Below are 72,089 nucleotides of genomic sequence, written 5' to 3'. Positions count from 1 at the left end.
TACATAAAGTTAAAGTATTCATATAATAGCCATGGATTTTAGTTTATTGGATTTAGACACTATGAATGCAATTAATAAATTCAATACCTTTATGAAGATGAACAAATGTTGAATAACATCTTTTATTGATAATAGAATATGTTTAATTTTACAAACTGTAAGTTTTAGTACATAAAACCAACACTGTCTCCACTATTCTTTTCCTTGATAGTTTTCTTTCCAAATGAATATTGATACTTACTTGTTTCTACCAGAATTTCTTCCCTACTCAATGGTTCTCGAGAAAATCCTAATTCTTGTGCGCCATTTAAAGCTTTCTTTTGTTTCCTATATGGATGATGGCGTGGAAGAAACTTGAGATGCTCGAGATATGCCATCTTCTTTCCTTTTGGTAAATAAGTGGATGAAGTTTTCTCTCCACAAATTGGACATGCATGATATCCTTTAACCCTACAACCATACAAGTTACCTTACGTAGAAAAATCATTAATGGTCCATAATAAAATAGCTTTAAGCATCAAATGTTGTTCTTCATATGCATCGTAACATTCTAACCCATCTTTCCAAAGTTTTTTCAAATCATCTACTAACGGAGCTAAATAAACATCTATGTCATTTTTTGGTTGTTTAGGACCAAATATTAGTGTCGTCAACATAATTTTTTTTTACTTCATGCACAACCATGGAGGTAGATTGTATGTCACTAACATCACTAGCCAACAACTATATCTACTACTAAGATCTCCATGTGGATTTACCCATCTGTCGATAGAGCAAGACGAAGATTTCTAGGTTCTGACTGATAACATGCAGAAATGCATGTCATCTTAGGCTTTTTACTTAGAATTATGAGGGCTATTAAGCAAAATATGCGGCAATTATGTTAGGAATTCATAAGAAATTAAGCTTGTGGCGTTCAACATTAAGAATCTCAGCTAACCCATTATCATGTGTTATTTTGCGTTCAATTGTCTATTTTTGTAGCTAACGCAAGAAGTGGATGCAAACGCGGAATCCGTACTACCACATAGACGACCGCATGCGGAGAAAACTCTCCATCGTAAAGGCGAACGCGTTCGATCAACGCATGGATGTTGCGGTAATCAGCCGTATAGGTCCATCGCATGGGATTTGCGCTTGTCAAGCGATTGCGGTCATCATGTAGAAGTTGCGGTATTAAGTGAATGCGGTCATTAAATGATTGCGGCTACATGATAACGCATACTAATGGGATTAACGCAAAGTTAGTGGAATGACCGCATCAACGCATCTACCTCGAGAAAATCAAAAGATGATGTTGACATCTCACTTAACACGTCATTAGCAGTAGAGATTCAGAGACTAAACGCGCCGCGAATGGCAAAATCGGACTAGTCCATTAATGCTGTTGGCGATCCAAGCTCTATATAAAGAAGCCGATGAGCACAATTTCAAGGAGGTCTGAGGATTACCCCTGCAACCCAGGGTGTTTCCCTACGATCCAGAAAAATGCGTGAGAAGACATTTGAGAGTTCTTCACCTCCTTCATCCATTCCGAGTGACGACCGAAGCCTTCGACCGGAGCTTGATCTTGAGAGAGTCAGCTTCACTGTCCATCCATGGCACCACTAGCAAACTTGACGCACATCCGCTGGAACAAGTCTTTGCTTCAGCCGGTCATTTCATTTTCCTTTTTTTTTCCTATATTGTATTGTATGACATTTTGTGATTAAGGAATTAATACATTTTTTTCAATACATTTCTATGTTTCCTTCGATTCCATCTCCATCTTCTCTACTTAGCATCTTTAACTTTCATTACATCACTTAGTGAGATTGCTAGAGTATTGCATACTTAGTCATGTGGATTAGGAATATGAAGCATGTAACAAACCATCGAGAGGTGTGTGTTGCGTGAGTATGTGAGAAAACCTTATTTGCTTAGTATGAAGTTGTAGCAACGCTTGTCTATAGGCGGACACAATGCTTGGTCTATGAGTAAAGTCAGCAACAACCAACTGCCTGGGAGGGTAAGTGGTTGGTCGCATTAAGCAATGTAAGTCATTGTTCACTAGAGATAGGAATAATCTTATGTCAGTAAAGTTCATGTGGTTACCTTGTCTATGAGCGCATCATCCATCATTTAGGCATACTTGAGAGAGTAGTCTAAAACCCAAATCTAAGACTCAAGAGAGCGGATTTAAACACATAGACAAGAATGGGAAACTTAGAGATAAGCTTTGTTTGCTTTCACACAGCATATGCACCCTACGGATAGGATATTGCATGCATCCAGGAAGTAGGATATGGTGTTGTATGTGGTTATCTCGACACTTATGCATACCTACCGCATACGTTCTAGAGTTAGTCTCAAGTGTGTGTAGCATGATTGCATGGCTTGCGTTGACTAAGGTTGCCCTTGCAGTCACTCTTAAGTATTGCAATGAAAACATCTCCGTATTTTATCTATTTTTCTCATTTATTTGTTTTATGTCAAGAGTTGTCTTGTCTCTACCTCTCATTCATATTCTCATTGCGTTGTCTGTTAACTAGGAGTAGGAGTAGTGTTAGTGTAGAAACCTTCCCATCCATTCTTTTATTTAACCGTCGCATGCACATTACCGCATTCAGCCAGCTACAAGTCCCTGAGTTCGACCTCGGATCACCTGAGAAACTTGCGTTCGCGTTATACTTAGCGTGAGCGCAAGAAAACTTGTGACAGGACGCATGGTCATCACATACATTTATTAACGCATAGTCATTCCAATGCATGACCATCGACGCATGACTATTAACTCATACCTTAAGAACATGCATCGCATATTGCGTCTAAGGGATTTTAGTTGTCGAGTAAATTGACATCTTATTTCCTTTCATCAAGTTTTTTTTACCCAAATTCTGGCCACAAATTGTCTATTTTTTTTTTCACGATAGGGCATCTTTGGGATGTTTTAATAAACCATCGGTTTCTTTTTATATAGCATGCCACGTCAATCAAATTGATGTTTCTTTGCTTCGAAACATTCTTTCAAATCTTGGAATTGTGGAGAAATACTACATGACTTTTGCTGAGGAATTTTTAGCCCTTTCCTTTAAATTTTCATGAAGCTTCCATCTTGACGTACCACAAATAGGACTAACATCTGCATTAGAGAGTTCTTTTCTAAAGAAGCAACAATCGTTGCTACATGTATGAATCTTCTCGTACTTCATTCCAAGAGTACTCAACATCTTTTTTGCTTCATAAGTAGAAGTTGGAATTTCATTAGGACTAGCTAATATGTCATGTTAATTCTAACAACTCAGTGAAACTCTTATCTCTCCATCCAAATTTAGCTTTCAAATCATATAACTTTACTAAGGTAGATATTTTGGTAAAGTTTTACAATTTGGGTACAATGGTTTCTTCACATCATCTAATAATTCTTCAAAATTATCGGATTTTCATTAATCTCGACAAAAATAGAGTTATTTCGAAGAATTTGGAGCTAAATCGAGTCAAACGATGCCAAATAATCAATTTAGAAGAAAAGCCTAGACAAATTACCATTTTGCCCATTTAAAGGAACAAGTCAACACACTTCAGCAATAATCGGAGTGTCACAACGCTCCCCACAACACTAAGTTCAATGCTAGCTCGACACTGAAGGACCGAATGCACCATTTTACTGTAAAATAGGGCAGCGTCGCAACGCTTGACGCAGCGTTGCAACGCTCCGAAAGTTGACAAAAAAACTAAAAATGCACGTGTGCGTGCCTGCACAATGTAGCGTTGGACTTCTTATTCGCAGCGTTGCAACGTTGCGACCCTTTTTAGAAAAAAAAGGCTTTAGTTTTAGACTTCACCACAAGGAGAAAATTCATCTTTTTTTTTTTGTTGATAGAGAGAGCTTAGATCAAATTTAGAGAGAATTTCACAAATTTAGTTTTAGTCTTCTTTGTGAATTATTCATGGATTGTATCAATTTTTCAAGAATTTCTTTCAAGACTTCTCAATTCTATGGTTAGGTAATTTTATTTCTCGGGAAATCTTAATTCTAGGATTAAATTCTTGAGTTTTTGTACATTTTCTTGAATTGCCTGCATTCTTGAATGTTCTTGGGCTGAATTTGAATAGAAATTAATGGAGGATAATTGACGCCTTGATTCCATTGAATTCTTGTATGTAATTCTTGCTTGGTACTATTTCATAATGGTGAGATAGGTTACAAAAAAATTAAGTTTTCTTGTGTTAATTAAGACTTTTTTTTTCTTCTGAATTTAAATCTTGAATTTCTTAATTTAGAACATTCATTCAACCATTCTTGAAATTTACTTTAATGTGTTTCTTGAATGTCATAATCATGATAACCCTTGTCTTTAAAGCAATCTAAGAAAAGAACATGATAAATGATATATGGAAGTGTTTTTACTTAGATTAGGGCTAATTGATATGATTCATGTTAAGTGGCTATATGGGTCTTTTAGGGTCTTCCCTTATTGGATTATGAGATGTTCAGTTTTCAAATAATTGTTCAAGAACAATGATAGAATTAAACCTAGTAACAAGATTTCTCAAGAATATTTTTCTATCAATTCCCTTTATAAAAAGAAATAATAATTTTGTGTTACAAGTTGCTTTTATTTCATTCTAGTCCCCCCTCCCCCTCCCCCTCCCCGTCCTCCAAATTACTATCTTTTTTAATTCAAATGTTATTTTTAGTCAATTAATAGAGGTTCCCTTGGGATCAACCTCCTACTTCCATTTTAACTAGATATTAGTTTTAGTAGTTGTTCGAGCATTATGAATTTTATTTGTTTGGGTAAGATAGAATTAACGACACCTATTTTGCACTGACCAATTCTGAAAACTTAAGTTTAATACAACGACGACTTGATGCAAGTTCTACCCTTCCCTCATGACATGTACAGATAAAACCAAGGTCTAAACATAGCAAAGTGGACCACTTAAACTTCAAAATGCTTGAAAATCCTGAGTAATGACTGGCTGGCAGATTTTCTAGGCTTTGGGTTGTTTACCGCTACATGGGAAGAGAAAATATTTAAAAGAATGAGCTTAAAATGTCTAGTGAGTGACTATTTTAATAAGCATGCTTTTATACAAGAATAACATAAACATGCTTTTTATAAAAATTTACAGTTCTATTTACAAGATTTAAAATTAAAGCTAGAAAAATGAAAACATGGCATATAAAAACCCTAGAATAGAACTCATCATCATTTCTTGCAAAGCGCCTCTACGCCTTTGCCTAAGCATGTGGGAAAGCCCTTTTGCTCAATCTCTAATAACCTTAGTTGAGAAAGAGCTCTTTTACTCGATCTCATCAATGTCGATAATATAGATCGTATGTGCAAGTAGAACTGACTAGGATCCTGCCTACCTTACCTTACCTTCGGTAGCAAACATCCCCATGTAACTGGATACCTTACCATACCTTCGGTACCAATGTCCAGGAGTAGGTTTTTCATGCAAAGCATAAAACATTTTAACTATACATGAATCTTCATTATATAACAACATACTTAACATGCTTTAGAAAATCCTTGAAAAGCTTAGTTTCATGTAAAAACATGGCATAAAACTTAATTGGAATGCATGAAAGTTATATATAAAATCTGTCATTAAACTATAAGTCATGTGTTCTGATGGAGTTAGTAAGCATACAGCGGAAGAATTCAGAATCACGAAGCACTCTAATTCATTAATTTTAGCATCTAAATTAGCATGTTCATAGAACATTAAGAGGGTTTCAGAAATACCTTTGAAAAACTCATTTGATCCATGAAATCAGCTTTAATTATCCCTCCAAAAGCTTGTGGACCACCAAAGGATCTTCCCTACTATTCTCTTGGACCTTAGATTGAATTGTGGGACTCAAAATGAACTGGATTAAGGGAATTTTCAAAGGAGAAGTTGGTTTCTTGCAGGAACTTGAAGAACTCTTCTTCAATCACTTAATCTAAAAAATCTTAGTTTTTGCATGGCCATCAATCTCAGCAAAAAATATTGAGTTTTGTACTAAACTCTCATGCATTCAGATTACACAACAATTAAACAACTCTTACTTGAGAAAATTAAGTGGGATTGAGTAGAATAATGAGTCAAGTTGGAAAAACCCACTCAACTTAGTGGTTTTTCCAATTTTTCGAATTAAATTAAATTTTAATCAAATTAAAATTGAATTTTCCATTTTTCAAAATCAATTTCTATTTTAAAATTGATTTAAAATCAATTAATTAAATTTTCATTAAAATTCAATTTTTAATCTAATTTTCCAAAAATTAAATTAAAACAAAAATTGATTTTCTAAATTTGAATTTTCACAAAATTCAAATTTTCAATTTTAAAATTAATTGATTTAATTAATTAAATAGTTTAATTAATTATACTAATTTAATTAAATGTCAATTCCAAAACCACGAATCCCTTTTCATGTGCTTTGATATTTAAATTGAATTTAAATATCAACCAATTCTCCAATTTCGTTTAATTCGATACTTAAACGTGTAATTATATCGTAGATAATTATTAATTCCCTTAATTCGAATTTGAACGTTTCAAATTTACTCATCACGTTATTCTAAGGTTTATTCCATTTGTGAGCTAGTAAGGGGACCTAATGGACCAACAAATCATGGGCTCAAACGATCCGAGATTAACCGGCTAAACTCTTTAACTTAATTAACCACCATTCATTAACTATCAAGTCATTCCACTAAAACCTAGTAGTTGCACTTCCCTCACTATAGATATATTGTGTCCACTCGATATAACCATAATTAGTAAGTTAACCCTTCATGGGTTGTTCGTAATAACAATAGGGTCAATAGTTGTTTTACCCCCGAGATTACCTCTTGTTCCTGAAGTTTCATTGATCCTCTAATGAACAATTGGTTTGTGATCCAATCATCAAATCGAGTTCCTCTTGAGCCAAAGAGAGGGTGAGGCCCCTTGTTCAAGATCCGAAGTCAGCACTTAAGGAATAACCTCTCTACTATCCCTAATAGCGGGCATGAGCGAATTTCATCTTGCACCCTATGCCCCCAACTATCTACTCGGTCTTAGCCCTGAAATGGGAGGCTTATTAAGCCGGCGCTGTTGAGCCAATGCTCACCCATGCAAATCTAAGGATAATCCCGAATAAACAGGAGTTCATAGTTAGCTTAGGATTAAAGTTAAGTTACCTATATCATCGCTTTGAAATAACCAATCTTAAATAGTAAACAACATTTTAAAATAAGAGTGACTTATTTCTTGGTCAGATCTTATACAAACTTTTTACCTGATGCCTCCACTCGCATGTATCCACATGAACGAGTCATGATCACTTCATTTGTAGCACTTTACAACATTTGTAACATCTATAAAGTGGGTCGCATCCGATAGTGTCCCTAGAATAAGGTACCCTACCTTATCCATATACCATAGACCATTTTGGCTATTTACTCAAACTTAATCCACTCTTATGTCTTCACATATAGTTCAAGTACTCATGTAATAGCCATGGATCTTAGTTTATTAGATTTCTATTATTTTTAAAATGAAATGAGCAATTCATACATTCAATAACAACCCTATTGAATTAAATTTTAATAACACATATATTGATTAACATAATAAGTTTATTATTTACAAACCACGAATTTTAGGACATAAAACCCAAAAAACTCCCACTTAGACTAAAACTCAGTGGTAACACATATATGTATGCATAATGTTGAGTTTTGAGTTTGTAGAGAGAAATACGATAAACATGGGCATCACATACCCATGATTTGCCTTTACTAGGTATCCTATACCTTAGGTATTATATATCCATGGATTTTTCTCCCACTTTCCCTAGATTATAAAACCCGTAGTCCTAGTTTCAGAGGTGACCCCCAAACATTTTAGCCGAGAGGATTGTTGTATACATATCAGTATACGGTGGGCTTCTTAACTGTCAACTAATAGGCAATGCATCTTATACCCACAACTTCTTGCTTCTTGATGCCATCACCAAATATTTGTGGCTTGAGTTTCCACTAAATCCATGTTATGGCTAGGATGTCATACAACCCTCCTACTACGTCGAGGCACCCTCAACTCTTTGAGTAAGATGCATATGTGCTGTCTTAACAGCCTTTGTTTACGGGATCAGCTTAATTAATAACTCTTATTGATTTTCTCTTGCGATTATGGAAACTTGATATAATACTTGATGATCTCTTATGTTTATTTCTTCAAGTAAACCAGCATTTGTCGATTACAAATACTTGATTTTCTTCTAGATTGAAGAAGTATACTACTTTTGGGTAGCCTACAGATAGGCATACTCTTTGAATGATATTCCAATACCTTAGGGTTCGAAACTAACACATGTGTCGGTCTTTCCCAAATTCTAAAATAAGTAAACATCCTTTACTTGTCATAAACAACATCACATATGGAGTTTCAGAAACACTTTTAATGGAATTATGTTAATAAAGTATTTAACAGTCACTACTGCATATCCCAAAAACAATTTTGGCAACTAAGCAAAAACTCATCTAACAACTGAACTATATTTAATAGGGTTCTGTTTTTCTTCCTGATACATCGTTCTGCCAAGGCACTAGGTGTAGAGAGTTGTAATTGGATTCTAAGTTCTATCAAGTACTCTTAGAAATCTCAGATTTTCTGTACTTTCTACCTCGATTTGATCGAGTGTCTTAATTATTTTACCTAATAAGTTTTAATACAACTTGCACTTTTCAAGTGTTTTAAACTTTGATTTAGGTAAATATAAATGTACTTTGAATAATCATCATTAAAACTAATGAAATATTCATACCCTCATTGTGCCTTGACATTCATCGGACCATATATGTCTGAATGTTCGAGCTCTAAGGGTTCTTTTGGCGCTTTAAGACTTTTTCTTATAAAAAATATTTTGATCATCTTATCTCCAAGATAAGACACACATAGTGTTAAAAGGTTGTCTTCTAACTAATTTAGATGATCACTTTTAACCTTCTTAATTCCATTAAGACTTATGTGACCAAATTTTTAATTGCCAAAGATAAGTACTTGAAGAAACTCTTGCCTTTTGTTTTTTAGCTGTTTAAATATCTAAATATTTTAATGGTCTTCACCTTGGTTGGTTTTAACATAGAAGTTGTTTTATAGTAGAACAAATTAAAAAAAAAAAAAAACTTATTTTGCTATTGAACACTTCATTTCTAACAAAAGGATATTTCTATACAATTTGTTCTTTACAAAAAATAGATACATAACTTTTTATTACATTAACAAGAAGTACATAAATCCATCTTTAGGAACTCCCACTGGTTTTTCTGAGATAACCTCTCTGATTCACAACCCTAAGAGTTATTTCTTCATCTGCAAGTAATCTTCAGGAATTAATTTCCTTGTTTTGCTTTTTTCGCTTTCTTTTTCGCAAGGTACTTCGGGCAGTTTCTTTTCAAGTGTCTGTCTTCGCTGCAGTAGAAGTATTTTCCTTTATCTGCAACTTTGGCCTTGCCTTTGCGGCCAATAGAAGTCTTCTTCTGCCCTTTACTCCTTTTCATCTAGACACTTTTGTTCTTCGATAAAGAAGTAGAGTCAGACTTTATCTTAGAGAACAATCCTCGTTTATCTGCTATGGCAACATTTACCTCTGCTTCCTGTCCTTTAGTTCTTAAAATGGACTAAAAGGTCTGAAGCTCATTGAGAAGAGTGGTCAGATTATATTCTATCTTGTTCATTAACGTGTTAGTGTGAAAGACTCTAGAATAAAACCGACTTGACTTTTCTTGTCTATGACGGCTCTATTTACTTCAACCACATTAAAATGGACCATCATATCCAGAACATGTTCTCTAACAGAGGCCCCTTATTTCATATGGCAGTTGTAAATGTACTTAATAATATCGTGTCTAAGGGAAAGGAAGACACTCTTTGACGAACCTTAGAACATCTATCACCAGTATTGTATTCAGATTCGATTTTCATGCAACATAATTGTCCCTAGTAAGTTTATTAGAAGCCAATAACTGAATTAATGAGCTAGTCATTCTAAAAGTATAAACAAATTCTATTAGTGAATTGCTTTTTTAAATCCAATCATATTTTAGCAAAGTAATAATATACCCAAATTTCATTATTTATTTGCAACGATACTTTAGTGAGTCAGAATAGATTCTACCAAGGGGCAGTCAAATACTCCTTCACTGAAGCAAGACAATCTTGACTAAATACTATTTCCAGAATAACTCTTATTCCTATAGTCATTTAGTTGCCGATTTCAATCAAGAACTTACTAACACTTAGTAATTCTATAAATGTAACCCTCCGAGGGGATAAATGTAACCCTTCGAGGTTGGCCTCAACGATGCTACCGAATTGAAAAGTCAAGGTTGAGAATCAATCTAAGAAATCCTATCCATTTCTAGAGTTTGAGTTGTTTTGAACCCCATGTTACAGCCCTCTGAGGGGATAATTGTCGTAAAACGACTAGCGTATGTCGTATAAAATTGACAAGCAGGCACAATATAGGAATCTCATGGTCCAAACTAATGGAAGAGACCACATGATATATTGACACACATCTTTGACCCACTTACTATGAACTCCTTCCCCTATTCACCTTGCTATTGACTCATGTAAACACTTTCCGAATAGAGGTCACTTCCAGGGTGACACAAAGTCGAGCATGAATCTCACGGTGTGAACTCTTAGGGACGTGAGAGCTAAGAACAACATATCGTATATGTTATTAATTTTCCACTGAAGTGTTCTATTCTTTTTGGATAAATCTTTACTTAGGTATATTTCGGCTAATAAAACAATCTAAGTCTAGGTGATTTTTCAAGTATAACAATTATATTTAGAATTAACCTACGATGTCTAGGTGATAAACCAGTTTTAGAACTTCAAATCGTTCACACATGTTCATAAAACCAGGCTAACAACGCTCAATTATTCATCCATAATCCCTAAGTAGAAGGTGTTCCGTAAATTGTCAAGTTAAATACCTTCAGCCTTAGACAGGATAATATACTGGTTGAGTTTGTAACCCCAATTTTACAAGATAACAACCTATTTTAGCTATTAAAAAAAGTTGTTATTTGTTAACCTGTGTGAGCATACATCTTAGCTTTGTTGTGGATTTTAAATGTCTGATTCAATTTTATAACAACTTATAAAACTATAGACATGTTGTGCATCCATAACATACATCAAGTATTTTAGGATTTAATATAATACCTTATATTAAATACTTGAAACCCTAAACATGCATACTATATATTATAACTCTTTATAACATACTTTCAATGCATGCAACATGCTTCCTATGGTGGGATTTTAAATCTATAGGGCATACTATACGCACATACAAGATTTAATTTAATTATAACATACATCATATACATAAATAATTAAACACATAAACTGATATGGACCAGTTTTGGCATTTTAAACAAGCAAAAAGCTCAAATTATTACAATAATCAGCAAAATCGGCTTCAAAACACTTCTAGACCGCACAACCGAGTCGAATCGGACCCAAACCGGCCGAATCGATCCTCCAAAGCTTAACAAAGTGCTGAACCAGACCAAAACAGGTTGAATCGGACCTCCCAGATCCGAACCGGCTGAACTAGTTCACTTGGATCGTCGATCTGGGTCTCGCATGCGCATTCTGGGCTGGGATGAGCAGCATTGTGATGCCACGGGTTTGCTTGTTCAAACTTGAATGATGAGCAACGTTGCAACGCTCTAAGGGCAGCGTTGTAATGCTACCTGGTAGTGGCTTTAAAAACAATTTTCTGCTGCTAACCCTCGTTGCTTCTATCTTCAATTACAACTCCATTGACTCTAACAAATTTACAGACACTTAATCACACATTAAGGCTCATCAACAAAGAGCCAATTACAACAATTACAACATAATTAAAGAGAATTTAATGTCAAAACTGGAAAAAAAAACATATCAGTCCACCATTTTCATACATCTTATGAAAATCACCCACCAAACTAAAATTAACATGAATTAAGTGCTTAAATCATGCTTAGATATCAATTGATGGAGTTAGCAAGCATACAACGGAAGAATTCAGAATCATTAAGCACTCTAATTCATTAATTTTAGCATCTAAATCAGCATGTTCATTGAATATCAATAGGGTTTTAGAAATACCTTTGAAGAACTCCTTTGATCCACGAAATCAGCTTCAGTTATCCTTCTAAAAGCTTGTGGACCACCAAAGGATCTTTCCTATTATTCTCTTGGACCTTAGACTAAGTTGTGGGACTTAAAATGAACTGGATTAAGGGAATTTTCAGAGGAGAAGCTGTTTCATGCAGGAACTTGAAGAACTCTTCTTCAATCACTTAATCTAAAAAATCTTAACTTTTGCATGACTATAAATCTCAGCAAAAAAGTTGAGTTTTGTACCAAACTCTTGTGCAAGCAGATTACACAACAATTAAACAGCTTCTACTTGAGAAATTTAAGTGGGATTGAGTGGAATAATGAGTCAAGTTGGAAAAATCCATTCAATTTGGGGTTTTCCAATTTTTCAAATTAAGTTCAATTTTAATCAAAATTAAAATTTCATTTTTTATTTTTCAAAATCAACTTCTATTTTAAAATTGATATAAAATCAAAAAATTGAATTTTTAATCTAATTTTTCAAAAATTAAATTAAAACAAAAAGTTGATTTTCTTTTCACAAAATTCAAATTTTCAATTTTAAAATTAATTGATTTAATTAATCAAACAATTTAATTAATTCTATTAATTTTATATCAAATATTAAATTAATTAAATGTCAATTTCACAACCACGAATCACTTTTCATGTGATTTGATATTTAAATATCAACCAATTCTCCAATTTTGTTTAATTCAATAATTAAATGTGTAATTATATCGTATATAATTACTAATTCCCTTAATTTGACTTTGAATGTTTCAAATTTACTCATCACGCTATTTTAAGGTTTATTCCATTTGCAAATTAGTAGGGGGACCTAATGGACCTACAAATCATGGGCTCCAATGATCCAAGATTAATTGGCTAAACTCTTTAACCTAATTAACCAACATTCGTTAACTACTTGATCACTTCACTAAAGCTCAGTAGTTGTATTTTCCTCACTATAGATATATTGTGTTCACTCGATGTAATCATAATTAGTAAGTTAACCCTTCACTGGTTGTTTGTAATAATGGCTGGGTCAATAGTTGTTTTACCCCCAAGATTACCTATTGTTCCTTAAGTCACACTGATCCTCTAATGAACAATTGGTTTGTGATCCAATCATCAAATTGAGTCCCTCTCGGTTCAATGAGAGGGTGGGGCCCCTTGTTCAAGACCCGGAGTCAGAACTTAAAGGAATAACCTCTCTACTATCCCTAATAGCAGGCAGGAGCGAATTTCATCTTGCACTCTATGTCCTCAACTATTTACCTAGTCTTATCCCTGAAATAGGAGGCTTATTGATCGGCGCTGTTGAGCCAACCCTTACCAATGTAAAGCTAAGGATAATCTCGAATAAACAGAAGTTCATAGTTTGCTTAGGATTAAGGTAAAGTTACCTAGGTTATTACTTTGAAATAGTCAGTCTTAAACAGTAAACAACGTTATAAAATAAAAGTGACTTATTTCTTGGTCCGATCTTATACAAACTCTTTGCATAGGATGCCTCCACTCACATGTCTTCACATGAACAAATAGGAATCACTTCGTTTTTAGCACTTTACAACATTTGTAACATCTACAAAGTGAGCCGCATCCGATAGTGTCCCCAGAATAAGGTGCCCAACCTTTTTCGTATACCATAAACCATTTTGGCTATTTACTTGAACTTGACCCACTCTTATATCTCCACATAAAGTTCAAGTACTCATATAATAGCCATAGATCTTAGTTTATTAGATTTTGATTATTTCTAAAATGAAATGAGCAGTTCATACATTTAATAACAACCTTATTGAATTAAACTTCAATAACACATATATTGATTAACAGAATAAGTCTATTGTTTACAAACCACGAATTTTGGGACATAAAACCCAACACGTTCAACATCGATTTCCAATGCTTAAGTCATGCGTTAACATCAATTTCCAATGCTTAAGTCAACTTTAATATATACTAAGTCCAAATCTAGTTCAATGCATCATCTTATTCCTTTTTACTCGACAATCCCAAATATATAGGTATTCAAGGTATTACCATCCTTAACCAAATTTTACCTTGTAATTAGTTAAGTGGGTAGCAAGCCATACATAGGTGCTCAATGGCATTAGGATGCGCCTACCTCGTATATGCGATGGGCACTCATGATCGCAACTCTTAGCACACCTCTTCCGTTGCACGTAGCCTCTCGTGCACTTTGCATGCATATATCGGCCAACACTTGCTTACTTTATCACATACCTTCACCTATGCATGCACTCGCCCACACTTAAACTCAGTCGGTCAGCTGCTTGCTTATGCTTAGGTGGCAACTATCTGCTTGTTCATCCAACCAAAAATTCCAGACTTTATCTCATGAACTTTCCTTCTAAGAACTTATTCCTAAACATCTTAACTAACTTACCTTAAAAGTACAGTCGCTGCCCCTTAATCGGGTGATTAACCTAAGTACTTCAGCCTCACCCAACACATAGGTTAGACACCATCGCATAGGGTGATTTTCATCGTTTAAACCCCTCTCTCTCGGCCATCGCCTCACCAATCGTTGTCTCCTATGCCTTGCCTTAGGCACTTGCGTTGAGATATATTGTTCATCAAAGCCTCAATTAACCTCTATAGCACACCTCGTTGCCCCTTAAGTAGCGTCTATGCCTTTAGTCATCCATACCAACCTAACCTTTCTGTTCTTCGGTCAGTGAATACCTTTCGCCTTGAGGCCCGCCTTGCTCTTGTTTTGGCGTTCCTCTTACGTTCTCCTAGGCAAGTTTGACTGCACACACACCGAATGCCCTGGCCTTCACTAACCTTTGGTGGAGCCAACACATCCTCGATAACCATTCCCTCGATAGACTCTACTAACCTCTTCATGGCCCTCAATGCAAGCCTCACACTTAGTCATTTTTCTCTTTGAAACCTTTAACCCATGACATGGTAAAACCATCCTCAAGCTCTTTTATTTCTTCTAAGTACCACTTTCACTTATTTCACCCGCTCTTTTATTTCTTCTAAGTACCACTTCCACTTATTTCACCCGAGAGCCTCCCGTTCCATACTTAGGAAATTTTCTGCCCTCTTCCAACTTTTCCACATGCCTACTTTCCATTACTTTAAGCTCTCAAATTTCCTAAACGTTGACTACCCTTTACAACCCGAGAACACACCTTCCTAGAAATTTTCCTCTTTTAAACATTATACACAATCATAGTACACTTTACATAACATTCAACTACATAAACACCATTAATTTATAATCATAGAAACTTAAACATAATTAATTAGTAAAATAGATTTAGGACTTTACACTCTACCCCTATTTATAGACCTCCTATTTCTTTGAACTTTCCTATCTCAATCTTGGTAAATCTACCTATAACCTATCTTATCCAATGAGCTAATATGTTTTGATTTACAAAACTTTTGACCGCCAATTATTGGCAATAAAAATATAATGTTATATGAATACATTGTATCAACATTTTCGAGTACTTCTATTCTCTAGGTGTATAATTACAAAATTATAGTCTTCTTTTAAATGAAAATTAAATAAATGGCCAATTGACTTTGACAATGATAATCAATATATCTTAGTTTATATTATAGTGGTTGATCTACCCATATGCCATTTGTGACAGATACAATTTTACCATTAAAAATAGAGATAGCCAAATGAACCCAAATTAAAAATGGCTTTGTAAATGATTTTTTCCGAACCCAAACTAACCAAAACAAAAATATATGAAAACTATGTATTCAACATTCTCATTTTACATTCCACGTAACTCTTTTTTTTCTTTCTATAATGCTAAACGTCACCCTAAAAAAAACTAACGATAAAGTTAAAATGAGTATAGTTGATCAACTAATATAATATTTATATTATCAATTTCGAAATCAGATATTCGATTTTTCCACTTCACATATTGTAAAAAAAAATAATGATGAAAGACAAAAAGAGAAAAAAGTGTCTAAAAGAAAGAAGAAAGACACTGGACAACAAAACCAAATAAATAAGAAATAAGAAACCGAAGTATTACCAAATGATAACTAACAACCCAATCAACCTCTTGATAAAACTTATGAATATCCTCAATCCAAATACCAATACACAACATAACATGTCCTCTCTCTTTCATCTCTCTCAATTGTAGTCTTGGTTTGCCTCTTTTATGTCCCTTTTAAATATGAACTTTTTTCCATTTATTTCCCCTTGTCTTGACATAATCTTTGTGTTTTGTGAAGATAAGATTGTTTCATTTTTCATAATTCTAATAAACTTTTGAGAATGTCAAATTCTTGGTGATGAGATTCCATTTTACAAAATCTTATCCTTCCTCTCCCTTCTCATCCACATGCATTATCTAATCTTAAAAACCTCTATCAAACAACAAATTGGTGATAATTTAAGCTTTAATTTTATTATTATTATTATTATTATTATCATTATTATATATATATATATATATATATATATATATTTAATTTCAAGCCTATTGGTTTAATTTTGTTTTTGGGTCTCTTTATTGAAGTTTAAAGATGTAAAAACTTTTGANATATATTTAATTTCAAGCTCTTTAAAGTCAACTAACCATTCAACAACCCAATTATACTTAATTTTCTACTTGTTTCACACATAATATTTTGAGGTCTACCACTTATATGTTTATTTAACTTAATATTATCGTAAAAGTTTAAGTTATTTTTTTTCTTTTGATATATAATTTTTTTTTTCTTTTGATATATACAATTTAAAAGTTGACTTTTCCCTTATTTCATATCGTTACATAGACAACGTGCATAAATTTTTTTGTTGGTCAACTTACTAACTTTGGTTGATAAACTACAATCTCTCCCACCCAAATTGCAAAGTAGGAATCGAAGGTGTATTTTTCAAATAATTATATACCATAAAACAAATACATGCATAGTTTAGTATTTTAAAACTTGTAAACTTTATATTGAAACCCTAAATTCCTTTTTTTTTTTTTTTTTTTTGGAGGAAATATATAATATTTTCCCCTTCTTTGATGATTAATGATCAATCTTATATCTAAAATTAAAAATCTATTATATAAGTGAAAGGCTGTAGAGAAATTTTTATACATGATATATTTTTTATATATGTATATATGCAGATACCTAATGTAATTAAGATAGAAAGAACTCTTATGTTATTGTTTACAATCTCAATCATATATGATGAAAAAAAAAATAACATAAGATAAATTATAGTTTAATTTGTTTCTTTATAATCAATTTTTAAATAACATAACATAACTTTGAGTAAAATTGATATAAAAATAGTGAAACATATTACGTCTTGTAAATTTATACTATTCATATAAATATAGTCGTGTATATATCGTCATTTAACTTAGTCGATTTAATTATTTGCATTTATTAATAATGAAACAACAATATCAGATTAGTAATTTGAACTACTTTTTAAACTATAAGAGATTAATTAAAGCGCAATTTGCTGAAGTAATTTAGACATTATAATGAAACTTAAATGTATAATTCCAAGGGAATAGAAACTAAAAAATATTAAAAGTCAAGGTCATAGAATAAATAAGAAAAGCTCCAATAATTTTGATGTTTCATATGAATTAATATTTTCATAAAATAAATTCTAGCAGTTAGATGACTCCAATCATTTCTATCCATATGGTTCCATCAAATTCAAAGTTCCTAAAAATCTTCTTTAACTGGTTATCCCAAAAAGAAAAAAAAAAAAAAAAAAAATTAAAATACCATTTTTGTCCCTCGATTTTGAGTTTTTTTTTTTTTATAACTAGTCTAAAGAAAAATCATATCAATTATCATTCAGTTGTCCTCATTTTGAATATTAAATTTAATCATTAAAAATGATGGGATTGACTAATTTGATATAAATTTTAAATCTCAAGGATTTTTTTTAATTCAACAATATGTGGGATAGAGGATTCAAACCTTTGACTTCATGGTCGGTACTTTATACTTTATGTCAATTGAGTTATGTTCTTATTACTTCAAATCTCAAGGATTAAAAAATATAATTTACTCTTCTTTTTTTTTAAAAAAAAATCAATAATAAATATAGACTAAAATTAAGATTGATTGAAAATATATGTATATCTATTAATTTTAACATTTTGAAATATACACACTAAACTAGAATGAAATTGAACTACACCAACCAAAAATGATATTTTAACTTAAAAAAAATACTCCCAATTAATCAATTGCAATTTTTTTTCCTAATTGTAATATATGGAGAATCAATTAGCGCCCATAATTAATTGAAAGGAAACAAATTTCATTAAAATTAAATCTAAACAGCAAAGAAAGCCCAACAATAAATGGTCAATAGCACAATTTCGTAGAATATCATTTTAGTCCTCAAATTGTTAGTTATATGTCATTTTGGCCACTAGATTTTAAAAAGGAAATTCACTGTAATATTTCAATCCAAATAGTTATTTAGACTTTCCTTTTTTCTATACTATACTTAAACTTTAAACATATTTATTGATACTATCATTTCTCTTATAATCCACCTCAATTCAATATATTGAAAAAAAAATATTTTAAATAAAAAAACTGCTAAAATACATAATAACAAAATATTACAGTTTATCTATGATAGAGTGCGATAGATAATGATAATAGTCTGTTTCTATTTATCGTGCTCTATCACAGATTGTGATATTTTGCTATTATTTATAAATATTTTTATTCATTTTTCTATTTTTGAAGTCAACCTTTCAATATTTGTCTAACGTTTAAAAATTTTATCATTCACACTTTATATCAATTGAACTATGTTTAAAAAAAATTAAAAGATTCAACTATAAACTATTACCTATTACGGATGAATATTAAAAAAAAAAGTATGAACTAAAATAAATATTTATTAATAAAATAATTGTTAAATAGAAGCTTTTACACACACATATATTTATTTATTAGGTTCTTAAACTTATAATTTTATATCTAAAACATGTACTTAATATATTTAACCATTTTTAAAATTAATCAATTAATTGGATATAAAATTAAATTTTATCCCTAACATGAACTTTTAATCGGTGTCAAATATGATTTTTCTTGGAAAATTCTTCTAAATAAATAAAAAAATCCCAAAAATATTTATCTTTTATAATAAAAAAATTCCAAAAGTATTTATATTTGGAAACTTTTTACTATAAAGTATAAATAATTTTAAATATTTTTTATATTTAAAAAGATCCATTTTTTCTTTTAAAAAAAATAGTGTGAAAAAAATTCAAGATTTTGCTTTTATATAAATAGGTCCATTTTAAGTACCTTCTAAACACAAAATTGTCTGTTCAAAATTAAATATATTAAACATCTTATCCAATACAAATCTACAAGTTTCATTTAAGATAAAATAATTCACAATGTTTCGAAACTACATTATGAATTTAAATTTGATATTTATTATACTCAATATTTCTTCTCCTTCTCCTTCTTCTTCTTCTTCTTCTTCTTCTTCTTCTTCTTCTTCTTCTTCTTCTTCTTTTTTTTTTTTTTTTTTTTTGTATTTATTATATATGGAAGATATGGCCCACCCACAGGCCAGAGGACGTGTAGGAGAAGGATATTGTAGAATATAATTTAATTATTTTTTTTTTAAAAAAAATTCTTAATGTAGCACCCAGGGCCCACACCCACAAATTACCCACTGCTTTATTCTACTTACCAATTTACCCTCGACCTAAAATTATTATTTCAATATCATGGAAAGAAAAATAGTAAATTTCTAATTCTTAAGAAAAATAAAATGTAATTTCCACGTGGAAAAGTAGGAGTTCCTAACCTTGATCTTTAGTTGATTGAAATTATTGGAAAAACAAATATTAAAAAACACTTTCTATACCTAGTTTAATGAATCAACATTAAACCTGAGATCTCAATTTTGTTAAACTAAAATCTTCAATTGATATATATAAGTAGTGATTTTTTTTTTAAATTCACTTCTAGAAAAAATGTCAAACTATTGACAGAAATAGCAAAAAGAACACGAATAGATATTGACAGATTTCTATCGACATCTATTAGTGATAATTTCTATAAATTTCTATCATTGATAGATACTGATAAACTTCTATCAGCCTAAAGAAAATTAAAATTTTGTTATAATAGTTTCTCTTATTTTTTCTATTTTTGAAAATCTCTTTATTTTTTTCGATAAATATGGGTGGAAAAAATTGACCTTCAAACTTCAAAATTTTTAGCATGTAATTTATGACTGATTTCTAATCTCTTACTTTTATTATTATTAGTTCAATAGGAATTAGGAGATTCAGACATCTATAATATATTTGATATCAATTGTGTTATACACACTTTGGTAGATAAATCTTTTTACTTGGTCAATGAAAGTGGAGTTTACATATAGTTATATTTAGATTTTGAATGTGTGTTAGTTCAACAAAAATTAGGAGATTCAAACATCTAAAATATACTTGATGTCGACTGTGTTATGCACATTTTGGTACATAAATCTTTTTATTTGTTTAATGAAGTAGAGTTTACATATATTTATGTTCAGATTTTGAATGTGTGTGGGTTTTTTTTTTTTTTTTTTTAATAGTGACTTTGAGAATTTTGTTATGTGTATTATATTGATTCATTCAATATGCTATAACTTAATCTCAGAATGAATTTTTTAACTTTAAGGTTTAATTTGATAAAACTAAAAATTCAATATCGATAAATTATTTCACTAATTTGAATTATATATGAAAAAAATAAAAAAAAAATCTTGCAATATTACTAGATTTTATGATTTATTAAAAATAATATAAACAAAAGAAAATTAATAATAACTCCTCCTTAATTCCTTTTTTTAGAAAAAAATAAGAAGAAGAAGAAAGCATATTCCTTAATGTCATTTTGCAAGTTGTACATAAATTCTTTTTTTACTTAAAAAAAAAAAAAAAAAAAAAAAAAAAAAAAAAAAAACTCTCTTTTAACCATAACACATATATACAAATATAATATCACCTTATTCAAAGTTTCAAATCTCATATTTATATATATAATTCATTTTATAACAATCATTTTAACTTTTAGAATCACTAGTTTTTTTACCAATAAATTATAGCATCACATTTAAACATCAATTCTTATGACATGGTCCTAATTAATTGTTTTTTTTGTTCATAATAGGACTATATTTACGATTTTGCCAGAAGAAACTAAATATAAAATCATTATCTATTTGCTTAATGCTTATATCATAAACTAATAACAAAATAAAAAGAATCAACGGTCAATTTAATTTTGTTAAAAATGGAAATCCATAAAAAAAAAACAATTTCATAATTTTTAGGGAAATTTTGAGATCAATTAATAATAAACTTGGAAAATTAGGACATTTGGAACTTTGGAAGTGGAAAAGAAAGAAACTAATTAGAATTGTATGCAAAATCTTCTAGAAGCACATTATTTTATTGAATGCTTTGTGCTCTTCCATATATTAAATTACATGTCTCTTCAACTTATATATATATTTTTAATTAAAATATCATTTAAGTACGTAAATCTTGTGTTTTGGATAGTTTTAGTCCACATGCTTTTAAATATTCAATTTTAGCCATATAATTTTAATAAATCTTAAATTTAATCTTATGAAATAAATTTTATGAATTTTCCTTTACAATATTAATAATAATATTCATGTAATGGAATATATATCTGAATTTATTTTCAACATCTATAGTAATAATGTTAACAAATAATAAAAGGTTTCTCAGGAATCGATAATAAAAAGAAGATTTAAGATTTATCGAAAAATAAGGATTAAAATTGAACATTTGGAAGTTTAGAGATTAAAATTGAGTAAACTTTAAAGTATAAGAACCAAATGGTATTTTTATTTATATATATATAGAGAGAATAAGTTTGTACACTTTCATGTTTGTATTTGATAAGTTTTTAATATATTTGACAGGTTTTAAAATTTGATCTATTAGATATAACATTTTAATTTTGTATGTAGATCCACGGGCTTTTAAAAATATTGAATACATCAGACTTTAACTAGACGTATAATTGAAAATTTAAATATCAAATAGACATTAAATTGAAAGTATCGAAAATATCTCGACAGTAGTTGATATGTACTCATATTTTTGTTGTTAGTAATTAGAGGTTCAAATCTTCCTACTCTATAATTATTATACTAAAAAAAAGGAAAACTAAATTATCAATTTAGGAACTTGTTAAACTAAATTATCAATTTAGGAACTTGTTAAACAATACGGATTTATTAAATACAAGTCTAAAAATCTTAGCTAAAGAGCGGCTGACTTTGTTTCCAAGAGAAGAAAAACGAAGCCACTATTAATCTTGATTTCGAGGGCATGACATCAAAACGTGCCAAATTGGTCTGCAAATAAAAACACAAAATTTATCTGGCTCAAGTTAATTTAAAGAAAATGACATTTGTAAAAAAAAAAAATATATTTTTAGGTTGATATACAATAATTAGGAATATTTTTAAAAACAACAAAATGACATAACTTATTTACAAATATAATAAAATGTCATTGTCTATTATTGATAGACGGTAATATTTTGTTATATTAAAAAATATTTCTAGCAATTTTGTCATTTAAAATAATTACCCCATTAATTGTAGGTGACAAAAAAAATTATTAGAAAATTTTATTTGACATTCCCAAATAAATTCATTATCTTGAGAATATTAGGAATCAATCTCTTGAATTCTTAAATTTCATAAAGTTTTATATTTTATTTCTTTAAAAATTTTGGGATGTACATGGGTTGGGTTAAGTTGAGTTGGAAATGTTTCATGAACCAATCCGAAAATTTTGGGTTGGTTGGTTTGGTAACCCAAAAAATAAAGTCTCTAACCCAATCGGGTTGTGGAGTTATAACTTATTTTTTCTTTTTAAATAAACATATATAAATTTATCTATAATACATAACTAATAACTAAAATCTCATAAAATTCAAATGTTAAATATGAGATATATTTGATATTTATTACAAACTTTAAATAAACATAGACATCATAACAATTCTAAAAGAAAAATATTAAAAATTTACAAATTAATCCATCCAAATTAATCGAACTTTAAACAAAGATATATATATATAATATATATATATATATATATATATATATATATATATATATAATATAAAAAAATGATAACTCGGGTTGGGTTGAGTCTATCAATGTTTTTTAGCCAACTGATAGATAGAGAAAGAGTTTAACCCAATCCAACTAAAAAAAAAAAAAAAAAAAAAAAAAAAAAAAAAAAAAAAAAAAACCTAACTCAATCTTTACATTTTGAGGTGGATAATCTAGATTGTTCGAGTTGTCAGGTAATTTGAATATTCATCCAAAAAATTTTAAAACTCTTTTGTAAACATTTTTCCTTTTTAGGAAAAATATTATTTATGAAATCTACTTTGATTTGTTTATTTATTTAGAATAAGTATGGAAGAAAATTCTTTATTATTATTTTTCTTTTTTTTTTTTTTGACAAAACAAATCTTATGAAATGAAATTTTATGTTTGCGTTTTGGCTGTAAATAGATATCAAAAGATTTAATTATCTTACAAAAATTTAAAGTTCAGTTTTGAAGAAAAATTCTTTTATGAAAAGATATTTTTAATGTTTATTTTTCAACAAAGAAAAAAACTATTATAAAAACAAAAGTAATATACGAAAAAAAAAACCAACAAAACTTTTACAATAAAAAATACATTAAAGTCATTTCTCGAACTTTCGAGAATTTGACTTTGTACCTTAAAACTCTCAAAATAATGGTCATCCAAAAGTTAGGTAAGAATCAAAGGTTTATTAACTCGAAATAAAATGTATAAAGAGCAAAATGTATGAAAAAGCCGTTCATAAAATAATAATAATAATAATAAAATTAAAGAAAAATCTTTAAGAACATTATTTAACAAATTCTGTGCGACAAATAAAATGACGTGAATCTAAATTTATACTAACGAAAATGTTTTTTTTTTTTCCTTTTAATTAACACTAAATCAACTATATGGGTAAATGCATAACTTTCATATAAAAACTAAACATGTTTTTACTTAAATGATTTTTGTATATGTCAATGAATGAATGTAAGTGAGATATGCCAATATACATTTAATAATATATTTAATGAAGCAATATAAGAGTTAGGACATAAAAGAAAATGCTATGATTTTTTCTTCCACTATAAGAAATATGGTTTTTTTCCAATGGAAAAAATCATCGAGAGAAGTCTAAAAATCGTTGAAAAAATCTTTCTCGACAGTTTTTCTATCATCGTCATTATCATTAGGATAATCTCATCAGGAAAACCTTTTCTCGACAAAAAAAAAAAAAAAAAAAAAAAAAAAATCTTGTTAGAAAAAAAATGATTTCACAATAAAACAAGGATGGAGGATTTTTGCCGATTTGTTGGCATAAAGTACTTCTCCCGACGTTTAAAATGGTTCTTAATTGTCGGGAGAAGTTCTTTCTGCCAATGGTTCCTTTTAACATCGACAGAAGTTTACTTCTTCCGAAGCCAAATGGACGTTTTTACCATCAGGAAAGGTTTGCCCTATTCTAGGGTTGGGAAATTTTGTTTTGCTTGCCAACCACTACCTATTCTAGTGTCGAGAAAAAAGGTAAGAAATTCATAGATCTACACTTAATCCTCGGGAATATATTCTTTTAGCACCAGGGATGTATTTTTTCCTTATTTGAATATTAAATGTTTTTGTTTAACAAATATCAAACCTGTTTGAGTCCTACAAATCTTAAATAATCTAAAATCAAAATGGTAAAATTAAGTAGTTCTCTAAAACAATAAATAATATCCACAAAACCTGTTTGAGTCTTACAAAATTTGTGAAATAAACAATTACTAGTAAGATTCATCTAAAATATTACATAATATCTACAAATTCTTAACCCCTCGAATAACATTACATAATATCCACGAAACATAAAACCACAAAGTACTTATAAACAAACCACTTCAAATTCATCCAAATCATTTTTATATTTTTAAAATAAACAATCTAAACAAGTAAAGCAAGCATACACAAAATCATATCCATAGTTGAAACTAAGTTGAAACACAAAATTAGGAAAAAAAAAAAATAGAAGTCGATATACTTCAAAGTGAATCGAAAAAGTGAGAAGGGAAAAACCGATGGTCGTCGGCGTTAGCTCTGGTTGGGGGTGGGTTCAGTGTTAGCTCCGGTCAGCTCCGACAGCGACCTCAGCTTCATGAAGCACTAAGCGTGAAGCATCGACAGTAAAGATGTTGGGCCTGAAGAATCGAAGGCTGTAGAGATGTTGGGCGTGAAGAACAGGCAGCAGGCGGGCTCAGCGTCGTGAATCACTAGCAGCAGCGGTGTGAAGCGCTGGTAATAGTAGGGGCGTGGGTTCTCGCGTTAGCAGCAATCTCGTGGTTCTCACAGCAACAACAGAAGAAAAGGGAAAAGAATTTTTTTTAGGTGACAACAGAAGAAAAAGGAAAGAATTGAGTTGAAAAATTAGGGTTTTAAATCACCCTATCTCCACGTCATATATGGCATTGTGAAAAAAAAGAGTACTCCCGACGATAATTTAGACCATCATTGGGAGATCTTTAAAATTTTTTTGACAATTTCTTTTTAACTCCCGACGGCTCCCCTCTGTCGTAAGGATAAGGAATTTTTCTTGATCCTTAGACCATAGTGTAGGAAGATCCTAAATTTTCGTTTTTTGCCATTTTTTATGTTGATGGTTTAGGAAACGGTGTCAAGAATACCTCATTTTTCCGATGCCACTGAAATCACTGTCGAGATAATTATTTTTTTTTTTACGCCAAAAAACGATCAGAAAAAATTAGTTTTCTCGACGAATCTTCTGATGTCAGGAAAGCTTTCATCAGAAAAAACCTAATTTCTTGTGTTCTTACTTACGAACAGGCAAAACTCAATACACTTTGAATATCAAGACAAAAACATGGTGAATTAGAAAGAAAGAATAAAAGAGCATATAAATAAAAAGAAAGGGAAAAAGTAGTAAATCATAAAGGAAAAAGAAGCTTTTTCTTTTTTTATAATAAAAAAAGAGAGGGAGAAAGTGAAAACGGAAAAAAGTTTGAAAGAAAAAGCTACTAAAAATCATTCTAGGATGTTTTAATGTGTCAATGTATGTATTTAATATCCTAATTCCAACCTCTAACTTTTAGAAGGAAGATCATGTCTATTAATGTTAATATAAACTCACTTCACTTACTTAATATGAGGTTATATATATATATATATATATTTTGTTGTTATATGTTCAAAAGAGCTTAGTTCAATTGATATTCGTGTATACTTAAGACTATGAGATTCGTGGTTTAATCCCTAGCTTCCGTTTGTACTAAAAATATGTAGTTATATTAAATATATTGTTCATTTACCTAAAGAGTTTCTATTTCATACTTACATATATATGAACTAGTCACCAAAAAAATTTACAATCTTTTTCATTTTTATTATATAAAATATTTTTAAAATTCGGGAACTATGTATAAACACAAATCTAGATCTACCACTTGATATTGGTATGGTATGGAAATGTAAGATGTGACATTCAACATGCATAAGAGATTTGGATCCTAAACACTTTAACTACATCAATTTTAGTGATTTAGCATGCATGTTCATATTTTTCTTCAATTAGGGTTTAGAAAGACAACATTTGAAGAAATCTCAAATTGCTCCAATATACTGATGTTATCAACTCACGAACTAGTTGTAGACTACCACAAGGATTTCTTACTATTCTCTTGGCCTTAGATTGGATGGTGGAATCCAAATTGAGTAGGAATTTTGGTTGATTTTTGGAGTTAGAGAGTGAGATATGCAGAAATTTTAGAAACAGTAAATAATTGTAACGACCCGACCCCCTAGGACTTAAGTTAGGCCATTACTAAATATATGCATGCATGGAACTCAAAATGACACTCGGTTATGGCGAAATAAATGCTAATTAAAAAAGGTAAGTTCAAAAGACTTTCATTAAATTCAAATACTAAATCAATAGTAGGGTACCCATAAATCATAAAGGATAATAAATAAATCTGAAAAACAATTTTTAAAAGTAAGTTTTAAACATCAAAACTAAAAGTTAAGAGAAACATGAAAAGAACTTTAAATTTCATGATGCGGAAGCGTAAAAACTAGTCCCAATGGCTCGATCACGAATTCTGCTTGTTCATCGTTAGTGCATCTCTATCCTTACCTGAAATAACAACATGAGAAAGAATGAGTATAAAATACTCAGTAAGTAACCCCACTACTGGGGTCAGGCTGGGCATCTATGTTCTCTAGATACCTACCTCTGGTGAAACATATTAACTGTTATAGTCCTCATGGGACACATATGCACATGAAACAAGAAGGAGACTGAGTTCTATCCTACTGTAGTTAAGTATGCCTACTACCTCTGGTGAATCCCGAAGGAGACACAAACTGATGAATCCCGAAGGAAATCTAATGGGCATCTAACTAATCAGTAAGGACATTTGCACAGTCTCAACATCATAATCATCACTGTACGCATCTATGACATACATAAAACCTCAACATCATGGCTCTACAACATACACATATATCTCAACATTATGGTTCTATAACATACAATATACCTCAACATCATCAGATCAAATACAACCATGGAAACACATACCATCTCATACTAGCATTCAAGTGTCTATGTGCATAAATAAATAATTTGGATCTCGTAACAGAACTACTTTAATCATGTTATACTATCAATCTTTCATGTTGTCATTTTTCCATAACCTTCATTTAACATGCTAGCATACATCTAATGCCTGGCCCGTGGGCAGTTCCAGTAGTAAGATTACTTACCTTGATATTAGGTCAAACCAAAAAGCAATTGAATCTTTGTGAAATTCTTGAATCCTTAATCAAGCCTAAATATAAACCAAGTTTTAAAATTAATAGTCAACGCCAAATTTCAAACACCCAAATATTACAAAATATTGCTAGATAACCTTACCTAAGGTGTGGTCCAATTCGAATTCACCTTCCAAACCTCCAATCTTAAGCCCAAATAATTAGCAACCAAACTCTTCTTCATCTTGAATGAAATTCTTGAATTAACCCCCTAATCATAATTTGAAATTAGGCTTACATGATTAAAGTTTGAATCGAGAACATACTTCACTACCAATGTCTCAAGTAAATTATCCATATGTAGCTTCGTAAAAAAAATCACTTCCAAATGACTTTACCAAAATTTCTCAACAACTAAAATTAATCCACAAGAGGGTAATCAAAGCATAAAAATTACCAAAACTCGTTAAAACAAACTCCAACTTCACTGAACAACACCTCAATACCTTCACAAACTTAGAATCCAAAGTTGAAACACAATGGGTATCGATCAATTGATGCCAAAAGTAAATGAGTATTTAAGAATCAACCGAAAACAAACCCAAACGGCAGAAATCTTACTCAAATCGATAGTTCTAGTGATGGTAAAAGCGAACAGCGCTTGAGCAGTGGTGGACGGAGGTCATGAAGAGAAATTGACGCGACGACTTTGGGCAGCATCGGATGGGCTCACGTATTTGAGGAAGAAAAGTGGATGGGGTTTGACTTTTTTTAAAAAAAAAAACAACAATAATAATAATAAAACAAAAAAGTAAATAAATATAATTACATTTAATTCCTTTTCGTTTTATATTATTAAATTCCTTTCCGTTTCAAAAGAAAATTAATTCCTGCCATTAATTTTCAATTTGAATAATTTCACGCCAACAATTAAATTCCCGCACTTATACTTGAAGTCCAAAATTCCAAAAATGCCCTCCAACTAATAACAATTACTGAAATTTCAAATAATAAAGTTACTGAAATTACATTATTACTAAAAAAGATTTGCCTGGTGTTACAATAATCTTCAATTTGTGAATTTGCATGAGTTTTTAATCTAATTAAAACTTATAATTTTATATAAAGAAAATAACATACAAATTAAAAACACAAAAAATTGACACATAATTTTGCACTAAAAACTTTGATTAGGTGGATCAAATTAGAAATGTGGGATAATCTAACTTTTCATTCATTTATTTATTTATTTTAAATTTTTAATTAAACAAAATAAAATAAATAAAATTAATTATATTTGAATTTCAAGAATTCAAATTTTCATAAATTAATTTGTAACAAATAAATAAATAAGTAATGAAACAATTTAATTAATTAATTAAAATTAATTTAATATCAAATATTTAATTAACAAAGCACATAATTCAAATATGAATCCATATTCATATATGTAATATTTAAATTAAATTTAAATATTTTCATCTCTCCAAGTTTGTTTAATTTAATAATTAAACATTAATTATATCGTATATAATATTCCAATCCTTAATCCGAACTAAAGAACCTACAAACCATGAGCTCCAACGATTCGAGATTAATTGGCTAAACTCTTTTAATCACATTAATCAACATTTATTAACTATCGGGTCATTCCATTAAAGCCCAATATTTGCATTTCCTCACTGTAGATATATTTTTGTCCACTTTGATTTAATCATGATCAGTAAGTCAATCATTCACAAGTTGTTCTTATTTACAGCTAGGTAAAAAATTATCGTTTTATCCATATAATACATCTTGCTCTTTAAGTCTCCATTGATCCACTAATGAAGGTTGGTTTATGGTCCTACTGATAAACCAAGTACCTATAATGATTAAAAATTGTGATGATTCTATTTATAGCATGCAAACAAATATGGATATGGATGAATGAACGACAAGCTCATGTTGCCATAAACTTGTTGACGTAAAGATGGAGATGGAATGTGGATGTTGTGTTATCGCTTATTCACACTTTATGCCATACTACTTCTAAAAATATATGTTGTTACTATATGCTTGTAGTAAGCTATGGAGTAATACATTGTCACAAGTTTCCTTGCGCTGAAACTAAGTATAATTCCAACGCAAGTTTCTCAGAGTAATCCAAGGTCAAACACAGGGATTATTTTCGTTAGTGCGTTACTTTTGTGATATATGTGACCGATTTTACAATTAATGAAAGATTTGGTTTGTACATGAATTTAAATTGCGATAAACTTAAATTGTGATAATAAAATAAAAGTGCGATAAAAGTAAAGTCCTAAACTATTATGATACAAGATACAAGATTCATGATACATGATACTGAGTTCGAGACTAAATGTGAAGTTATACAAAGTATCGGGGTATGCGATGGCAAGTCTTTATGGATGAATCAGAAAGAGAAAGAATAATTAGTAAAAACATCGCAAGTTTATTAATTACGTTAAAGATGCAACTAAGGTTCCACTTCCCTTGGCGTACACCTCTCGGTGATCGGCCGCATTCCCATATCTCTACGGTGAAACAGGGATGAACGTGATGAACGCAAGGTTGCTTCCATCTCTGGAAGTACTTCTCGCTTTAGTTAACGCATTCTTCCAATCCTCTATTGATAGGCGGAATAGCATCTTCACTTCTGCTCTCACAGGTGAAGATCTGTCTCTTATACACATCTAGATGTGTATAAGAGACAGCCCATATATCTACGGTGAAACAGGGATGAACTGATGAACGCAAGGTTGCTTCCATCTCTGGAAGTACTTCTCGCTTTAGTTAACGTATTCTTCCAATCCTCTATTGATAGGCGGAATAGCATCTTCACTTCTGCTCTCATAGGTGAAGATACCATTTAGCATGCTTTAGCTAAACATAATTATTTCCTTAACACAGATTAATTTACTTATTTAATTCTTACTAATTACCCAGGGGATTAAGAAAACATCATGGAGAAAGTGAATCATGGATGAATGGAAATAGACAGAGAGATGATAATGGAAATGATCATAACATGTAATACTACGATTAAGCGTTTGATACATGGTGTGAATAATAGAGTAAAGAAGATGAGTACAAGTTATGAAAAAGAGATAGAAACAAATACAGAAGAGTGTCAACGTCTTGACACAGATCTGGACGGAGGTTTTTCTTGTCGGTGTGTGGAATGGATGAAGAGAAGAGCTTCTCTTTCAGGCTTACTCGTCTGGTAGAAGTGACATTCGTATAGAGCTTCAACGGTAGGGATTGAAAGGATTCTTTATCCGGAGACTCACCTTTCGGTCTTGTCTCTTAATTCTTCCCAGATCTACTCTGATCAGGCGCTCAGACCAGTCTCTCTCTCCGATCAGTATATACATGTTTCTATGTCTTCCTAAATATACAAGTATCAATTCTCCCATATCAAGTATATCTTTCAATGGAATTGCAGCAACTATTTATAGGCGAAGCTTTGACTTTTTGATTGTGGTCTCCACTTTATTGTTAAGGCAATTCCTGAAATGGTGGAGTGAATATTCCTTCTGCTATGCAAACAATCCCATCAGAAATGCACAACTGACAGCTGTACACGCGTCTGAATCCTCCGCAATTGCGTTGCTCTTTACATCTTCGATTGTTTGCCCATATGCGGTGTTGTTTTTTATTACCACATGCAGCCGAAATTGCGTTGATCACAAAGCTCTTGATTGATTGCCGCATGCGTCGTCATTCCGTTGATCGTCTTTTCATTATTGATCGACGGGCACAATGTGACATAAATGCGTTGTTCATTTTATCTTTGAGCCATAAACACATGCGGTGACTTGATTTCCTGCAAAACAGACTTGAAACATTCTATTCTACCATCGCAATAGTGGTAGTGGGTGTATTGACGATAATTTATAATTATCGCATTTCTTAGCCAATTTCCATACTATCGACGCAACTTTTCTTCCTTTTAGCCGCAATATCTAAATAAAACAGTATAAATAACTTGTATTTCTATAAGTTATCACACCCCCAAATTTAGATATATGCTTGTCCTCAAGCATATCTTCTACTAAGGCAATATTACTAAATTCTTATCCTAAATTTTGTGTCGATTGGTTGCTCCGAATGCTCCACCTAGGCAATATTACTTAACAACGCAATTTCCTTCTATCCTTGATAATTCATAACAAAGCCCTACTTTATTCTTCTATACAACAAATTTCTACTCAAAAATGCTTTTCTCGTTTTAAAAAGAATGTTTACCTCTTCTTACAAAAACAACTTGATGTGTCTGGATGCGGTAGTCAAATTTGCGTCATTCATTTAGAGACTGTTGATCATGGTTACACTCTTTGTTTTGGCTTGTTCCCACGGGTGTCATGCGAACATCCAACTACGGTTGTGTGCCAATCTCAACTTTAACTCTTGAATTTCAGCTAAGTATAACTTTTGCTGGTCAGAGGAGTTGTCTCTTATATTCTTTTATTTTTCTTCTTCTCATTTTTTTTCTTTTCATATTGCGTCGTTCTTGGAAACCCACCTTCGTTTTGGCTTGCTCCCACGGGTATCATGAGAACATCCAACTACGAGCATGTTCCTTTCACAACTTAACTCCTATCAGGTTGGGATTGCTTTGGGATTTCCCTTTCGCTAACATTGGAGTTTTGTATGATTTTTTTTTTTTTTTGATAATGATGAACACATATTCTTAATGACTGCATCTACTTGATCTCATCTGCTCAGACCTTCCCCACCCTCAAATTTATAGATGCACAAGGTTCTTATTGCGTTGTTTGGACAGAATAGACAAACACTTAGACAAAATTTTGAAAAGAAGGTTTGAGCAGAATTTTGAAGGATAAAAGGTAAAATAGTGTTATAGCCACGAATTAACTAAGTGTTAGTCAGAAAATACAAAGTGTGGGAAATGCTATTAAGTGTATGCATATAATTCATCATGGCAGCGCAATGAATAACGCAAAGTAAAAGACAAAGAATATCGCAAAAATTGACAAAGGATGATAAAGAAGAGGCTAAGGCATACGGAAAGAATTTCTACTCAGTTGTATTAAAAATTAACTAAGTATACAAAGAAATACAAATAACGCAATACAATTTTTTTTTGCATGTACAAAGAATCAAAGAATTAGCTTCTATACATATAAAAATAATGAATGAAGTTGTCTTTTGTATTTGATTCAGAAGGGTGCACGATTAAAAATTAACACAACGCTTCCATTAACACAAATGCATATTTGCAGAGGATGGACAGCAACGCATGTATCATCGCAACACACCCCTTAACTCAACGCATTTCTGGAGGACGGGTGCATGGTACTTCTACCAGCGCAACATACCTCAACATAGTGCGTTTTCGCTAAGGACGGGCTAACAATACATATGAGCGTAACACATCCCTTAACGCAATGCATTTGGGTCGGATGGACGCAAAGTGTATTTTATCACAAGATGCACCCATCATCGCCGTTGCATACCAATTTTTTTTTAATATATATATATTATCATCAACGCAAGTCACAAGGACTTTGCGATAATCAATTTCTGTTACACCATCATTCACCAAGATTTAGGAATAACGCATTTAAGATAGAAAAGTAAAGAAATTAAAGAAAGCTTGGAAATTAACGCAAGTTAAATAAATGAGAGATAATTTCATAAACAATAAAAACTAGTTTAAGAAAGCAATAAATAACGTAATGCATAAAGCAATAAAGAAAGCATTAAACATAGGTTTTAGAGATGCTGATTGAAAGAAATTTCTCACATGATTACCGCAATTCTCACCTCTGCAAGCGGTCAAGTTGGCCTGCACAATACCATCAAGGACATTGTTCACCTCCTTGCATCATCCCACAATGTGTACGGGAAGAGATGTAATCTAGTTCCTTCAGGAGTCACACCAAGTATGAAGAATTCGCTGCACAGTTCTTAAACCTTACATTCTCCACAACCGTAGGTCTTGAAATTCCGGCGCTTAGTCTGGTTCTGATGTGCTCCTGCACGAAAAATACACCTGATCTCTGGGTCAGTTTAGAATTTCTAGATCAATTTCAGTACTCATAAACCATCAGACTGCTCTTCGCGATAAACAACCAATACAAAGAGATTTGTCCTGCAAAATACTACAAAAGTATTCAACACTAACCATTACCAATCCCCGGCAACGGTGCCATAAACTGGTAACGATTAAAAATTGTGATGATTCTATTTACAGCATGAGAACAAATATGAATATGGATGAATGAACAACAAGCTCATGTTTCCATAAACTTGCTGACGTAAAGATGGAGATGGAATGTGGATGCTGTGTTATCGCTTATTCACGCTTTATGCGATACTACTTCTAAAAATATACGTTGTTATTATATGCTTGTAGTAAGCCATGGAGTAATGCGTTGTCACAAGTTTCTTTGCGCTGAAACCAAGTATAATTCCAACGCAAATTTCTCGAATATAGGGATTGTTTTCATTAGTGCGTTACTTTTGTGATATATGCGACCGGTTTTACAATTAATGAAAGATTTGGTTTGTACATGAATTTAAATTGTGATAAACTTAAATTACAATAATAAAATAAAAGTGCGATAAAAGTAAAGTCCTAAACTATTATGATACAAGATACAAGATTCATGATACATGATATTGAGTTGAGACTGACTGTGAAGTTATACAAAGGATTGGGGTTTGCGATGGCAAGTCTTTATGGATGAATCAGAAAGAGAAAGAATAATTAGTAAAAACATTGCAAGTTTATTAATTACGTTAAAGATGCAACTAAGGTACCGCTTCCCTTGGCGTACACCTCTCGGTGATCGGCCTCGTTCCCATATCTCTATGGTGAAACAAGGATGAACGTGATGAATGCAAGGTTGCTTCCATCTTTGGAAGTACTTCTCGCTTTAGTTAACGCATTCTTCCAACCCTCTCTCGATAGGTGGAATAGCATCTTCACTTCTACTTTCACAGGTGAAGATACCATTTAGCATGCTTTAGCTAAACATAATTATTTATTTAACACAGATTAATTTACTTACTTAATTCTTACTAATTACCGAGGGGATTAAGAAAACATCATGGAGAAAGTGAATCATGGATGAACGGAAATAGACAGAGAGATGAAAATGGAAATGATCATAACATTTAATACTACGAGTAAATGTCTGATACATGGTGTGAATGATAGGGTAAAGAAGATGAGTACACGTGATGAAAAAGAGATAGAAATAAATACAGAAGAGTATCAACGCCTTGACACAGATCTGGACAGAGGTTTTGCTTGCCGGTGTGTGGAATGGATGAAGAGAAGAGCTTCCTTCTCAGGCTTGCTCGTCTGGTAGAAGTGACCTTCGTATAGAGCTTCAATGACGGGGATTGAAAGGATTCTTTGCCCGGAGACTCACCTCTAGGCCTTGTCTCTTAATTCTTCCCGGATCTCCTATGATCAGGTACTCAGACCAGTCTCTCTCTCAGATCAATATATACACGTTTCTATGTCTTCTTGAATATACAAGTATCAATTCTCCCGTATCGAGTATATCTTTCAATGGAATTGCAGCAGCTATTTATAGCCGAAGCTTTGACGCTTTGCATTGTGGTCCTCACTTTATTGTTAAGGCAGTTTCTGAAATGATGGAGTGAATATTCCTTCTTCTACGCAATCAATCCCGTCAGAAATGCACAACTGACAGCTGTACATGCGTCTGAATCCTCCGCAATTGCGTTGCTCTTTACATCTTCGATCGTTTGCCCGCATGCGGTGTTGTTTTTTATTACCGTATGCGGTTGAAATTGCGTTGATCGCAAAGCTCTTGATCGATTGCCGCATGCGCCATCATTGCGTTGATCGTCTCTTCATTATTGATCGACGGGCGCAATGCGACGTAGATGCACTGTTCATTTTATCTTTGAGCCATGAACGCATGCGGTGACTTGATTTCCTGCAAAACAGAATTGAAACATTCTATTCTACCATCGCAATGGTGTTAGTGGGTGTATTGACGACAATTTATAATTTTACATTTCTTAGCCAATTTCCATACTATCAACGCAACTTTTCTTCCTTTTAGCCGCAATATCTAAATAAAACAGTATAAATAACTTGTATTTCTACAAGTTATCAGTACCTCTCAGTCATAGAGAGGGCGGGGCCCTTTGTTCAAGACTAGGAGTTAGTACTTAAGGGAACAACCTATCTGCTAACCCTGAAATCAGATAGGAGTGAATTTCCATCTTGTAGGACTATGTCCTCAGCCATCTACCTGGTATTACCCCATAAAATTGGAAGTTTATCGAGCGGCGATATTGAGCCACTCTCACTCATGCAGATTAAAGGATAATCCCGAATAAAATAGGAGTTCATAGTTAGGGTTGAGTTCAAGTTAACTTAGGTCATTGAGTTGAAATAGTCAGGTTTAACAGTAAACGACATTATAAAGAAAAGTGATTATTTCGTGGTTCGGTTTTATGCAAACATCTTTTGCATAGGATGCCCCCACTCGCGTGTCTCTACGTGAACGGTTTCGAGATCACATCGTTTGTATCAAATATAAAGCAGACCATATCCATAGTGTCCTCAGGATAAGATACCAAACCCTATCCTTATACTTATAGACGGTTTTGGCTATTCACTCAAACCTGATTCTCTTTTATGTCTCTACATGAAGTTCAAGTATTCAGATTATAGCCAAAAGTTTGTCAGTTTATTAGATTTAGACTTTTACTAGTGCAATACACATATTCAATAATAATTTTTTACTGAAAAATCAATAACATTTTTATTGCAAATAAAATTTGCTTAGTATTTGCAAACGGTGAGTTTTGGGACATACAACTCAACTGGAAAAAGTTAGAATTTGAATTTAATCTTTATAGTACATAATTAGATTTTAATTATGAATATAAATAGTCGTTACTAATTTTATCAAATCATATAGACTATTTATGAGATTTTATCACACCATAAAAACCAAATTCTAATTTTCAAAACAAAAAGGATTAAATTCTATAACTTTCTCCAAATCATCAGAATCAATTTTATAATTTAATCGGATACATTGAGATCTTTGGTGATATAAAGTTTAGGGCATTAGATAAAAGAACTTTGGTGATTTTTTTTCCAAAAGCAAAACTATGGTGAAGATTTTTAAAGTATATAAATGAAATTAAACTTAATATTAAAGCATACGATTAAATGTCATTTAGTCCAAATACAATGACTGTTCTTACTACCTGTGGACTAATTTAAGAAAATTTAAGTATAATTAATTTTTCATGAAAATTATGAGAAAGAAACAATTAAGTATAATTAATCATACCCTTGTATTAATTTTCCTTCTTTTCGAAGAAAAAGGGAGAATACAAACATTGCACATGGTCCTTTTTGCAAATTAATTGTTTCTTTCTCATAATTTTCATGAAAATTTAATATTTGGCAACATTTATATCTTGTGATGCAATCTTACACTTTAAAATTTATTGAAATTATTAGAAGTGAAAATTACTCAAATATATACTCAATAATAATTAATATATGTTTTTATTATATAGAGTACGTTATTTTTATTTGATTTCATTTTTTTAAAAAAATTAATTCTATCTTTCTCATATTTCTTTATAATATTACTTTACATACCATCTTATATATGAAAGATTACAATTATCATTTTAATTCGCTATTAAAATAAATCAAAACTTCTCAAGGATTATATAAGAAGAAATATTTTACTTTATTTGAGTACATATTGCTGAATCTTCTAGAAGGGATCAACATTAATAATTAAATTAATTAAATAAAAAAGATCAGCAATCTTCTAGAACCCAACATTTTATTAGTAAAAGTTAATCTACTTCTAATTTCTTCCATTTCTCATCATTTTCAAGTCCTTACTTTCTTAAGAGTCAAATCCTAATTATCACCAATTAATGGTGAATGGATACTTCTGGAAGGCTAGTGAAATTATATAATCCAAACCTAACCACTATGTTACAATTTGCTCTAATATTATTCATTTTTTTAATCATTTTAATCAACCATATTATTGTGTTATCTTCTTAATTTGTGTGAGAAAAATTCAATAAAATAATAACTTACATAGTTTTCATTCCCTTGATAAAATATTGGGTAGAATACTCTTTTAGATTTGAAGTCTAATATTATACTTCTGCTTTTAAGTTTTAAATTTAGTTTTCAGTTGATCTTTAAATTTAAAAAGTTACAACTTTATTTTAAGTATTAAATCTACATATTTGATCTAAATATTTCATGATTTTACGAAATAATTCTTTTAAAAAGAATTTTACACTTTTATTTTTAAGATTATTAATGTTTACTTATAGTGGGTTAACTTTCTATTGATGCATTTAAATAATTATAATTAAATGGATTTTTTTTTCTACCACTATTAAAAGAATTTAAAATAGGCATGAATGAATCTAAAACCATCAAATTAATTTTCATTAATTTTTATCGCTATTACGCTTGATTGAAAACCCCATATCATAATTCTATTAATTAGTTTAAAATAGTTTAAATAATTAGTTTTTGTTGATATTATCTATTAAAATTAAGTGAAACTCCATATTATTTTTAATTAATTAACTAAAAGTTAATAACAATATTTAAAAGCAACCAATAATTGTTAAGGATAAGAATGTAAAATCAAGAAATTTAAAAATAAATAAAAATAAAGATATAATTTAAAATTTAAAGTGTAACGTTTTGAACAGATAAATGTTAAATTCAAATGAGAAAAATATAATATTTTAAAATATAAAGACTAAATAAAAATCATATTTCTTTAATTTTTTTTCTAAAATACATAAAAAGTTTATCTACCCCTTTGACTATTTGCCATTTTAATATTGGGGTAAGGTCTTGAAGTTTGAAAAAAATGTCTTCATTCAATAAATGCAAGACAATACTATTAATATTGAATTAAACATATTTAAATGTCATAATATGAAAATTCAAAATTAAATTGGTTAAAATAAGTTAAAAGATTGGTTAATACAGGAGGAAAGGCTGCGATGACGACACGTAGCAGTTAGATTTTTTTTTTTTGAATTAATTTAATTGTTTTTATGTTTCGTAGAAAATTAAAAGAAGAACAGTAGAGTAAGGCTGTCGAGAATTAGCGCGCCTTTAAAAGCTCTGCCTCAACATTTCTTCTATCTCAGCTTCTCCTTCTTCTTCTTCGATTTAATTTCTCTTTCTCTTTGATTTTTGGGATAATTTTCCATTGGAGCTCTGTGAAGTTTCATATCCCTAAATTTTGCAACCTTTTTCTCAACTTCAGTGACAATCTGAATCGAATCGACTAATTTCTGCTCTTAAATTTTGGTACGTTCTCAAATTTCAGGATTTGGAATGTTGAATTTTATTGTTCTTTCTTCTGCGGAATAATTATGACTGATTCTTGATCGAAAAGGGGGTTCCCCCCTTTTATATTGAACCATTTGTTCTCATCTTAAGCATTTGGAAATGAAGTTGGTTTTCGTGTTTTCGTTATGAATTTATGACTATTTTTAATCGGAAAAAGATTGGTTAACTCGTAGTTCTAAGTGTTAAGTGCTAACTACACGTTTGGATCTTCATACCCTTTTGAGATTTTGTGTTCCATTTGCATATTTACTTTATTTCTATGTGATCGGCTTTTGATCTGTTTTGAATTGTTGGAAATATCCTAGAAATCTGGATTTGGATAGGGATTTCTATACTTAAGAAAAGATAGTTTATTAAGGTTGCATTAGAAAAGAAAACCCTCAAGCTCCAAAAAATCTCACAGCTTCACTTTTTATCCCAAATGCTCCCTAAACCATCTTTACTCTAAAGACAATGTTTATCAAGATCCAAGGTAATATTTTAAATTTTGAAAAAATAAGGTATTTTTGTAAAAAAGAAAAAACAGAAGTGCAAGGTTGAAAGTACTTTGGAAAGTTAATAATGGGTGGAGAGTAATATTGTAACTTTTGGAAAAAAACAGATATCTTTTAAATATTGGTCAAAGTCAAAAGTTCAAGAGTATTTTTTATAATTTAACGAAGAGGTGCGTTGGGAAATAGTTCTAAATCTTGTGTCTTTATCAGCTGACTCATGTGCCTGTACTCAAGAATAGCTTCAGCTGACACTGCCATATTTGTTTAATTAATTTCTATTAATTAAATTTTGGAATAGCTCTGCCATGTTTGTTTAATTAATTTCTTTTAATTAAATTTTGGAATAGCTCAACATTTATTTATGTTGGATCTGGATATGGATAGTTTTAATCCCAAAACCTTTCTAGAAGGTCAACTTGCAAATAAGATTTAAATATCTGATTGGCCCTTTTGCCTTAACTAGTTTCCAGGTAGAAGCATTAACCATGGGTTTGTCTTTATAATATTCTAAAAGGCATATAACTCTTGCTCTTATCTCTTTGTTCTGATCATTCCTTGTAATTCAAGGTATTGATTTTTCTAGAAAGGGAGAACCAAAACAAGTTCATCTCCTGCATGTAAACATATATTTACTAGTCTTTGTTGTTCTGTTCCATTTACATTTTCTCTGTTTCTTCAAATATCTAGTGGTTGTTTGATCTTTCTAGTTTTCTGGGTTTTGATCCAATATTGATGTAAGTTTTTTATGGTTTGGCAGTTTAGGCATCTCAGAAGGGTTGTGTTACAACAAAGAATATGGAAATGGAACAGTACTTTGAGGAGGCCAGCATCCAGATTAATTCATTTGGAGAGAACAAATCTTCTCTAGAAAATTGGAAATCTGTTTTGGATGCCATGGCTGAAACTCATTGTGATGCCTCTGGGCTATTTGATTGTAACATATGTTTAGAGACAGTGAAAGATCCTGTTGTTACACTTTGTGGCCATCTCTTTTGCTGGCCTTGCATTTATAAATGGCTTCATTATCAGGATAGCTCTTTAGAAAAACAAGCTCGACGACTCCCGCAATGTCCTGTTTGTAAGGCAGAAGTTTCTGATGCTACTCTAGTTCCACTCTATGGCAAAGGCAAAACTCGAGATTCATTCGAAAGCAAGAATACACAGCTTGGAATTGTCGTCCCTCGCAGGCCTCACGGTCCTGCTTGCTTTGAATCGCCAAGGCCAACTTCTCACCCAACCTCTCACACAGTTCCTCAATACAGGCAAGGAAATTCAGATTCTTCTGATCAATCAAACGTTTACTATGCTGAAATGACAGGAGCATTCGGAGAAGTGGTTTATGCGAGAATGTCGGGTGCGATAACGAATCTATATGCATATCCAAATTCGTATCCTCTTGTGTGGAGTAGTAGCCCAAGGATCAGAAGGCATATTTTGCAGACTGATGAATCACTCAACAGAATCTGTATTTTTCTTTTCTGTTGTTTAATCATCTGTCTTCTTTTGTTCTGAGCCATAGACTTTTCCCTCTACTTTCTACCCCATTATATAAATTTAGAGTGGAAGGACAGTTATACAATATGCGGATTGAATCTGATGTAGGTGTGGCTGAGTGTTGGTGGCTATTGGTTGCCCCTTTCTCGCCCTTGTTCTGTAGTTGGTGTAAATAAGAATTTTGCTCATAGCCTCATTATGTGGGCTTCTATTACATTCTTGACTCTTGAATTGTCTTTTCTTTTCTTTTCTTTTTTTTCTTTTTTTCTTCTTATTTAAAAGTTTAGAAACGTACAATTCCTACCTTCGTATTGATGAAATGAAATTACAAAGAAAAATAAACTGCATGTCGAATAAATTACAAAAGATATTTCCATGGGGCGATAAGGGAAGTGAGACTACAAGAGGTGGAATTTACACCAAGAGAAGGTGATATAAGTCATGTAATTAACAAACTTATCAAAATTTGAAGCAATTGGCTTGTTCCAAACTAACAAAGCAGAAAATGAGAACATCAAATTTTTCTCCAGTTTTGTGTTATCAGTTGAATATTTTTCATTCCATTAGTTCATCTCAGTTTTCATTCAATTATATACGTAAATATAAAAGTCAAATACAATTTTGGAACATAAAATTTTGAAAGGTGAACTTTAGTCTAAGAATTATAAAATAGTTCTAAACAACTTAGGTGAATTTATACAAAAAAAAAAAAAAAAAAACCCTTGAACCTCGCCTTGTGTATAAAAATACATTCATTTACTCAAAATTGCAATATTATCCTTGTCATTCCATAAATATTTCAAAACAAAAATCCTTCAAAATTGTGACTAAAAACAATGTGGCAACCAAAATTTTTATTCTAATCAATATCCGAATAGTGTCTAAAAGCACTCTTATTCTTTCAAATTTTCTTTTAGACCAATTTAATTTCATAGACAAAAGTGACCATAAATTTTAAGAACCAGATAGACATCGAATTCAAACTTTAGAGCAAAAAAAATCGTATTTAACCAAAAATATATTTACAAAAAAGAGTGAACTTGAAACTTCTGGTTCACTTAAAAAATGAGGAATTAATAACTAAAGCCTTTATTCATTTCTTTTGTAAGAAAGAAGAAGCTTATAATATTTTAGTTTGTAAATCATGGTCTATCGGTGGTATCTTGAAAATGTCAAAAGAGATTCAATGTAAATCCAAAAAACAAAAATAACAGCATAGGCCCAAGTCTTGAGGTTGACCATCAGTGTCTTGGCAGCCAACAGTTTACAAATGAGAAAGTTCTCTCTGTGGGAGAATCATATTTCAAATCAATCATGTTCCAAAACCATAGGCTAGAATCTAGAGATTGCTGTCAATAACATGTTTAAGGGTTTAAAAAAAAATGTTCTTAATGAGAAAATAATTTTTTTTAACCACATCAAAAGTCATTCCAAACTTGTTCTAAAACAATGTTCTAAAGACTTCTCTAGCTTATATAGATATATATCATATGGATCGAGACAATTACTTTGACAAGCAAACAATTCAGTATCTAAATCTGAAAATGACATCCATTTCTCTATTGCTTCACTTCAATAATTTTGGTATAAGGTTATTAATTAATACGATCATAAGTGTGGAAATATGTTATTTTAGTATTGGTTTTGGTCAGTCAAAATTAGCAAATGAAAATTTAACCAATTCGTTAAGAAATCAACATTAAACATAAATAGAAAAATGTAAACAATAGAGAATCAATACAAAAATTTATATGATTTACTAACAGTGTGTTAACTACGTTCAAGAGTAGAGAGAGAGTAGTGCATTATCAGAGAGAAAATATCATATTACAGATTTAGAGAGTTTATCTAATGCATTCCTCCAAATCCCAGGACTAAAATCGTAAATAACGTAAATACGAATATAAATTAGGTTTCAAGACATTTCAACCCATCGAAGCTCACGAAGCCCTTCAGATCTTACACAAAAGAGTTTTTGTTCCCTCTGCTAGTCAAGAGACTAAAGTAACATTGAGACTGAATGAAAATATTTCCTTCTGCTAGTCGAAAGAAATGGTGACTGGTGAAATGAAAAATACAGTCCTCAAATTTTGATTTCCAGTACTTCACATGGCATAGTGATCAAAGGTAAAGAATGGTTCCAAGGAAAAAGAATTTGTAGGTGCAAATTCCCTGTACACTGATTACTAGAAGAAGATGAGATTTCCCAGATTACAGAATCCAAATATCTGGGTATTTCAAGAACATTGAAACAAAATTAATGCTATACTATAACAAGGAAGAATGGTGGGAAGGAAAAAAACTTCACTTACAATCAGAAGTCTCCTCATACTTTAGCTCCCCAAAGTCGAGCTTGTTTCGATCTGACATGTGACTGAGTCTCTTATTCCGACCTTCCAAGCCGAGTTGATCAGGGCACTTGATTGAGGTTTGGTTTTCACTGTGGATATAATCTTCTAATCTATTGCAAATGTTTAAGGGAACAATATCACGTTTGTGAAGGAGCCCTAGGACTTCCTCTGCTAACTCCACATTTCCATTTGTTTTCAAATATTCAAAACATGCGGCCAAGGTATGATAATTAGGCTTCCATCCAGGTTGACTAACTGAGATTGCTTTCTTCAGTGTTTCTACTGCTTTATTTGTCAAACCATTAGCATGATATCCACTTGCTAGTCGATCCCAAGTGTTTGCTTGTGGTTCCTTGCCATTCTCTATAAGTCTGCTTATATATGCTTCTGCCTTATCCACAAATCCCTTCTTACAATAACTATTTATCATCATGTTCGAAATTTTAAAGTCAAAACATGTATCCCATGATTCCCATTCCTTCAAGATTTTTTCAGCTCTGTCGATATCATCCAGTTTCATTAATGAACTTATCATACAAAGTTATCCTGAATTGTATCTTCTTTTCAAATTCCTGTACAAGTTCCAAACCCGATACACCTCATCCTTATTTTCATCCTTATTTCCCATAGCAGCATATTGTGTAATGAGACATTTATATGCAAACCACTTTTGGTTGTCACCAATGAGTTGTTCTGCTCTCTTCAGCATCAATATACTATTTTCAGAAAGACCAGCTTTGAAATATCCATTTGCTACATTGAAATAAGCACGCCAATCCATAGTAACTAGTGGATCTGCCTCCATTTTCAACAAAAGCTTTTCCATGTTTGTTATATTGGAAGTAGCTGCATAAGCAGTCATACGAATATTATATGTAAAAATATCATAATCAATTCCCATTTCTTCCATTTCGTCCATTAATTCATCAAGTTTCTCATGTTTAGCGAGATGAGCATAAAGCCTTAACATAAAATTATAGGGAAGAGACGTTTTCATAAATCCTACTTCCCTCATCTTCTGTATAATTGCCTCTGCCTTTTCCAAATTTTCATTCTCTACATAACTTTAGAAGTGCTCCTGTGAAACCCGGATTTCCATTATTCCTACTTAAGCAGGTGGTTAAGGAAATTAACTAAGTAAAAGTTAAATTCTATGTTGAAGTGAAGGAAATTTCTAAGTGTTGAATAGATTTTCCTTGAGTACTTTTGAGTTAAGCTTAAATTGATGAAAAATTGACTAAGTGTTGGACTAGGCATTGCCATGCGTTGGCTGTAAGATCTTGGAGAGATTACTTGAGCAAAGGGAGAAGAAAAAGTGTGAATTTGGAAGCTTGACTTTTGGGGAAAAACTTGGAAAATTGTCTAAGTAAAAACCTATATGTTGGATACGTTGGATGCGTTGGATGCATTGGATGTTGGATGCGTTGGATGCATTAGATGCGTTGGATGATGGATGCGTTGGATGCGTTGGATGCATTGGATGATGGATGCGTTGGATACGTTGGATGTGAAGTATGCGTTGGAAGGGACCAATGCGGCTGAAGGAAGTGAAGTGATGCGTTGGAAGGCAGCCCATGCGTCGAGCGGTCGAAGCCAAGCGCCCTTTCCCAATGCGTCGAGTGGCCAGCGCCTATGCAACATGCTCATGCGTCGAGCGGCTAGCGCCTATGCCAAGCACCATGCGCCCATGCCGAGCAAGCCTTGCGGTGGTACCTAGTGAGCCATGCGTCGAGGATGAGCGGCCACCCTGGCTCTTGCGATGGCTAAGTTGGGTTGTGATGGTAGTAAGTTGGCTTGCTATGCGTTGATTATAGACTATGCATTGACTAGTGAACTATGCGTTGAACATCCAAGAGTTGGATGCATATAAAGGATGAGATCACCTAGAAAACGTCATCAAACCATGTGTCTTCTTGGAAGGAAGCCTTAAGCCTTAAGAATTTGAGTTGGTTGCATCAGATTGGAAGCTCATGCGTTGGCTACATAGGAGAAGGACACTTAGATTGCATCTGTCTCTTATACACATCTAGATGTGTATAAGAGACAGCCCATATAGTGCATTCTGAACAAAAAGCCAACTGGCGCCCTTGCATATGCAAAAGGGCGAGTGGTCACTTACAATGAAAATGTAAAGAAAGCAAGCTAACTACACTAATACAATACAGGATGTGAAAGTAAGCTAGAAAGGGGTTGGATTGGGCATGCGGCCATGGGCAACAGGCCCTGGACAAGCATGACCGTTACACCGAGCAAGCCTTGTGGTGATACCTAGTGAGCCATGCGTCAAGGATGAGCGGTCATCCTATGCGTTGGTGATGGCTGGCTCTTGCGATGGCTAAGTTGGGTTGTGATGGTAGTAAGTTGGCTTGCTATGCGTTGATTATAGACTATGCATTGACTAGTGAACTATGCGTTGAACATCCAAGAGTTGGATGCATATAAAGGATGAGATCACCTAGAAAACGTCATCAAACCATGTGTCTTCTTGGAAGGAAGCCTTAAGCCTTAAGAATTTGAGTTGGTTGCATCAGATTGGAAGCTCATGCGTTGGCTACATAGGAGAAGGACACTTAGATTGCATTGATAAAAGAATTGCATCGTTGGTGTGAGGAGGAAACACTTAGACATGCAGCCAAGTAGGAGGTGTCAAATTTGGAGAAGGTTGGGACGCCTATAAATAGAGCTAAAGACTTCATTTTTAGATCACAATTCAAAAAGACAGTAAAAAGAGTGGGAAAGTTGAGTAAACCTTGCGTTGAGAGCAAAATTCATGCATTGATCATAGAGCTTCAAAGAGGACGCATTGGACACTGAAGTCTGGAAAACAACATCAATTTGGGACGAGGAGTTCTCCCAGAATACTCATGTGTTTGATGTGATTCCAAATCCATTTGAAATTTGAAAGAGTCTAGTTTTCATGATGGGGCTGCCAGAGAAGAAGCTCCAAGGAATCAGGCTGGAGAATGAGGAAAAGACAAAAGAGTCGAGCTGTCGGGTAAGCTGGGCCAGTCTTGATGTTTTGATGATTCCAGCCAAACCACGAGGAGTTCTGAGTTAAGATTTTAGGGTAAGATTTCTGAGACATTTTAGAGAATATGTGTAGAAGGAAGTATCTCTAGATAAAGCCTATAACTATGAATAATCTGAGTTTTAAGTTGAATCTGGATTTTAGGATTCAAAAGGGAGCCCGAGGTGACAAAGGAATTTCTAGAGAGAAAAGTTCCTAAACAATCAAGGTGAGTGACTAAAATATTTAAAATGTTTTAAGAAACCATGTACTAAAGAAAGATCTTTCAGATAAAGACATGTTTTCTAAGTTTTATTAAAGAAAGTCATTGTATGACTAGTTTTACTTGAAACTCAATACCGAAGGACATTTGAGAAGGTATCTGAGTAGCTCGATACTGAAGGACACAGTTGAGAAGATATCTGAGCAAAAGTACCCAAGTTTGGGGTAGTTCTTTTAATAAAAATCAGTTTTCTGGTCACTCACTGGGCTTTATAACTCATGTTTTCCAAATGTTTTTTCTTTTTCTTCCCAGGTAGCGGAAAGGTGAGGAGTTCCAGGGTTCTGCTATGGTCAAGGTCTGCCCTAAGCCACAGTTACACTTCTGGAGGGTTTTACAGTTGTTGTCGTAAACTTTGTCTTTAAGTCTTGGATTTGTATAAACATTATATTGTTGTAATAAAATGGGCCTACTTAATGAGTTGTAAGTTGAATTTATTCATTGGTATCAGAGTTATTTCCGCAAGAGTTATTAGGTAGTAAGTGTCGACAAAAGGGTTGATAACTACTGTAGTCACGCCCTGTCCTAGGCTAAGAGTGTGGTCTGGGGCGGGGTGTGACAGCTCCATAGACCTTATGATTTCTCGAAGATTCCCTGATACTGCTAAAATACTTCTCAGCTTATTCCAAACCATGAACTTTTGAAATTGAATGCAACTGAATAGCAATGTGCCCAGGTGACGTGTCTTGGTTCCTTTCATTACTTATCCATTCACACAACTGTTGCAAAACAGTAAACGATAATGTCAAATTGTGGATAACAAAGACGTATTTATGGCTTACCATTTATAGATGATCCAAGTTTAATGCTTCAGTTTGAGTGAAGAAGACACGGAAAAAGGGAAAGAAGACAGACATAATTAGTCCATCTAACTAGGCAAGTTCATTAATATAGAGACCGAAGATATAATGGTGCCCTTAATTGTGGGTGAAGAAATACCAAGTTGGGGAAGTTTAAACACACGAAATGGTCAAAACTAAAAGCTCACAGAACATAAACGTTCTACTGTTCTGATAGTGGTTATAAAGAATAGTCTCCTTCATCAACAGAGATGCATACGATTGTTTTTAAAACGCAAAGACACTTGCAATTGCTTGGCCAAAAGAGTTGATCTCAGTAAGTTTTTTGTTAAAGTATTGATATTAACATAACCCATTAGCTTACACTTTTGGGTTAATTGGTAATTTAGCATGGTATAGAGTTGGAGGTTATGTGTTGAAACCCCTCTAAATATCATTTTCTCCCGTTATTGACTTCCACAAGCCCACAAGTTAGGAGAAAGTTAAAGCGTTAATATAATTAAATTTACCATAATCCATCCACTTAAGCTTTTGAGTAAGTCAGTGAAATCTCTGAATTGTGGAACGAGGACCTGAACCTTTAAGCTCGAAGGTATATGCGTTAACAGTTAATGTCATACTACAGTTGACACCAACAAATGAATTTTTAGACGCCATCCACTCCCCTCTTCAATCAACTAAACATTCATAATCATATGAAAGAACCAGACTAGAATGAGAGGGTTCTCAAGTAATGTACAAGGCAACAAGTAGTAACAATGGATGCGATTTCAAAACAAGGGTACCTGCAGAGCATGGTTGAAACGACGGAACTTCTTGAGCTGCTTAATGAGCCTTTGCAGGTCAGATTGCTTGACTTCTCGGCCTTCTTTGACCCCTTGGTTCAACACGCGAACAATTGAGATTCGAGGATCGCCTGCCCAAGAAACCCTTTGGTAAAGAGTATCCTCAGGACTTCGAGAAGAAGGTAAGGCCTTTGTTGAGTTGAATAGAGCTTGTAATACCTTAGAATTGGAGCAACAATACCATAGTTGAGAGCAATGGAGCTTCATCGTGGTCGGATTCAACACTAAGGAGTCGACGGGAAGTTAGACAGTTGGAGAAAATGGCCTATTGGAGGTTTTATTTTGGAAAAAAAAGACCATTTTTAATGTAGTTTGACCCTTATAGGTAGGAAAAAATTGTTATATATATATGTACATACGTATGTATATATATATATGTACATACGTATTTATATATATATATGTACATACGTATGTATATATATATATTTTCAGGAAAAAGATTCAAAACTCTCTCTCCCCATGACCGTTTTCTTGCCACCTTTAAAATTTCTTTCACAACTCCTCACATTCTTTCCGTTTTTCATCAATATTTCGGTTCATCATCTTCAAATTCATCCATTCATCTTCATCAAGTAAGTATTTATGCACATTTTAGGAAGATTTTGGTTTTAGATTTTTTGGCATTTTGATTTTATGGGTTTTAATAGGGTTTCGTAATTTTTTTGATTTATTTGTTAAAAAACATTGCATTTAGGCCTATTGGAGGTTTATGAGTTGATTTTTACATTAGAAACCATATTTTTGCTTTTAACTCTGATTTTCGAACTTTGAGCATCTCCAATTCGATGAAGTTCGGTCGAGCTTCTTTAGATATTGATCAAGCGGGCGACCGGACGGGGGGAAATTGTGATTGGGCAGAGGAAGGCTTGACCGGGAAGGGGGAGATGGGTTGGGCAAGATGGGGCGGAAAGTGGCTTGATCGAGAAGGGGGGAAGGGTCGGGCGAGATGGGGTGGGAAGGGACTTGAATAGGAAGATGGGTGGGATGGGGAAGGAACGATCGGGTATGGGGTCGGGCGCATTGGGAAACAAGGTGGGACTGAGTCAAGAAGGGGGAGGGACGACCGAGTATGGGTGTGTCCCAGTCTTGGGACTAGTCGGGTATGGAGCTAGGTGACTTGGGAAACGAGGCGGGACCAGACGAGAAGGAGGAGGGATGGATGGATATGGGTGTGGCACGGTCCCAGGATCGGCCGAGTATGGGTCTGTCAACTTGGGAAATGGGGCAGAACCAAGTGAGAACAGGTGAAGAGGAGAGTGGTCCAGAAAATAAGCTACTAGATTTTGGCCTGATCGGGCCCGGGGCCGGGCCAAAATCCAATAGCTTATTTTTTAGATTGAGCGACTTGGGAACGAGGAAGGTGCTGAACCAGGCAATGTTCAAACCTAGCTACTGGTTTTTGGCTCGATCCGAGACTCGATCGGGTATTTGGCCAGGCAAAAAACCAGTAGTTTTTTTTTTTAAAAAAAAGTTCAAATATTCTGACTCATTGTTGTGTTGTGTTAACTTCTAATTTATCTATTTGATGAAAAATGTAGGTTATAATAGAACTAGAAATGAAGGTTCATTCTAATGATCATTTTCCTGCAGCCCTTTCATGTTGTTCCTGTTAGGGATGATGTCCTAAAGTTTTGTGTCCTGTAGTTTGTAAATAGTTTGTACTAACGCTTGTGTTGTGTAATATATGATATTTACTTCACTTATTGACTTTGCACATTTGAATGTCTTATTTGCTTTACCACAAACCAATAAACTAAAATCCCTGGTTGTCTTTATGTAACTTAAGCATGTATGTGGTGACATACAAGTGGATCATGTCTTAAGTGATAACCAAAATGGTCTGTAGTATATGGATAAAGGAGGAAAACCATATCTTGGTAATGCTACGGATGCAGCCCACTTTGTGGAATAGTTACAAGTGTTGTGACTTGTCACAGATGGTCTGATCCTGATCATTCGTGTAAGGGACCTACAAGCGGAAGCATAAACTTGTAACGCAGTATTTGATAGGTATGATTAATGATGTTCTATGCTCGAAATGATGCGATACTACCACTAGATATGCGTTAATGATGGGTGTTCACATAGTATGGCATGCGTTGTCCAAGTTTCCTTATGATAGAACCATGTGGAATTCCATTGCAAGTTTCTCGGTGTGATCCGAGGTCAAACACGGGGACTGTGGTATGTTCATGATATATGCGACCAGGTTTTCAATCTTTAAAAATGTGTTTGTACAGGTATATAAATTGCGATAAAATAAAGTAAAGCAGTAAAGATGTGATAATAAAATGAAATACAATAAACCTAAGCTAGATGATACAAGATACAAGCTTCATGTACAAGATGCTGGGGTCAAGGCTGGCTGTGAAAGTTGTGCAAAGACGTGGAATGCGGCGGTAAGTCTTATGAACAGAATAGAAAGAGAAAGACAAATAATATAAACAACGCAAGTTCTTAATTGTGTTTAAAGCTACAAATGTTGTTCCGCTTTTCTCTTGGCGTACACCTTTCAGTGATCGGCCGTGCTCCCACATGTCTATGGTGAAACAGAGACTAACGTAATGAACGCAAGGTTACTTCCATGTCTGGAAGTACTACTCGCTTTAGTTAACGCATTCTTCTGATCTTCTCTCGATAGATCAGAATGACATCTTCACTTTTGCTCTCACAGGTGAATATGCCTTCTAGCATGCTTAGCTAAACGCATTTTATATCTTTAACACAAATTAAGTACTTAGTTAATTCATATTATTTATCAGGGAATTAAGAAGACATCATGAAGAAAGTGATTGATGGGTGAACGAAAATAGACAGAAAATGGTAAATGAAAGCTATCGAAACATTTAATATGTCTATTAAGCGTTTGATACATGGTGTGTGAAAGCAAAGAGAATGAGAAAGTGAAATACAACGATGAAAGAGATAGAACAGATACAAACAAGTGCAAATGTCTTGGCACTGATTCGATGGAGTTCTGCTTGCCGGATAGGATGGATTTGATGGTAGGAAGAGCTTCCCTCTCAGGCTTGCTCCACCGGTAGCAGGGATCTTTGCACAGAGCTTTCAATCGGGTGTTTGGCAGATTAGATTTGAGATTCACCTCTCGGCCTTATTTCGTTTTCTTCCTGGATTTCTTCACTTAAGCACTTAGCTCAGCCTTTTCTCTCAACAGTTTTGCAGCATTTACCCCGTATCCCGTAGCATGCTTTTTCTCTAAAATTAATGGGATATTTAGCAGATATTTGACTCCGACCTTGTAGTCCCCACTTGAATGTCATGGTAGTTCCGAAGATGGAGGGATATTATTCCTTCTGATATGCAATCAGACCGTCAATTCTGCACAACCGTTAGTTGTACACGTGTCTCAATCGTCCGCTTTTGCATTGCTTAGTTGCATCTTTCGATCATGGATTCGCATGCGGTGTTGTTTTTATTACCACATGCGGTTGCACACAGCTCTGGATCGACTGTCGCATTGCGCCGTCATTGCGATAATCGTCTCTTCATTGTTGATTGATGGGCACAATGTGACAGAGATGCGTTGATCTTCTCGTGAGCCTTAAGCGCAAGCAGTGACTTGGTCTCCTGCAAAACAAAGTAAAATTCGACTTTTCTTCCATCTTTATGGTGTTAGTGGGTGTAATTGCAAACATTTATAATCATTGTAATACTAGGCTAATTTTCATATAATCAGCGCATATTTACTAACTTTTAGCCGTAATATCTAGATAAGGTGACATAAATAACTTGTATTTCTACAAGTTATCGAACTCCCAAATTTAGATATATGCTTGTCCTCAAGCATATCTTCTACTAAGGCAATCATGCTCAATTCCTATCCTCTATTTTTGGGACGATTGGTTGCTCCGAATGTTACACTTAGGCACATTACTTGACATCGCAATTTTCTTCTATCCTTACTAATTCTTAGCAAGCCTTAATTTATTCTTCTATATGACAAAATTCTGCTAAAAAATGCTTTTCTAGTTTTCAAAATAGAATGTTTATCTCTTCTTTGTCAAAACAACTCGATGTATCTACATGCAGTGAGAAAAACTTTGCGTCATTTATTCACTTATAGACTGTTGATCATGGTTACACTCTTCGTTTTGGCTTATCCCCACGGGTGTCATGCGGACATCCAACTACGGTTGTGTGCCAATTTCAACTTTAACTCATGATAATCAGAGGAGTTGTCTCTTGCATTCTTTTATTTTTGTTTTTTGTTTCTTTTTTTTTTCTTTTCATACTACGTTGTTTTTGGAAACCCACCTTCGTTTTGCCTTGCTCCTACGAGTGTCATACAAACATCCAACTACAAGCAGACTCCTTTCACAACTAAACTCTTATCAGGTTGGGACAGTTTTGAGGTTTTCCCTTGCGCTGACAATGGTGTTTTGCATAAATATATATATATATATATATATATATATTTTATAAATGAAAATGGACACATTTTCTTAACTACAGCATAATCTTGATCTCATCTGCTCAGACCTTCCCCACCCCCAAATTTAAAGATGAGCAAGGTCCTTATTGCATTGTTTGGAGAGACTAGACAAACACTTAAAAAAATTTCAAAAAGAAGGTTTGAACAGAACTTTGAAAGATAGAAGGTAAAGTACTGCTAAACTAAGAATTAACTAAGTGTTAGTCAGAATTTACTAAGTATGGGAAATGTTTCTAAGTATAAACATGTAATACATCATAGCAACGCAATGAAGATCGTAAAAATAAGAGATTTAGATAGTCACAAAAATTGACAAAGGAAGATAAAGAAAAAGGCACAGGAAAAAGGTAGAGCAAATATATACTCTGATTGTATTGACTATTAACAAGGTATACAAATAAATTACAAATGACGCATTACAAAATTTTCTATTGCTTGTACAAGAGTCAAAGAATTTGATTACTTTACAAATAATAAATGAATTGAATACAAATAAAGAATGGCCGCATAAAAAAAATTGTATTGGAAGAAAGTGTAAATATTAAGGTTGAGGGGCAGGGGGGTTAGGTGGATTTTGAGGTGGTGCAAGAGGTGCTCCTTCAAAATTTAAGTGCTGCCGGAGATGTAGGGGCACCATTGGACCATGAAGATATGCGGTGAGAAAGTTGAAGTACTCTTGATTATGCTCTGCAATCATTCTCTGGTGCATATGGACTTTATAGATGTTGCGCTGCATGTTGATCAGCGCCTCTCGTGATGTGGCGGCACTGCGTTGAATATCATCAATGCGCTTCATTTCTACCTCAAATCGTTGATTGAAGAAGTGTTGTTGTTGAGAAAAGAGTTGTTATTATTGGAAGAAGAGGGATCTCATTTCTGCTAACTCAGCAGCCATGGAGGTGATGGAGGGTTGTGCCTGCGATGTCTTGCCAGCATTGTTTTAGGGTTGGATAGAGGTGCCTTCACCCAAACCATGTGGGTCATCAACTTGCGGCGGTGGAATGGTGGGTTGCGGTGATGATACTAATGGTGAAGGTGGGATTGCTGGGTAAACAGGAGAGTTGGGGACAAGAAGAAGGTTTGTAAAATGCTCGTATAAGGGGGAAGAGGGTTGCGCTGGTGGGCTCGGAGGGCTTGGAGGCCGAATGACTAAGGGAAGAGGGTTCATAGGTTCCAGATTTTGCGTTGGTGATTCCTGGACCTTCTCTTTTCCCTTATCCTCTATTCATCTTCTTTTTGGTCTAGGTTCCAGTGGTGCATTCAAATCGATCGCAGGCCTCTTTACTGGCAGCTCGGGGCAGTGCGGAGAATCTTTAAGGAGCATCCTCAAGATTTTTATGTTGATGAGGCCGTGGACTTCTGGCATGGGATCCTCATTAATGCCTACACCCATACACAGGCATAGACTTGAAACGATCCATGGGAAGAAGTAATACCCTCGAACATGCCCCACTAATGCTCTGACCTGCCTCGTGATCAACTGCCCTACGTCGATAGGAATGTCGCGGGTTATGCAGTATGTGGCCATGTCCCGATCCCTTGATATAGCTTTGTCGTGCATCATTGGGATCAACCGCTTCTTGACCAAATAAACCCAGAGCCTTCCCTCTGACAGCAAGGACTTGGACTGCAGAGTGCGAATGCCTTTGAGTGAGACCGACCACTTCGTGCCCGGTTGCGTTAGTATATTCAACGCGTCCTCCATCTGCTCTTCTATGGGATCATCAATAATCTTGTTCCCTAGCGCATCAGGGCTGTCCTTCATTTGATAAATTTCGTTGATGTCCTCTGCGTTGAAGAATATTGTCTCTCCCTTAAAGGTCACCGCATCCCTATTTTCATGTAAGTGCCCGCGGTAAAAGCTTTGCACTACCTGAGGCACTATGATGGATGGGCACTGCAGAATGTGTCCTACCCATGCTCCCCAATTATGCTCGTGATGAGGTCAGGTAGTGGACTCGGCGCAGGATAGAAGCCCATCTCGATCAACATATCATCGTTCTCCTTTTTCTTTGATGATTGCTTTTTGGTCGCCACAGGTTCACTACTGTCTGGTATGGGCTTGCCTTTTGCCAATGTAAGGCGAGCTGCTTGTCGTTCTCTCTTTTCCCACTCTTTGCGTTGCTCTTCTTTCTCGCGCTCAGCGAGCTCTTTGCCCTTGCTCTTATATAAGTGCTTCTTATCGACTTCGTTCTTCCTCCTCTTCTCCTCTAACAACAATTTATCCTCTTCTTCCTTCTTCCTTCTCTCTTCTTCCTCTTATTCTCTTTCTTCTCTTGCAAACTCTTCTTCGAATTGCTTAGAGGCCAGCAACAGGCGCTGTTCCTCCTCGCGCTTCCGAATCCCTTCAAGTCTGGCAAGCTCATTGTTGTGTCGCATTTCTTCAAACTCCAATCTTCTTCTTCTATCCCCTTCTGTGATGATGAGCTTGCCCCCTCTCCATCTTTTCTTGCTTCTCTTCTTTTTCTCTCTTTCTCTTCCAGTGCTAAATATAATCTTTGAAGGTCAATTGTGGACCCTTGCGGTGCATTCTCCCTACGACGCCGCATTGTAAGGGTTCCCTCTGCTTCTTCTCCTTCTTTGGTCGCAACTATTTGCGTTAGTATGGGTTGCACCGATTCCATTAACTGTGTCGTTTCCCCCTATTCTCCCTTACAGAGGTTGATTCTCTATCCTTCTCAGGGCTCGTAGCTCTCTGCCTTGCTTCTTCTTCTTCTCTCAGGCGCCTCTTCTCACGTCGGCGCAATCTTCTCTCCATTTTCTCCTTCTTCTTCCTTTCCTTCTTGGCCTCTTCATCTTTATCATCATCCTTTTGCTCTCTGTTCTTTCTTGCCTTGCAATGACGTGAACACTCCGCCCCTCCAGCCTTCTTTGCCTTGCTCTTCTTCTTCTTCTTATCTTCCTTCTTATCCTCTTCTAGCTGCTTCCCTCTCTTCTTATCTTCCTTCTCAGCCTCTTCTAGCTATGCATTCCCTGTAACCTCCTCCATCGCAATGTCAGGGGTCACTAATGCAACCTCTGCTTCCTTGGCCTCCCCGACTGCGATCTCTTCTTCTTCTTCAACCACCACTTCTTCCACCACTACTGCTCCATCCTTTACTGGTTCATTCGCCACTACCGCCGCCTCCTCCCCCTTAGGTAGTGGTTAGTTTACAACCCCTGCCTCGGGCAGTCCACCTTCTTGCTCCAAGGTACTTAGGATGCTGCCAAACACCTCCGTATCATCGTGTCTCTTCCTTTCGCTTTCAATGGATACGGCAGGTGTTGGCCTAGGCATGCTCTCGGTGCTTCCTCCTCTCTTGAACACAGAAGGCCTAACGGTCAAGGGATTTCTCCGGGATCTTCTAGCGAGTTTGGGGATGGTGTGGGCTTGGGCAGCAAGCCTGCGACTAGCAGCCAGGAATGCTGCCTCTTGCATGGCTACTTGATCAGGGGTGGAAGGTGAAGTGGATTGGTTTTGGGTTTGGTCAGCCATGGATACGAGCTTGGAAAGGTCTGGTAAAAACTCGAGCTGCTGGGGAGAAAGAAAGGTTTGGGATGCAAGACGCTTAGGGTTTCTGGTTTGTCAAAGTGAGGTATTTCCAATGAAGGAGGATGTCATATTTGTAGGTTGGGCCGTGGTGGGGTCCAACGCGATTTTTGCAGCGATTGGCCTTGAGCAGCTCAACAAGCGCGTCGTCCCACCTCCCTCATTTATGGAATTTCAGAAAAAGTGTCCTTTCGTCTGCCAAGTCATAATTGCTTGGGGATACGAATCGATTGAACTTCTTCTCAAATTGCCAAACGGATTTTTCTTTATATTTTATTTGAATGGACGCATGAAAAAGAATAACGCATTGTGCTCACCATATATTTTATTTGGCTGGGATGTGTCCATTGTCGTCTTGCTTTCTTGTTATTAATTGTTCTTTTTTCTTTTTTTATTATATCTTTTTCATCAACGCAAGTGTTGTGGCTTACGGCAATAGATTTTCCTTTATTACTCAATCATTCACAATTTAAAGCACAACGCATTGATTACAAAAAAAAGTCAAAGAATTAAAGACGAGACAAAATTAAATGCAGAGAAGTGAATGAGGAAATAAATTCATAAAGTCAAAATTGAATGAAATGAAGAATTGAAGACAGAATTCAGAATTTATAGAGACAGAAATTCAATAAAGCAGTAAACATAGTATTGAGATATGGACCGACATTATCCTGGGTGATCGCAATCCACATCTCCGAGGACATTGCTCCTTCCCTGTAGATCCCGGGGCTTCTAAATTGCTGGGCAATATTCCCGGTATTTGACTTCTTAGCTTAAAGGCCAGCTGGCCCACTTGGATCTCCAGATTCCTTATAGAGGATGCTTGTGTTTGCATTACTGCATCATTTTGATCCATATACTACTTCAGTAGTGTCTCTAACGAGCCTCCCGAGGTGTTAGACGATGATGGTTGCTGGTTATGCGGTCTTGATTGCCCTTGGTTGTGGTGAAAAGGGGGATTTCCTCTACTGCCCCCTTGATGGTTCACTGGGCCCCCTAGGTTGGGATTGCCTCCCCAACCGAAGTTAGGATGGCTTCTCCAGCCCGGATTATAGGTGTTGCTGAAGGGGTTATTCTGGATAGCACACACTTGTTGAAGATTCAATAGACACACATCAGCTCCGTGAGCCCCTCCACAATTGACGCAACTGATTGCGCACATTGAGTCGGTGCAAGCGGGTTGTGCTGATTGTGGAGGCAAATGGCTCCTTGGTTATTGCCATTGACTAAAGAATCGAGGTCACCGTGGCCATCTGCGTGGCCAACGTGGTCATTGTCTCCGCAGGGACAATGGCTGTTTCAGTTTTCCTTCTATCGGTGCCTCGGCCTCCATAACCATCGTCGATCCAATCATCCATATTTTGCGAGATGCGGTCGAGGATGACTTTGGCCTCCATGTATGTCTTATCCATAAAACCTCCTGCCGCGGAGGCATCAGCAATGGCCTGCATTGCTTTGTTCAGGCCATTGTAAAATGTTTCCATCAATACGCAATTGGGAATCCCGATATGCGGGCAGTTTTTCACTAGTCTCCTGAATCGTTCCCAGGGGGTGCTCAGGGTCTCATTATTCTTCTGTTCAAAGTTCAACACATCCTTTCGTCGCCTTGCGTTGATGGTAGGTGGGAAGAACTTCTTCATGAATCGCTCCACCAATTTCTCCCATGAAGTGATCTCATTTGGCCAGTGAGTAAGCCCACCTCTTAGCCTCGTCCCTCAAGGTGTAAGGGAACAAATACAATCTTATATTTTCTGGGGTCATGTTAGGCAAGGAAAAATTACCGCACATCTCGACAAAGCTGGTTAGATGGGCATGTGGGTCTTCACCTTGCAGATCCCCGAACTGTCCGACATTTTGAATCATCTGCAACATGACCGGCTTAATCTCAAAACGCGCGTTCTTCTCCACAGTTGGCCCCGAGATTCCAGGCGAAAAATCATACAAATTGAGTGCCGCATAATTACGCATCAGGATGTTGCGATCAACCGTCAGGAAAACAGGATCCTGAGCCGGTCTAACAGCCCCTTGGTTCATAACTGGCACCACGTTATCGTTATTGTCCGCTATACTGGCTGCCTTCTTTCGCCTAATTTGGTTCTAACGTACCCTTGCGCGGAAAGTTCACTCGATCTCAGGGTCAGTTACGAATTCCGATTCAGCACCAGGACTCATAAACCGTCAGGCTGCTCTCTACGTTGAACAACCAGTACAATGAGATCTGTCCTACAAAATACCAAAAACACACTCAAACAATACACCGTTAACTAAGTCCCCGGCAACGGTGCCATACACTTATAATGCAGTATTTGATAGGTATGATTAATGATGTTCTATGCTCGAAATGATGCGATACTATCACTAGATATGCATTAATGATGGGTGTTCATGTAGTTTTCCATGCGTTGTCATAAGTCACCTTAGGATAGAACCAAGTGTAATTCCATTAGAAGTTTCTCGGTGTGATCCGAGGTCGAACACGGGGACTAGTTTAGGTTATTATGGTATGTTCATGATATATGCGACCAGGTTTTCAATCTTTATAAATGTGTTTGTACAGGTATATAAATTGCGATAAAATAAAGTAGAGTAGTAAAGATGCGATAAGAAAATGAAATACAATAAATCTAAGCTAGATGATACAAGATACAAGCTTCATGTACAAGATGCTGGAGTCAAGGCTGGCTGTGAAAGTTGTGCAAAGACGTGGAATGCGGTGGCAAGTCTTATGAACAGAATAGAAAGAGAAAGACAAATAATATAAACAACGCAAGTTCTCAATTGCGTTGAAGCTACAAATGTTGTTCCACTCTTTTCTTGGCGTACACCTTTCAGTGATGGGCCACGCTCCCACATGTCTGTGGTGAAACAAAGATTAACGTAATGAACGCAAGGTTGTTTCCATGTCTGGAAGTACTACTCGCTTTAGTTAACGCATTCTTCTGACCTTCTCTCGATAGATTAGAATGGAATCTTCACTTCTGCTCTCACAGGTGAAGATGTCGTCTAGCATGCCTTAGCTAAACGCATTTTATATCTTTAACATAGATTAAGTACTTAGTTAATTCATATTGCTTATTAGGGAATTAAGAAGACATCATGAAGAAAGTGATTGATGGGTGAATGAAAATAGACAGAAAATGGTAAACGAAAACTATCGAAACATTTAATATGTCTATTAAGCGTTTGATACATGGTGTGTGAATGAAAAGAGAATGAGAAAGTGAAATACAATGATGAAAGAGATAGAACAGGTACAAACAAGTGCCAATGTTTTGACACTTATTCGATGGAGATTTGCTTGCCGGATAGGATGGATTTAATGGTAGGAAGAGCTTTCCTCTCAGGCTTGCTCCACTGGTAGCAGGGATCTTTGCACAGAGCTTTCAATCGGGTGTTTGGCAGATTAGATATGAGATTCACCTCTCAGCCTTATCTTGTCTTCTTCCCGGATTTCTTCACTTAAGCACTCAGCTCAGCCTTTTCTCTCAACAGTTTTGCAGCATTTACCTGTATCCTGAAGCATGCTTTTTCTCTAAAATCAATGGGGTATTTATAGGTGCAGATCTTTGACTCCGGCCTTATAGTCCCCACTTAATTTCATGGTAATTCCGAAGATGGAGGGATATTATTCCTTCTATTATGCAATTAGATCGTCAATTCTGCACAACCGTTAGTTGTACACGTGTCTCAATCCTCCAATTTTGCGTTGCTCAGCTGCATCTTTCGATCATGGATTCGCATGCGGTGTTGTTTTTATTACCGCATGCGGTTGCACACAGCTTTGGATCGACTGTCACATTGCACCGTCATTGCAGTAATCGTCTCTTCATTGTTGATTGACGGGCGCAATGTGACAGAGATGCGTTGATCAGTTTCTTGTGAGCCTTGAGCGTAAGCGGTGACTTTGTCTCCTGCAAAATAGAGTAAAATTCGGCTTGTCTTCCATCTTTATGGTGTTAGTGGGTGTAATTGCAAACATTTATAATTATTGTAGTACTAGGCTAATTTTCATACAATCGGCACATATTTACTAACTTTTGGCCGCAATGTCTAGGTAAGGTGACATAAATAACTTGTATTTCTACAAGTTATCAAGCATCTTATACAAAGAGTTTGTATAAGACCTGATCACGAAGTGTTAACATCTCATTATATAACACCGTTCATGACAAAGACTTCACTTTACTAAGATGACCATACGTAACATGACCTCAATCCTAAGTATGTTGGGAACTCATGCTATTGAGAGAGTAGTCCTTTGATTTGCATGGGTGCGAGTGGCCAGGCTGCCGACTTAATCCTACCACTTCGGGGATTCGTTTGATTTGTGAGCTGGGAATTCAACTACACAAGATGAAATTCACTCATTTTTCGAAGCAGGGGCAAGTAGATAGATAGCTCCTTTAAGGGCTGATCCCAGGGCTTGAGCGATGTGGCGCCATACATCTTCTCATGGCCTCAGAGATATTCATACATAGTGACTATGTTATATTGTTCATTAGAGGAATTAGTGGTACTTAAGGAGTGAGATGTAACTATAGGGGCAAAAATTGGCCCAGTTGTACTTTTGAGCATTTGTGAAAGGTTATCATACTCATGATTGGTTTTATCCGATGGACACAAAAATATATCTGTGGTAAGAAGAGTTCAGCTGTCAGTCTTTAGTGGAATACCTGACAGTTAACGGATGGTGGATCTCGTGGCTAAAGAGTTTAGTCAGCTATTCACGTACCGTTGGAGCTTCGAGCCATAGGTCCATAAGAACCCCTTGGTAGCTTGGATACAAGTTGAGAATCAATTTTTGGGCCAGTTTGAAATGTTTAAATTGACAAGAGAGAGTTCGATTATATATAATATAATTGAACTGGTTAATTATATATGATATGATTGACTAAATGTATGAGATACATTAATTTGGAGAAAATTGGAGATAAATATGATTTGTATCAAGTAGAGGAGAAAACGCTATGGTTGATATATGATATCAAACTATAGATTATGAATATAATATGATTATATTTATTATTTTATTAATTGGACGGTTATGAGATAATTACCCGGCGTTTTCTCCGAAATCATGCGTTAGTGGGAAGTTCAATTTAGTTTTTGTAACTGAGGAATAAAATGAAAATGGTTTTCATTTTGCAAAAGATTTGCATAATTGCTCACAGTGTGATTGTTTTCCATCGCTTAGTATTTGAAGAGCCTATACGATAGAGCCAGCTTACTAAACGACCACATTCACCCGCACGCCCTTTCTCTAAACGATGCTTACCATTTCCTAGACGATTGCTTAGTGCTTGAGTTTAACTAAATGATCGTATAGACGATCGCCTAGGTTTTCCTACACGATTGTGTATCTTGCCTAAACGATCAAGCACCTCGACTATACGATAGTCTTTCCTTTCTCCCACTTGCTTGATCTTTGTACACTATAGCGTTTCCTCCTCACTTTTACCAAATTCGAACAAAGCCCATCCTTTGGATTCTCACTCTAAGAATAATGAAGGCTCTGAGTGGTGGTGTCGTCCCCATTTCCTGTTGTTCGTGCAAAGCCGTTCATGGTAGATGGCTGGAGGTGTTGAACGGTTACTTGCTGGTCTAATGAGAGCCAGAGGAGTTCATTTGCAGAGAGAGTGAGTCTTGCCAAGAAGAAAGTCTTTAACTGGTATGTTTACTTGTTCTCTTGTCATTTATCCTTTAAGCATGCCAGTAATTTAGTGTTGTTAATGCATATCTATTTTTGTGAATGTATATGTGAAAATTCTGTCACAATGAATTGGAAAGATTGATGACGGGCAAAAATGTACGTTATTATAGGCCTTTTATTTAGAATTATGAGGATTGAGAAGAAGAATATGCGGTGATTATTCTAAGAATTTATGAGAAAATGAGCTTGTGTCGACCAACAATGAGAATCTCGGCTAACCCACTATTATGCATTATTTTGCGTCCAATTGTCTACTTCTGTAGCTAACACAGGAATCGATCGCATGCGGTGAATCTCGCCATCGCAGAGGCGTTGCATATGCGATCGTATACGTTCGGCGCATGGATGTTAAGGCCACTAACCACATGCGTCCATCACATAGAGGTTGTAGCTACAGAGTATAACCATAATAGAGGGATGACTGTTCGTTGCTATTGTGATTCGCTCTAGGAGTGTATTGTATAAAATAAATTGGAAGAATAAGTTCTAAGTATAAGTGATGCGTTGATGCTTTGAAACCAAGGAAGCAGCCGCATATCCAAAATAACAATAAAAATAAACTAAACTATGAAAGTAAGGTAAAGATAGAGTAGAAGAAGTCCTTGAAAAAGTAGGAGTGTTGTCACCGCAAGGAGTCTTCCATGCAGGAGATTACTCTCAACTGCTCGGGTCAAGATGCCTTGACCATTGGAACTTCTGGCAATTTTTGTGTAATACCCCGCACATTTTTTTAGTAATAATGTAATTTCAGTAACTTTATTATTTGGAATTTCAGTAATTGTTATTAATTGGAGGGTTTTTTTGGAATTTTGGACTTCAAGTGTAAGTGCGGAAATTTAATTGTTGGCGTGAAATTATTCAAATTGGAAATTAATGGCAGGAATTAATTTTCTTTTGAAACAGAAAGGAATTTAATAGTAAAACAGAAAGAAATTTAATGTAATGGAATTTAATAGTAAAATGGAAAGGAATTAAATGTAATGGAATTTAATAGTAAAACGGAAAGGAATTAAATGTAATTATACTTATTTCTTTTTTTTTGTTTTATTATTATTATTATTATTGTTGTTGTTGTTGTTGTTGTTTTTGTTTAAAAATAAAACCCCACCCCCATCTGTTCGTTTTCTCCTTCCATTGAACAACGACAATGCCCACGATCTCCAACCAATGTCCTCCGACGCCGCAACATACAACTTCAACGGCCACAATGCTTGCGACTTCTAGCAACTTTAAGCAGCATCTCGCATGATCAAAACACCCTAACAACAACGTTTTTACCCTTTTTGAAAATTGTTCGATAGTTCTCTATTCTATTTCGACATTAGATTTGAGTTACCCACTTCTTAATGGCTCCAAATTTCGAGCAACAACCAACAAGGATTAAAGTTTTTTTGCATGTTTGTTTGATTCAAGGTTCCATTGGGCAAGAAAGAGGTTGAGCTTCTAGTTTCTAAAGTTTGCGATTAGAGGTAAGTAATCTTACTACTGGAACTGCCCACAGGCCAGGCATTAGATGTATGCTAGCATGATAAATGAATGATATGGCAGAATGACAACATGATGGTCTGATAGTATAGTATGACCAATGTATGTTCTGGTATGAGATCTGAAAGATTTACTTGTGCACATAGACACTTAAATGCTAGCATGAGATGGTATGTGATTCCATATGGTTGTATTTGATCTGTTGATGTTTAGGATTGTAAGACTAGTTACAAGGATAATTTTGACTGTTATGAGATTTAATGGACTGTTTAGAAAAGATATATGAGCATGTGATAATATGACTGAAGCATATTAATGTATGATCATGATTAGAATTTTATGGAATATATTAAAAGGACGATTGGACATGACCCTAAATTATGAGTTAAGCGACACTACTACGGAAATGTCTTAAAGTTAGGTGAAAGTTGGGGCATTTTGTTGATGTGCTTGTTGATGTGATTTATTATGAAAGTATGTAAGTTATATGATGTATTATGAAATTTCAAATATTTGATTGTTACATGAGTTATTGCATGAAAGTGATGTACTAGGGTGGATCCATTAATACTAGATTAATTACGTATGTTGAGGTTAACTAGCCTGACCTTGATCAGGAGATTTTAGAGGATGCATGATTAGGTGAATGTTATATGTAATATGAAGTTAAATGCAATCTCTTTTCCTTTCTAGACTATGTGACTGCATGAAAATGATGCACGTCTAAAGGCGCTAATACATGAAAGAGACGTACTGGGACTGGTGTGTATGAAAGTGATACATACCTAGAGAGTACTGGGGGTGTACGAAAGAGGTACATACTCAATGGGTTATGTGTATACGAAAGAGGTGTATACATAACTAGATGTACGAAAGAGGTACATATTCAGTGGGTTATGTGTATACAAAAGAGGTGTATACATAACTAGATGTACGAAAGAGGTACATAGTCAGTGGGTTATGTGTATACAAAAGAGGTGTATACATAACTAGATGTATGAAAGAGATACATATTCAGTGGGTTATGTGTATACGAAAGAGGTGTATACGTAACCATGTATACGAAAAAGGTACACACTAAGTGGGTTATATGTATACAAAAGAGGTGTATGCATAACCATGCGTATGTAAGAGATTGTGTTTCCTTCGAGATTCACCAGAGGTTGTGGGTCCTACGGGACTTACTAGAGGTAGTGGACATACTTAACTACAGTAGAATAGGACTTAGTCCCCCTTCTTGTTTCATGTGTATATATGTCCCATGAGGACTAGAGAAATTTATATGTTTCACCAGAGGTGGGTATCTAGAGGACATAGTGCCCAGCCTGACCCCAGTAGTGGGGTTACTTACTGAGTTTTTATACTCATTCTTTCTCATGTTGTTGTTTCAGGTAAGGGTAGAGATGCACCGGCGATGGACAAGCGGAATTCGTGATCGAGCCACTGGTACTAGTTTTTTACGCTTCTGCTAATGAGATTTAAAGTTCTTTTCATGTTCCTCTTAACTTTTAGTTTAGATGCTTAAAACTTACTTTTAAGAATGTTTTTCAGACTTATTTTTGTCCTTTATGATTTAGGGTACCCTACTATTGTTTAGTATTTGAATTTAATGAAAGATTTTTGAACTTACCTTATTTAATTAGCATTTATTTCACCATAACTGAGTGTCGTTTTGAGTTCCATGCATGCATGTATTTAGTAACGACCCCCTTAAGTCCTAGAGGGTCGGGTCGTTACATGTTGGGCATGTTGCCCACCATGTGCTTAGAACTGCCTTCAGCTCATGCAACTGATTGCCCTTCTACCTTAGGGTCAATATTGGATTTCGGAGCATCGCCTACACTTCAATATTGGTTGCAACCTGGTCGCACAAGCTGCAATACTCCCAAGATAAAAAGGTTGCCTATAGAGACACAAAACTCAACAAATAATTAGCTGCGAAGTCCCCGACAACGACGCCAAAAACTTGATGACGAGAAATTAGATGTCAATTACTCGACAAATAAAATTCCGTGGACACAATATGCGATGCATGTTCTTAATGTATGCGTTGATTATCATGCATTGGAATGACTATACGTTAACAAATGTATGCAATGATCATGCGTCCTGTAACAAATTTTCTTGCGCTCACGCCAAGTATAATGCGAACGCAAGTTTCTCGGGTGATCTGAGGTCGAACTCAAGGACTTGTAGCTGGATGTATGCGATAATGTGCATGCGTCGGTTGAATAAAAGAATGGATGGGATCTTTCTATGCTAACACTACTCCTACTCCTAAGTAACAGACAATGTAATGAGAATATGAATGAGAGGTAGAGACACGACAACTATTGACAGGAAGTAAATGGGTGGAAAAATGGATAAAATGTGGAGATGTATTCATTGCAATACTGAGTTTGATCGCCAGAGCAACCTCAGTCAACGCAAGCCGTGCGATCATGCTACACATACTTGAGCCTAATTCTAGGATGTATACTATGTATCTGCGATAGTGCCGGGAAGCCTACGCCTGCCTAAACCTCCATAACCCACGCATGTGCTCTTGCCGCATGAGCGTGATGGCCGCATATCACCGTATCCTACTTCCTAGACGCATGCAATATCCTCTCCATAGGGTGCATACGCTGTGTGATAGCAAACGAAGCTTATCTCTAAGTTCCCCATTCTTGTTTATGTCTTCCAATCCGCTCTCTTGAGTCTTAGATTTGGATTTTAGACTACTCTCTCAAGTATGCCTAAATGATGATTGATGCACTCATAAGTCAAGGTAACCGCATAAACTTGGCTGACTTAAGATTATTCCTATCTCTAGTGAACAATAGCTTACAATGCCTAATGTAACCAATCACTTACCCTCCCAGGCAGTTAGTTGTTGTTAACTGTACTCATAGACAAGCGTTGCGTTAGCTTCACACTAAGAAAATAAGGTTTACTCACACACTCACGCAACGCACACCTCTCGATGGTTTGCTACATGCTTCATATCCCTAATCCACATGACTAAGTGTGCGATACTCTAGCAATCTCACTAAGTGATGCAATGAAGTTATTGATGCTAAGTAAAGAAAGATGGAGATGGAATCAAAGGAAACATAAAAATGCATTGAACTCATCATGTATTAATTCCTTAATCACAAAATGTAATACAAAACAACATAAGAAAAGAAGGAAAAATGAAATGACCAGCTGGAAGCAATGACTTTATTCTAGCGGATGTGCGTCAAGGCTGCCAGTGGTGCCATGGATGGGCTGTGGAGCTGACTCTCTCGAGATCTAGCTCCGATCGAAGGCTCCGGTCGTCACTCGAAATGGATAAGGGAGATGAAGAACTCTCAAGCTTACTTCTCACGCATTTTTCTGGATCGCAAGGATAACCCTGGATGAGTTGAAATTCTACTCATCGGCTTCTTTATATAGAGCTTGGATCGCCAACAACATTAATGGACTGCTCTAATTGTGACATTTGCAGTGCGTTAGTCCTTTTCTGAATCTCTACTGCTAACGGCTTGGTAGGTGAAATGTCAACATCATCTTTTGATTTCCTTCAGATATAAGCTTATGCGTTCATTCCACCAACCTTGTGTTGATCCCTTTATTATGCGTTATCGTGTAGCCGCAATCATGTAGTGACCATATTTGCTTAATACCGCAACTTGTACACGATGACCGCAATCGCTCGACGAGCGCAACTCCCATGCGATGAACGCATACCGCTGATTATCACAACACCCATGTGATGACATGCAGAAATGCATGTCATTTTAGGCCTTTTACTTAGAATTATGAAGGTTGTTAGGCAGAATATGCGTCGATCATGATAGGAATTCATAAGAATATGAGCTTGCGTCAATCAGCTTGTCGAATCTCAGCTAACTCGTTATTTTGCATTAATTTTGCGTTCAATGTTCTATCTTTGTAGCTAATGCAGAAAATGAACGCAAATGTGAAAACCAGACCACCGCATGGGTGACTGCAAGTAGAGAAACACTCCATCGCAAGGTAAACCCATCGATCAACGTATAGGTGTTGCGGTGATCAGCCACATGCGTCCAACGCATGGGGATTGTGCTCGTCAGGCGATTGCAATCATCATGTAGAGTTGCGGTATTAAGCGAATGCACCCATTGAATGACTGCAGCTACGTGACAATGCATTCTAATGGGGTCGATGCAAGGTGGGTGGAATGAACGCATCAATGCATCTACCTTAAGAAAATCCAAAGCTGATGTTGACATTTCACCTACCACGTCGTTAGTAGCAGAGATTCAAAAAAGGACTGACACGCTGAATGCCTGTCTCTTATACACATCTAGATGTGTATAAGAGACAGGATTATCCTTCAACCGAGGATTTTCCCCGTGATCCAGACAAACGCGTGAGAAGATGGCTGAGAGTTCTTCACCTCCTTCATCCATTCCGAGTGATGACCGAAGCCTTCGACCGGAGTTAGATCTCGAGAGAGTTAGCTTCTCCGCCCATCCATGGCACCATCGGCAGCCTTGACACACATCCGCTGAAAGCAAAGTTTTGCTTCCAGCTGGTCATTCCTTTTCCTTTATTTTCCTATATTGTATTGTATGACATTTTGAATTAAGAAATTAATACAATGTGTTTTTCAATGCATTTCTCTATTCTTTCGACTTCCTTTCCATCTTCTTGCTTAGCATCATTACTTTCATTGCAACACTTAGTGAGATTGCATGGGTATTGCATACTTAGTCATGTGGATTAAGGATATGAAGCATGTAGCAACCCACTGATAGGTGTGCGTTGCGCAAGTGTGTGAATAACATTATTTGTTTGATGTGAAGCTGCTGCAACGCCTGTCTATGGGCTAACGCATTGCTTGTCTATGAGTGAAGTCAGCAACAATCAACTGCCCGAGAAGGTAAGTGGTTGGACACATTAAGCGAGGTATGTATTGTTCACTAGGAATAGTAAGTCTTGTGTTAACCAAGTTCATGCGTTTGTCTTATCTTATGTGTGCCCAACACCCCTTTAGAGCTACTCGAGAGAGAGTCTAAAGAAAGAACCTAATGACCCGAGAGAGCTAGGTTAGAATCTATACTCGAGAGAGCAAGATTAGATTGGCATAAGCAAGAGATAGAGACTTAGAGATAAGCTCTGTTTGTCAACACTGTATCGCATGCACCCTAGGAATAGGAATGATGATATATGGTCGCCTTGTTTGTGCATCATCGCATAGACAAGAGTTAGAGGCTTATGTGTAGGCCCGATAAACACCTCTGCACATACATTGCATGCGTTCTAGGATTAGAAGCCGTAGCATTTACATCGAGAGGTGGTTTACTATTGTATGAGTGTTGCATGAACGCATTGGCTTGCATTGACTAGGGTTGCCCTTGCGATCACTCTTAAGTTTTGCAATAAAACATCTCCGCATTTTATCTATTACCCACACAATTATTTCATGTCAAAGTTTGTCGCATCTCTACCTTTCATACATATTCTCATTGCGTTGTCTGTTAGATAGGAGTAGGAGTAGGATTAACATAGCAACATCCCCTCCATTCTTTGATTCAAACCGCCGCATGCACATCACCACAAATGTATAGCTACAAGTCCCTGTGTTCGACCTCAGATTACCCGGGAAACTTGCATCCATGTTATACTTGGCATGAACACAAAAAAACTTATGACAGGACGCATTGTCATCGCATACATTTATTAACGCATATTCATTCCAACGCATGACCATCGATGCATGACTATCAACCTATATCTTAGGAACATGCATCGCACACCGCGTCCAAGGGAAGTTGGTTGTCGAGTAAAATCGACTTCCGATTTCCCGTCATCACCATGCGTTGATCGAATGCATTCGCCTTTGCAATGGAGAATTTCTCCAGATGCGGTCGTCTATGCGATAGTCCGGATTCCGTGTTTGCGTTCACTTTATACATTAACTACAAAAATAGACAATTCAACGCATAATAACACATAATAAAGGGTTAGCTGAGATTCTCAATGCTGAACACCACAGGCTCAATTTCTCATGAATTCCTAACATAATTGCCACATATTCTGCTTAACAGCCTTCATAATTCTAAATAAAAGAAGGCATGTCATCAATAAGCAGTGTTCCTAGAGATAGGAATAATCTTATGTCAACCATGTTTATGTGATTACCTTGTCATATGAGCGCATCATTCATCATTTAGGCATACTTGAAAGAGTAGTCTAAAAATCAAATCTAGGCTTGAGAGAGTCAGATTGGATCGCATAGGCAAGAATTGAGGCTTAGGGATAAGTTCTGTTTGCTATTACATAGCGTATGCACCCTATAGATAGACATGAAAGTATGCGATCACATCACATGCATCTAGAAGTAGGACACAGTGGTATGCGGTCATCTTATTTATGTGTGATAGCACGTGAGCAAGAACAAAGACATAGACATAAGGCCTTTCGACCCTATTGTATATACATCGCATGCGTGTTTGTCAAGTGTGTGTAGCATAATCGCATATCTTGCGTTGGCTAGGGTTACACTTGCGATCAAGCTTATTGATGCGGTGAAGTCATCCCCGCGTCCAATGCATTTTATTACTCATTAACAGTTGTCGCGTCTCTATCTCTCACAGTCATACTTCCACTGCTTAATCTGTTAGTTAGGAGTAGGAGTAGCACATAACCCTTAACTTCAATATTCTTTTATTCTTCGCCGCAAACACTTTACTTCATAACATTTAACTACAAGTCCCTGAGTTTAACCTCGGATCACCTGAGAAACTTACGATCTTGTTATACTTGGTGAGATGGCAAGAAAACTTGTGGCAGGAACGCATGGTCATCAAACGCATATTGCATATTCCTTAGTCCAACGCATGACCAGTGACGCATGGAGAGCAAACGATGAACACATATTTATTTACTCCATTTCCCATACCATCAAAGATCCACTTTTGCTCCTAGGTACTCTTGTATAAGAGTTCCTCCATTTGGTATCAGAGCCAGGTTTTTGATATTCCAAATTCATTGCTGCAAAGAATTGCATTTACATTCTTGGTGGGTGAAACATGTCTACTCTCTATTTTATTTGTTAATTCGACCGTGAATGTGTTGATTAATGGAGTTTTCTGGGATGAAACCTCGGTTTGTTAAATATTTTACATTTCCAATTAATTGTAAAGGCCCCTGTGCTTTTGGGCATAATTAATTGCTATCGATTCTGCAATTTCAAAGTTAGTTTGAGTTTTGAGTCGTTCATGAAGAGGCTTCGTAGCAAGGGTTGCTATTCTTCGAGGATGAAGATGACCAAGTGTTAGTCGGGTCGTGTAGACGATGGGGTAGACGATCGCTGAGTATCAGATATTCAAGAGTCGTTTAACGTGTGTGCACTAGGCGATCGTATAGCTCAGCAAGCCTCATCACTTAATTACTAACTATACGATCATGGAGTACGTCGCGTAATAAATCGTTTACCTTTCGCGTGTTAAACGATCTTCTAGATGACCAGGCTTCATAGCCTCGTTGTCATCTAAGCGTGCACTAAACGATCATTTACATGGAGGCATTTTACTACACGATGGAGCTTCGCCAGGCAGTTCAAGACCCAGTTCACTTATGAATCGGTTTGCTCGGTGGAAAAATGTAATAGATAAAATTTTTTCATTTTGGTTTAAGAGATGGTTCATCCCAGTCCATTAATCTGTGGTTTAATATATGAGATATATGTTTATTTTAAATGTCATATGGTATGGACATATAGAAAATCCCACCTTAGGTTATGCATTGGTCATGCATCATCTCTTTATTATAAATGTTATGATTTAGAGAAGCATGATTTAAATTACGTAAGAGCATGCTCATGTATCATATAATATAAGAGTTATATTTATGCATGCATAAAAGCGTTGACATGCATCATCTTTATATTAAAAATGTTATAGTATAAGGGTGTATGGAAAGCATGGTTGCTTGGTTATTACTTTTATATAACAGTTTTGTATAGTAATGATTGGACATTACATGAAGCATGACACATAGGTTACTTTATAAGCGTTATAAATACCTTGTTGTGTGGCAATGTGTTTTCGTTGTTTCTTTTTAAAGGTTAAAGAAAAATTAGAACTAAAAGTAATAAGAAAGACATGCATGCTCATTTAGGTTTAATTCATGGTTTTAAAATGTTTAAAACTTGGATGATATAGACCTAAGATCATGGTTCTAATATGATTAGCAACCTTAGGGTTTAATCTTTT

At 34.8% G+C, this 72,089-nt stretch overlaps 2 protein-coding genes and 1 pseudogene across 2 annotated transcripts; 1 reads left to right on the top strand and 2 right to left on the bottom strand.

Annotated features, from left to right (window-relative positions):
* Window positions 1-39,139: 39,139 nt before the first annotated feature.
* Window positions 39,140-41,623, top strand: LOC120078123 (E3 ubiquitin-protein ligase RMA1H1). Its single transcript, XM_039032342.1, has 2 exons — window positions 39,140-39,368; window positions 40,662-41,623. The coding sequence occupies exon 2, from the start codon at window positions 40,700-40,702 to the stop codon at window positions 41,414-41,416; it is 717 nt and encodes a 238-aa protein (XP_038888270.1). The 5' UTR covers window positions 39,140-39,368; window positions 40,662-40,699; the 3' UTR covers window positions 41,417-41,623.
* Window positions 41,624-43,348: 1,725 nt separating this feature from the next.
* Window positions 43,349-48,888, bottom strand: LOC120078679 (annotated as a pseudogene).
* A 6,872-nt stretch (window positions 48,889-55,760) lies between these two features.
* On the bottom strand, window positions 55,761-56,612 carry LOC120077422 (nucleolar protein 58-like). Its single transcript, XM_039031304.1, has 2 exons — window positions 56,295-56,612; window positions 55,761-56,099 (listed from the first exon to the last, which is right to left on the bottom strand). The coding sequence occupies exons 1-2, from the start codon at window positions 56,610-56,612 to the stop codon at window positions 55,761-55,763; spliced, it is 657 nt and encodes a 218-aa protein (XP_038887232.1).
* Between the last annotated feature and the right edge of the window lie 15,477 nt (window positions 56,613-72,089).

This window comes from Benincasa hispida, chromosome 5, assembly GCF_009727055.1.
Source record: "Benincasa hispida cultivar B227 chromosome 5, ASM972705v1, whole genome shotgun sequence".
NCBI classification, from domain to species: domain Eukaryota; kingdom Viridiplantae; phylum Streptophyta; class Magnoliopsida; order Cucurbitales; family Cucurbitaceae; genus Benincasa; species Benincasa hispida.
This window is presented reverse-complemented; position numbering and strand designations above follow the sequence as displayed.

Coding starts and splice junctions, on each gene's coding strand:
- LOC120078123 (XM_039032342.1), top strand. CDS start 40,700: ATGGAAATGGAACAGTACTTTGAGGAGGCCAGCATCCAGATTAATTCA.
- LOC120077422 (XM_039031304.1), bottom strand. CDS start 56,612: ATGGCTGACCAAACCCAAAACCAATCCACTTCACCTTCCACCCCTGAT. Junction 56,100..56,294: donor GTGGACTGCCCGAGGCAGGG/GTTGTAAACTAA, acceptor GGGAATGCATAG/CTAGAAGAGGCTGAGAAGGA.